Below are 70422 nucleotides of genomic sequence, written 5' to 3' on the forward strand. Positions count from 1 at the left end.
TTTCTAGACTATAAGCCCGGCGTGGGCAGGGAATGTCTCTCTTTATTGCTGAATTGGACTTTCCAAACGCTTAGGATGGTGTTCTGCACCCAGTAAGCGCTCAATAAATACGATTGAATGAATGAAAGAACATTCCCTGTCCACAACTAGTTCACAGTCTAGAGGGGGAAGCAGACATTAATATCAATAAATAAATCACGGTTATTCATTCATTCATTCGTATTCATTGAGCACTTACCATGTGCAGAGCACTGTACTAAGCCCTTCGAATGTACTAATCGGAAGCAGATAGACAGTCCCTGCCCTTTGACGGGCTTAAAGTCTAATCGGGGGAGACGGACAGACGAGAACAATGGCAATGTTTGTAAGTGCTGTGGGGCTCAGGGTGGGGTGAATAAAAGAAGTAAATCAGGACAAGGCAGAGGAGAGTGGGAAAAGAGGAAAGGAGGGCTTAGTCGTGGAAGGCCTCCCGGAGGAGACGTGCCGTCAGACTGTGAGGAGGAGCGATCCCCCTGTCCAATACGAAGCGGGAAGGGCTTCCAGTCCAGAAGCGGGAGGTGGGCGAGAGGTCGGCGGGGAGATAGACGAGATCCAGGTACAGTGAGGGCCGAGCTGTAGAAGGAGAGAAGTGAGGTGAGGTAGGAGGAGCCGAGGCGATGGAGTCCTTTAAAGACAACGGTGAGGAGTTACTGTCTGACGGGGAGCTGGATGGGCAACCACCGGAGGTTCTTGAGGAGGGGGGAATCTTGGCTTAAACGTTTTTGTCGCAAAACGATCCGAGCAGCGGAGTGAAATATGGATCGGAGTGGGGAGAGACTGGAGTCAGGGAGGCTGTTCCGGTAATCAAAGTGAAATAGAGCAAATGTTTGGTTTAATGTGGAGGTAATGATAACGATGTTGGTATCTGTTAAGCGCTTACTATGTGCAGAGCACTGTTCTCGGCGCTGGGGGAGATACAGGGTGATCAGGCCGTCCCACGGGAGGCTCACAGTTTTAATCCCCATTTTACAGACGAGGGAACTGAGGCACAGAGAAGTGACCTGCCCACCGTCACGCCGCCGACAAGCGGCAGAGCCGGGATGCGGACCCATGACCTTTGACTCCCAAGCCCGGGCTCTTTCCACTAAGCCACGCTGCTAGTTTGAATGGAGAGGAAAGGGTGGATTTCAGCGATGCCGTGAAGACTGAACCGACAGGATTTAGTGATGAATCCAACACGTGGGTGAAATGAGGGAGACGAGTCGAGGGTAACGCCGAGGTTATGGGCTCACGAGACGGGAAGGGTGGTGGTGCCGTCTACGGTGATGGGGAAGTCATGGCGAGGGCAGGGTTTGGGGGGGAAGATTAGGAGCCCTGTTTTGGACGTGTTAAGCTTGAGGTGACGGGACGACATCCAATTAGCGATGTGTTGAAGGCAAGAGGAAATACGAGACTGCGGAGAGGGAGAGAGATCAGGGCTGGAGATGGAGATTTGGGAATCAAATGCAGAGAGGAGATAGTTGAAACCATGGGAGCGAATGAGTTCTCCAAGGAAGGGGGTGTAGATGGAGAGAAGGAGAGGACCCGGAACTGAGCCTTGAGGGAATCCCGAAGTTAGAGGATGGGAGGCGGAGGAGGAGCCTGCAAAAAAGACAATCAGTAAAGGGTATATCTATCGGTGGATTCAATCGTATTTATTGAGCGCTCACTATGTGCAGAGCACTGTACTGAGCGCTTGGAATGTCCAATCCGGCAAGAGATAGAGACAATCCCTGCCCAGTGACGGGCTCACAGTCTACTCGGGGGAGACGGACGGACAAAAATAAGACAACTAGTGGGCTTGTCTTGGTGGCAGAATTTGGTGAGGGCATTAAACTCTCTGTGACTGGTGACACCTTTGGGGGTATAGAGGGGCCTTCAGCGGCAGATTGGAACATCCCCCCACTGATCTTTCTTCAGGCTGATTCCATGGGATTGTGGCCGTGCTGATTCTGTGAAATAATACGCTTAGAACAGTGCTCGGCACATAGTAAGCGCTTAACAAATACCAACATTATTAAATAATACATCACCCTCTCAGCGTCTTCTGGTGCGCAAGTCTCTAGAGCGTAGTCGTCGGCAAACGGCAGGCCTCGGACCACTGGTTCAGAATATTTCCATGACACTCAGAGCTTGCTAAGTGGGAAGACTCTGCAGGACCTCTCGTTCATTCATTCAGTAGTATTTTTTGAGCGCTTACTATGCGCAGAGCACCGTTATTTCCTCCAACACGGCAGCGGAGCACGGACTGATAGGACTGCGCCTCCGCCACGCCTGCAACGCAGATGGAGAGAGGCTTGGAGCCCAATCTTTGATTATAATAATAATTGCGGTATTGTGTTCAATTGTATTTGCTGAGCGCTTACTTTGTGCAGAGCACTGGACTAAGTGCTTGGGAAAGTGCGGTGCGACAACAAACGGTGACCATCTCTGCCCTCAACGAGCTCACGGCCCAGACTATCAGTACAAATAAATAAAATTCCAGAGAGCTAAGGGCTTTGGGGCCGGAAGGGGGGAAGGGCAAAGAGATTTGTTAAGCGTTAACTCTGTGTCAAGCTCTGTAGTGAGCGCTGGCGTAGATACGAGGTAATCAGGTCGGACGCAGTCCCTGTCCAACAGAAGGCTCACATTCGCTACAGAGGAGGGAACTGAGGCACAGAGAAATGAAGTGACTTATCCAAGGTCACACAGGAGACAGGTGGCAGAACGAGGATTAGAACCCAGGTCCTCCTGACTCCCAGGCCTATGCTACACTACTTTTCATAATACTTCTAATAATAATGATGATGGTGTTTTTTAAGCACTCACTATGTGCCAAGTAGTGTTCTAAGCACTGGGGCATTCGTTCAATCACATATACTGAGCGCTTACTATGTACAGAGCACCGGACTAAGCGCTTGGAATGTACAATTCGGCAACAGATGGAGACAATCCCGGCCCAGTGCTCACAGTCTAAATGGGGGAGACAGACGACAAAACAAGTAGTCGGGTGTCAGTACCATCGAGGTAAATAGAGTCATAGATATATACACATCATTAATAAAATAGAGTAATAACATATACAAATATGCACAAGTGCTGTGGGGAGGGAGAGAGGGAAGAACAGAGGGAGGAAGTAGGGGGTAGATACAAGGTAAGCAAGTTGTCCCACGTGGGGCTCACTGTCTTAATCCCCATTTTACAGGTGAGATAACTGAGGCACAGAGAAGTGAAGTGACTTGCCAAAGGTCATACACTGCTGACAAAGAGAGGAGCCGGGATTAGAACCCACGACCTCTGACTGCCAAACCCATGCTCTTTCCACTGAACTCTGACCTGATACACCCCTGAATAACCTGAGAATTTGGGGACATTTTCTGAGTAGTGAAATGTCCTTAGTAATTGCCACAGCCTAGATGTATCTCTGGAAATAAATGTTTCAATCAGCTCTATATATTCAGCAAGAAGCCCTGGATGACTTCTCTTGGGCAATTTGTGCTGTAAAGTTCACATCTACCATGCTGGGTTTTAGTCTGAAGCCACACTGCGATCTAGAGGACGTAGCACCCAATTTGAGAAATTCTGCTGAACTCATAAGAGTCTTTCTCCTTTTGAGGAGAAAGTAATTGCCCCCCGGTGCGGCTTTGGCCTTGTTCTGATAGAGATTTTTCAGTTTCTTACCAAGTGCAAGTTCTTCAAAAAAACAAGCTTTGTCTTCTTTAAAAATATCAATTCTTATAATGTCCAGTTAATGGCATACTGAGGGTTAAAGAGTGAGACTTACTGGAAATTTTCCAAATTGTGAAAACTAAATGAATCGACTGGATCGGATCATTTAAATTGTTGCTGGGAGAACCAGAACTGGAGGATAATAATAATAACAATAATAATAATTATGGTACTTTAGTGCTTCAGACAGAGGAGGAAACTGAGGCCCAGAGAAGTGAAGTGACTCGCCCAAGGTCACACAGCAGACGCGTGGCAGAACCGGGATTAGAACCCAGGTCCTTCTGAGTCCCAGGCCCATGCTCGATCCGCAGGCTACGTTCCTTCTTGGAGTTGAATGTGATAAACGGGAGATGCCTTAGTTTGCTGTGCTTTTGTGGAAGCTTTTGTACTGGGGTCTTGCAAAAAAAAGTTTTTTTGTGGTTTTGGAAAGATGAACAGCTCTAAATAGATTTGACCTCTACTCAAGCAAAACTAAATTTCGTAGAGAAGGGGAAGGGCAGCTTGAGGGGTTTCAGAATCCAACACACTTGCAGACTTAATTGGAATATTCCAAATAATAATAATAATGATAATGTTGTTATTTGTTAAATGCTTCCTATGTGCACAGCACTGTTCTAAGCCCTGGGGTGGATACAGGGTAATCAGGTTGTCCCACGTGAGGCTCACAGTCTTCATCCCCATTTGACAGATGAGGTAAGTGAGGCACAGAGAAGTGAAGTGACTCGCCCGCAGTCACACAGCTGACAAGCGGCAGAGCCGGGATTCGAACCCGTGACCGCTGACTCCCAAGCCCGAGCTCTTTCCACTGAGCCACACTGCTTCAAAGTGACTTACTGTTTCTTCCTCTCCCTTCACTAGTTTTTAGGGGTACATAATACAGGTACATGACATATCAGTTTGGATTATACGCATTCAGAGGGACTCATATCATTTCTTACTCCACCCAAGTGAAGGGGTTGATTTATGGCACATTTATGATCCGCGTCTTCTGATTAGTTCCTGTAGGTAGGATCTGATTGATTGGAAGACCTGTCATCCTATGATGCAGCGAATCATAACTGGGGTACTTTTTAGGCGCTTACTAGGTGCCAGGCACCGTATTGAGCGCTGGGGTGGATACAAGCGAAACGGGTCGGACACAGTCCCCGTCCCCCACGGGGCTCACAGTCTTAATCGCCATTTTCCAGATGAGGTCACTGAGGCCCAGAGAAATGAAGTGACTTGCCCAAGGACACACAGCAGACACCTGGAGGAGCCGGGATTAGAACCCACGACCTTCTGACTCCCGGGCCCGTGCTTCATCCGCTATGCCGTGCTGCTCCGGGTGGGGTCATTCCCATGCTATCGCTATGGGAAACAGAGAGGAGATGGAGGGAATGTTGGGTCAGTGGAAGGGGTCAGAAAGGCCACTCCAAGAGGGTTAGAATAATGATGGCATTTGTTAGGCAACTACTATGTGCAAAGCACTGTTCTAAGCACAGGGGGTTGATACAGGGTCATCAAGTTGTCCCACGTGGGACTCACAGTCTTCATCCCCATTTGACAGATGAGGTCACCGAGGCACAGAGAAGTCAAGTGTCCTGCCCACAGTCACGCAGCTGACAGGCGGCAGAGGGGGGATTCGAACCCAAGACCTCTGACCCCCAAGCCCGGGCTCTTTCCACTGAGCGGAAGCCAGACGCACAGAATATCCCACTCCCCTCTTCTCCAGCTCTGGTCCCTTGTCGCTAGGCTAATGTGGACTAAGTCACTCCGACAGTGGATGCGGGGGAGATACGGTGGCTCCTTATCCTTCTTGGAGCCATTTTTAGGCCTGCCCCTCTGCTACGGGCGTAAACCTTCCGGGGGCAGGGGTTCTGTTTATGTTTATGTCAGTAAATATCATTATTTCTACTCCCAAAATTTAATAGTCGTTGACAGCAGGTACGGAGGCTTCTTTTAAATTTCAGATGAATCACCATCTTTTTCATATTTTCATTTGAACAGTATCTAGTTCTGATTCGGTTTTCCCAATCACCATGTCATTCCCTCTTTTTTCCCACAACCGGATTGGATCCCCTCGTTTCCTCCAGCACGAAGATACACCGATGGGAAAAATCTGTCACGTTTGGACCAGATTTCACCCGAACTTATCAGTGCCCAACATTCGCCGTTCAACAGGCGGACGGCGCTCTCATTTCCAGGGCAGGATTATATGAACTGTTTACGCATTCTTCCGACGGAGATCAATGTAGAGATATATAAATTCTATCAAAATGTTTTTTAAAAGACGAGTCGCTTAGACATACCCGCGATGTTGGTTAAAAGCCTGGGGAGAGCGACACAGAAAATCCAAAAGTGGGTTGAGTGAGCCCTCGCCTGGGGAAATTGCTCTTCCCCTGCGATCGACTTTCAGTAGATAATCTCTCTGAACACCGAGTCGAGAAAGTCTTGCATCCCGTAGCCTGCCATATAGGAGGTTTCCCGAGAAATATGTTTTTTGAATTAAGGAGAACTTTACCCCTCTTGCAATGTGAGCTGTACAACCTTCTTGTTTGGTTCACATCACCACCCGATCTAATCGCCGCTTCGCACCTGCCCGAAGCGTAGGTGACTCTAACGCCAAAGAGCTCGTGTCACAGAAAAGTAGCATTTGTATTTTCCTCGTAGCGGGAGGCATCACCGACAGCTCAAATCCATTTATTATCCTGCATCTCCTCCATCCCTTTCAGCCCAGCGACTGGTACAGGATAAGTGCTTCGATAAGAACCGTAATAATTACGGCTATACGATAATCCCGCTATTTTTTATTCTGACTTCTCTGGACTATGTCCGGCGTCCAACGGCAAACGCATCAGGAGAGGGGAATGATTAACTGTCTGGTGACGAATCATTTCTGCGTGTCGCGATCCTTTCCAGGGGCTTATTTGCCAGCAGATTTCAAAATTCTCGGATCTGGCTCGGGTTGGATTTGGACGGAGGGTTGACGTCTCTACCCCCCGCCCCCCCCCCCCCCCCACCAGGGAGAAAGCCTGCTTCACTACGGGCATCGGCAATTATTTTGTTAATGAGGTGTCCATCCCCTTGATTTTATTTATTGCGATTAAGTTGTTTTTGTCCGTCTGTCTCCTCCAGTTAGACCGTGAGCCCGTCAATGGGCAGGGATTGTCTCTATCTATTGTCGAATCGTCCATTCCAAGCGCTTAGTGGTAATAATAATGTTGGTATTTGTTAAGCGCTTACTATGTGCAGAGCACTGTTCTAAGCGCTGGGGTAGATACAGGGGTCGTCAGGTTGTTCCACGTGGGGCTCACGGTCTTAATCCCCATTTTACAGATGAGGGAACTGAGGCACGGAGAAGTGAAGTGACTCGCCCACAGTCACACAGCTGGCAAGTGGCAGAGCTGGGTTTCGAACCCATGACCTCTGCCTCCCAAGCCCATGTTCTTGCCACTGAGCCACGCTGCTTCTCTGTAGTGCTCTGCACAGAGTAAGCGCTCAATAAATACTATCGAATGAATGAATGAACCGGGGAGTTCTGGTCCTGGGGTCAGGGAGAAGCGGGTGACCGTGGGAGCCACAGGGAGGAGGATTCGTTATCGTTCCCCCAGGATCACGTGTGGTCGATCGTCAGTCAATTCCTAGGAATGCCAAATGCAGAGGAACACAACCGAGACAGCCCGGAACTTTCTCCCCTTCTCTCTTGTGGGCACCTAATAAGCGCTTAACAAATACCATAGTAATTATTATTATCTCCGTTATATTGTATTCTCCCAAGTGCTCATTCTAGTTCTGTCCCTATGTCGTTTGCTTGCTCTTCGTATAATTTATTTTCATATCCCTCACCCCTGCTACATTGTAAACTCCTGAGGGTTGAGAGCTGGGCTTTTACTTTTATTGGTATAGTTTGGGTAATTAAGCGCTTAGTATGTGCCTTGAACTGTACCGGGCCCTCGGGTAGATACAAGCCAGTCGAGTTGGTCACAGGCCCACGTAGACGTCACAGTATAGGCGAAGCAGCACGGTGGGAGAAGCAGCATGGCATAGCGGATTGAGCACGGGCCCGGGAGTCAGAGGGCGTGGGTTCCGATCCCCCCTCCTCCACTTTTCCGCTGCGTGACCTTGGACACGTCATTTCACTTCTCTGCACCTCGGTCACCTCATCTGTAAAGTGGGGATTGAGACCGGGAGCCCCACGTGGGACGGGGACTGTGTCTGACTCAATGTGCTGGTAACCAACCCAGTGCTTCTTACAGTGCCTGGCACGTAGTAAGCGCTTAACAGATACCAACGTCATTATTATTATTATTCTTATTAAGAGCCCCAACCTGGGAGGCTGAGGACCTGCCATCTAATCCCGGCTCTGCCACTTATCTGCTTTAAATAAGAACACAGTGAAAGTGGTATTTGTTAAGCGCTCACTGTGTGTCCGGCACCGTACCAAGTGCTGGGATGGTTGCCGGCAAAATGTCGGGGACACAGTCCCCGTCCACGTGGGCTCGCAGTCTTAATCTCCATTTTACAGATGAGGTGACTGAGGCCCGGGGAAGTGAAGTGACTTGCCCAGGGTCACCCAGGAGACAAGGGGTGCAACCAGGATTAGAACCCAGGTCCTTCTGACTCCCTGGCTCCCGCTCTATCCATTAAAAAGGCCATATTTTGTGACCTCGGGCAAATGACTTCACTTCTCTGGGCCTCAGTTCTCCTGTTCTCCCTCCTACTTAGACTCCGAGTGACAGGGACTGGGTCCAACCTAATTCGTATCTAATCTTATCTCATCTTAATCCCGGCTCGGCTACTTGTCTGCTGTGTGACCTTGAGTCGGTCACTTCACTTCTCTGCGCCTCAGTTACCACCTCTGTAAAATGGGGATCGAGACTGTGAGCCCCAGGTGGGACAAGGACTGTGTCCAACCTGATGACCTTGTATCTACCCCAGCACACAGAACAGTGCTTGGCACAGAGTAAGTGTTTAACAAATATCACTATTATTATTATTATCTACCTCAGAACCTGGCAAAGTGTTTGACACACAGTAAGCACTTAAATGCCATTTAAAAACAACACAAAACAAAAACATTCGGAAGAATCACGTCAAGAACACAGAGCAGCGGCAAAGTCAGCTCTGGGGAAATAATAATAAAAATGATTATGGTATTTTTGAAGTGCTCACTACGTGTGAGGCACTGTACTAAACGCCGGGACACGGTACTAAGCGGTGGAGACGGCAGCCAGCTGATTGATCGAGACAGAGACCTCTGTGACTTTGGGCAAGTCACTTGACGTCTTGGTGCTTCAGTTACCTCACCTGTAAAATGGGGATTTAGACTGTGAGCCTCACAAGGGACAACCCAGTTACCCTGCATCTACCCCAGCGCTTAGAGCAGTGCTTGGCACATAGTAAGCACTTAACAAATACCAACATTATCACTATTAATTAGCACAACACCAAAGGCTGGTCGTGGCTTTTTCTCTTTGTTCCGAATTGCCGCAGAAGAGAAAGTCATTGGAAAAGTTGGAGAGCCCTTTAAAATGAGTTGTGCAGGGAATGTGTCTGGTTTTTGTTGCGTAACAATAATAATAATGATGTTGGTATTTGTTAAGCGCTTACTCTGTGCAGAGCGCTGTTCTAAGCGCTGGGTTAGGTCCAGGGTAATCAGGTTGTCCCCCGTGAGGCTCACAGTCTTCATCCCCATTTTACAGATGAGGGAACTGAGGCCCGGGGAAGTGAAGTGACTTGCCCACAGTCACCCAGCCGGGATTTGAACCCATGACCTCTGACTCCCAAGCCCGGGCTCTTTGCACTGCGCCACGCTGCTTCTCTATACACTCCCAAGCGCTTAGCACAGTGCTCTGCACACAGTAAGCCCTCGATGAAGACGACTGAATGAATGAGTATGGTCCGTGTACGCATCCTGGGTATGTTCTCCGGGGTTTAAGATGCCACTGCTCCTCTCCCTTCTCTTTCTGTCCCCCGGAGGATGAGATTTAGAACCTGAAAGGTTATTTGGCTTTTTCCCCCAGTCTTCCAGTTGAGAGCAACCGCAGGGCAAGAGCACCACCACCAGACAGGCCTTGGGATGAAATCCATCCTCTCCCCATGGAATCCCCCAGTCAGGCAGTCAGTCAATCATATTTATTGAGCACTTACTGCCCTAAGCCCTTGGGCGAGTACAGCGTGGCTTAGTGGACAGAGCCCGGCCCTGGGGCTCTGAAGGAACTGAGATCTGATCCCGACTCCGCTACGTGTCTGTCGTGCGGGTCATTTCACTTCCGTGGGCCTCAGTTTCCTCAACTGTAAAGTGGGGATGAAGACTGTGAGCCCCACGTGGGGGACAGACTACATCCAACCTGATTCGCTTGTTTCTACCCCGGCGTTGAGAGCGGTGCCTGCCGTGTTCCGTTCTGCTGTCTGTCTCGCCCCTTCTGGACTTTGAGCCCGTTGTCGGGCAGGGATCGTCTCTCTCTGTTGCCAGATTTTACTTTCCAAGTGCTTAGTACCGTGTTTATTGAGTATTAATTGAGTATTTATTGTATTAGTATTTATTAGTATTTATTGTCCTTGTATCTACCCCAGTGCTTAGAACGGTGCTTGGCACATAGTAAACACTCAAATACCATAATAATTATTATTATCACCTCTCACACTCTGAGAGGTGCTCAATAAATACGATTGAATGAATGTAATACGGGCTTTAATAGATGCCATCATTATTACTTTTAACATGCATCCCCCGCCCGCAACGAGCTTACCGTCTAGAAGGGGAGACGTAAATGGAAATGAATAAATGACGGATGATAAGTGCCGTGGCCCTTGGAGGGGGGATGAATAAAGGGAGCAAGGCGACGCAGGAGGGAGCGGGAGAAGAGGAAAGGAGGGCTTAGTCGGGGAAGGCCTCTCGGAGGAGACGGGCCTTCGATGAGGCTTTGAAGGAGGGGAGGAGGCTTCGTCTGTCGGATATGAGCGGGGAGGGCGTTCCGGGCCAGAGGCGGGATGAGGGCGAGAGGCCATCGGCGAGATCAAGGGACACCGAGAAGATTGGCATTAGAGGAGCCAGGTGCGCGGGCTGGCTGTTGTAGCGGGAGAGCAACGAGTTGCGGTAGGAGGAGGAGAGGTGATCGAGTGCTTTAAATCCGATGGTAAGGAGTTTCTGTTTGAGGAGGAGGTGGAAGGACAACCACTGGAGCTTCTTGAGGAATGGGAAACCACGGCTTCAACGTTTTTGTGGAAAAACGATATTCCTGGAAGCAGGAATGTAGTCGGGCGAATTTAAAAAATGAGCTTGTACGCAGTAGCGTGGTTTGGCATTTTTGTACTGTGCTATTGATTTCAAGGTACAGTGTACACAAAGGATACGAAATAATCAGGGCGGACACGGTCTCTGTTCTACATGGGGTTTACAACTCTAAATAGGAGGGGGTGGGATTTAATCCCCAGTTTGCAGATGAGGAAACTGAGGCATGGGGAAGTTAAATAACTCGCCCGAGGTCACGCAGCAGACAAAAGGTGGGACTGGGATTAGAGCCCACGTCTTTGACTCCCAGGTCCGTGTTCTTTCCACTAGGCCACGCTGCTTCCAAGAGACGCTCAATAAATACCATACAGTACGAAATCAAAAAAGAAAGGGGGAAGCAACTCATCTGCCTACTACCCTAAATGCTATTTGAACGCGGTACATGAGAAAGCTATCATTCTTTCTATGTCACTGTTGTCCCCATTTTTTAACGGTAAATTGGGCTTGTTTTTCCATCACAAATAAAAGAAATACGAAGAACCTCCGAGGCAGATCTTTCTTTACATTCAGAACATGACAGTTCGTTGTCGGCTTGTCTTGAAAGCTTCTGAAAAGAATTAAAGCCGAAATGTACCGATCAAAATTAGAGCAGAGTTGCGATTCTATAGCTCTGAATTAACATGATATTTTTAAATCACTCATTTTATAATTTTCAAAGTTTGTCTTTCTTCTCCAGTTTTCTCCGGGCTATGACCTATTGATATGCTTTTATAACACAAAAAGGTACACGGCAGGTTATTAAAATCCACCATCAGTGAAGCGCTGGCCTGGGAGTCAGACGGCCATGGGTTCTAATCCCTGCTCCGTCACGCGTCCGCTGCGCGACCTTGGGACGGTCACTTCACTTCTCTGGGCCTCAGTTACCTCATCTGTAAAATGGGGATTAAGACCGTGAGCCCCATGTGGGATACGGACTGTGTACGACCTGATTAGCTGGTTTCTACTCCCAACGCTTAGCCCAGTGCCTGGCACATAGTAAGCACTTCAGAAATACCCTTAAAAACTGCACTTAGTAAACAGTAAAGACTCAGAAGTACCATTGATCGAAGGATTGATCCGAGGCAGCGAGGTTAGAGGTTGATGCAATAGTTGAGACAGGATGATTCCAGTTATCAGACTAGAGTTGTGGCCGTTTGGATGGAGAGGAAAAGGTAGACTTGGAAATCTTACCTTGATTTGGTGATTGTAGATGAGGGGTGAAAGAAGAAGGAGTCAAGGGTAACGTCAAGGTTATGGGCTTGAGAAATGGGGATAATGGCAGTGTTGCCAACAGTCACAGGAAAGTCAAAAGGAGAGGATTTGGAAGTTGTCCAAATAGATTATAAATGGTTCAAGGACAGAGATTGTTTTGTGCGCCCGGTTCTCCTAAAACGGAGGTTGTCATTTTTAAAAAGCGGAAAGAACACATGCCCGGGAGTCAGAGATTCCGAGTTCTGATCCCGTCTCTACCACTTGTCTGCTGTGTGAGCTTGGGCAACTCACTTCACTCATCTGGGCTTCAAGTTTCCTTAATAATAATGAAAATAATAATAGTAGGCACCACTATTTCTCCCAAATGCAAGAGACTAGAGCGAAGCTTCCTACAATCCATTTCAGGATTACAAGAAAAAGAAAGGAATATCCCATTATCAGCAGGTCAAGAACTTGCAGGTTAATGGAGAGAAAGAGTGGGAGAGGTGATAATAATAATTATTATGGTATTTAAGTGTTTACTATGTGCCAAGCACCGTTCTAAGCACTGGGGTAGATACAAGGTAATCGGGTTGTCCCACCTGGGGCTCAGTCTTAATCCCCATTTTACAGATGAGGTAACTGAGGGACAGAGAAGTGAAGCGGCCTGCCCACAGTCACACAGCAGATGAGTGGCGGAGCTGGGATCAGAACCCACATCCTCTGACTCCCAAGCTCAGGCTCTTCCTGGGAGCAACCTGCTAAACCTTCATCTCTTCCCGATCTTTGTCAAGTACAACGGTAAACCGTCGAGCGCTGGGTGAATGTTATCTGTGCCCTTCTGACTTGATAAGCTGATTTGATCCCAGAATTTGCATTTCATGAAATGTCTGGTGGTATTGACTCATCTTTTCGATTATAAAAGCATCAAGGTCCGGGACGGCGTCTTCTGCTCGCTTTAAAACTCCTCAGAGTTTTTAGGATGATGCCGTGTGGGACAGGGACTGTGTCCAACCCAACTGACTTGTAGTAGAGCTTGGCACATAGTAAGCGCTTAACGAATACCATAATTCTTGTTCTTATTAAACTCCAAAGGAGCCTCTCAGGGATCACTAAAAGCCACTAAAAGTCCAACTGTAGGGCAGCCTTTGAATGATAATGGTGATATTTAAGTGCTTGCTATGTGCCAAGCACTGGGATAGATACAGGGTCATCAGGTCGTCCCACGTGGGGCTTACCGTCTTCATCCCCATTTTACAGATGAGAGAACTGAGGCACAGAGAAGTGGAGTGACTTGCCCAGAGTCACACAGCTGACAGGTGGCGGAGCCGGGATTAGAACCCATGACCTCTGATTCCCAAGCCTGGGATCTTTCCAGTAAGCCACGAGGTAATCATATAATAATGTTGGTATCTGTTAAGCGCTTACCATGTGCAGAGCACTGTTCTAAGCGCTGGGGGAGATACAGGGTCATCGGGTCGTCCCACGTGAGGCTCGCAGTTAATCCCCATTTTCCAGATGAGGGAACTGAGGCCCAGAGAAGTGAAGTGACTCGCCCACAGTGACACAGCTGACAAGTGGCAGAGCCGGGAGTCGAACCCAGGACCTCTGACTCCCAAGCCCGGGCTCTTTCCACAGGGTGCGAGAATAATACTTTCAATTATCTGACATGTGCTAGAATGGACATTTTGTGCACATCTAGGGTACTAGCAAGGGGAGGACACAATACTTTGAATTTAGCGGCACTGCTAGAGCAGGGTAACTTAATACGGTCAGGGAATGCGTCTACCACCTCTGTTTTATTGTACAGTCCCAAGCGCTTAGCACAGCGTTCTGCACCAAATAAGCACTCCATACCATTGACTGAATTTCTAGTAATCCTGCAAGATACACATGCCCTGCTAGAGATGGGAGATCCCAGCAATTATTAATTTGGGGACAAATGCCATCCACAGCAGCCTCAACTGATCTTCTTATCAAAGGGATGGCAGTCCAAGTATCATCAGGGGCTCCTGATTCATAATTTTATGGAAAACACCGAAATATTACCGACACAGTCGTTTTCAAAACGTAATCACGTAGCATTTACTGTGCACTCGTGAGGTGCGAGGCACTTAAACTTTCATTTTCCAACATGTCCGCATCATGTCCGACAGGGGCTAAATCCAATCCCAAAGTAAAGGCAGATAAATGCGCGACCCAACGCAGAATGTAGCTGAAGGTCGACGACATGAAGATCCTTAATAACTGCTGTTTCTCTTAGAAACCTTCCCACATTACGCCTTCTCCTTTGGACTGCAAGCTCTTCGAGGGCAGGGATGGCAATTCACGCTTCCGAGCGTCCGCCAAGCCGCCTATACGGCGATGGGAGCAGCACGGGCTTTTGGTAATCGCTGTGACGACGTGGAGTCTGTAGTGAGAATTTCCGCCCGCTCTTTTCTCCACAGTTTTGTAGAGGTACGGCTGCTGAGATTTCGTCAAAAACCCTGGCGATAAACACAGCTGTTCTATATCTACGGATCTTTAATGTAAAAGGGTCGATTAGCCTTTTCTTGTGATTTTTTTTTTTTATGATATTAAGCTCTTACCATGTCCTAGGTCCTCTAAGCGCGGGGGTAGATACAAGCTGATCGGGTTGAACGCGGTCTCAATCCCCATTATACAGATGATGATGACGGTATTTGTTACCGATAATAATAATGATGGTATTTGTTAAGCGCTTACTATGTGCCAAGCAGTGTTCTAAGCGCTGGGGTGGAGACAAGTTGAGCAGGTTGTCCCACGTGGGGCTCGCAGTCTTTAATCCCCATTTTACAGATGAGGTGACTGAGGCACAGAGAAGTGAAGCGACTGGCCCAAAGCCCCACAGGCTGACAAGTGGCGGGGCCGGGATTAGAACCTATAACCTCTGACTCCCAAGCCCGGGCTCTTTCCTACCAAGCGCCGGAGTGGATGTAAGCCAATCGACTTTGCCACAGATGAGGTAACTGAGGCCCAGAGAAGTGAAGCGACAAGCTCAGGGTCACCCAGAGGACAAGTGGCGGAGCCCGGATAAGAACCCAGGTCCTTTAATAGTAATAATAATAATTATAGGGTGTGTAAAGCGCTTACTTGCGTGCCAGGCACTGGAGCGGATACAGGCACACTGGGTTGGACACAGTTCCTGTCCCACGTCTCGATCTCCATTTTACACGGAGGCACAGAGAAGGGAAGTGACTTGTCCAAGGCCACTCAGCAGCGGAGTGGCAGGGCCAGGTTTAGAACCCACGGCCTTCCGACTCCCGGGCCTGCGCTCTGCCCGCCGGGCCACCCTTTCACTATCCCGAAACACAGTCTCATCTCTGGTTTCCGGTGATAACGAGGGGAATCATCCGCTACTCCTGGATCTGGGGGTTCACCCCACCTGCCCGCGATACGCTAGCTGCGAGACGCTATCTTCCACGGGGCCGAGCGGCTGCCCATTCCCCTTGTTCCGGTTTTCCGACGGAAGAGCTGAATACCCAAGTTTCCCTCATCGCGGAAATTCCGCTAATACTGCTTTGCTCTCGTAAAAGAAGCTCAGATCACCTACCCAACAGTAACTAGCAGGAACTAAAATCTACATAGATGCCGCCAGTGAACGGAGGGCTACATTTCTTGGAAACGATTTTATTCTTACAAAACATCTTTTGTCGCCATTCTGCAAATGACGCCATCCAATAACGTTCCAATCTTTTCCTCTTGGGGAGTAAGCTTGTACACCTGCAGAAACAAAGAGAAACACGAAGGGCGTGAATAAGTGAATGTGTTATTTTTGGTCGTTTTATCTACGTTTTTATACGACGGAGTCGTTCCACTTCAGTGGCTCCTCTCGCAGCGCCCCTCACTCTCGAAGGATGACGGAGGCAGCCGCTCTGGCAGAAATGACTTCGAATCTGAGCTACCGAAAAGGGTGCAGAGTCACTTTCGAATTTACTGTTTTTTCATTTAAGCGGCGGACGCTAGGTATAGAGATCAACCCACGTCATCTACACGACGACCTTACTACCAACGGAGTATCAACTAAACTAAAACGTGACCGCCTTCGGTGACTCTCTCGTTTCTTCTCAATTAACCAGAAACGTATCCAAATCTTCGGGCCGGGGGGGGGGGGCGGGAGGGGGGGGGGTGCCCGATGCTGGGGAATGAGTTTATCTTTGTACTTTTTCCAAAGCACTTACTACAGTACTTTCCATATAACGGGTGACTAATACCAGTATGACGACTAGGAATAACGTTGGTATCTGTTAAGCGCTTACTATGGGCCGAGCACCGTTCTAGGCGCTGGGGGAGACACAGGGGAATCGGGTCGTCCCACGCGGGGCTCACAGTCTTCATCGCCATTTTCCAGATGAGGGAACTGAGGCACAGAGAAGTGACCTGACCCCAGTCACACAGCCGACAAGTGGCAGAGGCGGGATTCGAAGCCACGACCTCCGACTCCAAAGCCCGGGCTCTCCCCACCGAGCCACGCTGCCAAGCCAAGCATAAGAAGCTTTCACTCCTTCCTCCCTGTTTAGGGAAACGGCCAGAAGGCAAAGAGATGCCAGAAAAGAGTCCTCTGGGGGACAGAAACCTCTGCTGGCCCTCGCCCTGCCCACCCCCACCCCGGGGAGCGCGCGTCAAGCATCCAGGAGCCAAATCCAAGTCAGAAGCAGACGGCCAGCTCGTTGGGAGCGGGGGATGTCTCTGTTCCGTGTTGTACTGTATTCTCCCAAGCGCTGGGGTAGATACAAGCTTACCAGGTTGTCCCTCGTGGGGTCTTTAGTCTCCATTTTACAGATGAGGTGACTGAGGCGCAGAGATGCCCAAAGCCCCACAAGCTGACGAGCGGCGGAGCCGGGATTCGAACCTACGACCCCTGACTCCCAAGCCCGGGCTCTTCCCTGAGCGCCGCGGTGGACGCCAGCAAGTCGGCCACGACGCAGATTCGTTCGTTCCATCGTATCTAGTGAGCGCCGACTACGGGCCCAGCACCGTACTAAGCGCTCGGAACGTACAATTCGGCCACAGAGAGAGACGATCCCTGCCCGGTGACGACGAGGTGACTGGTCCGCACACGCGGCGGGCGCTCAGTCAATATGACTGAATGAATGAAAGCTCTTCGAAAGGGAAGCCCAGAAATTTTCTGATTGATCCCCACCCCGACACGGGGGAGTCCGAGGTGGCCTTTGAGGGTAACGGTATCCCTGGAACCACATCCCGTTTGGCCCCCCTTTCCTCTTAATGATGTTGGTATTTGGGAAGCGCTTACTATGTGCCGAGCACCGTTCTAAGCGCTGGGGGGAGATATAGGGTCGTCGGGTCGTCCCACGTGAGGCTCGCGGTTAATCCCCATTTTACAGATGAGGTAACTGAGGCCCAGAGAAGTGAAGCGACTCGCCCACAGTCACACAGCTGACAAGCGGCAGAGCTGGGAGTCGAACTCATGACCTCTGACTCCCAAGCCCGGGCTCTTTCCACTGAGCCACGCTGCTTCTCTACTCTACTCTGCTCCTCTTCTCCCACTCCCTCCTGCGTCACCCTGACCTGCCCCCTTCACTCGCTCCCGACCCCACGGCACTGACGTATCTATCTGTCGTTACTTTCTATTGATATAATAATCATAATGTTGGTATTCGTTAAGCGCTCGCTCGCTAGGTGCCGAGCACCGTTCTAAGCGCTGGGGGGGAGATACACTGTCATCAGGTCGTCCCACGTGGGGCTCACACGCTTTTAATCCCCATTTTCCAGATGAGGGAACTGCGGCCCAGAGAAGTGAAGTGACTTGGCCACAGTCGCCCAGCTGCCGAGTGGCAGAGCCGGGAGTCGAACTCATGACCTCTGACTCCCAAGCCCGGGCTCTTGCCGCTGAGCCACGCTGCTTCCCCTTCAGACTGTAAGCCCGTCGGGGGCGGGAAACGTGTCTGTCATAATGTGCTGTCCCAAGTGCTCAGTACAGTGCTCTGCACACAGTGAGCGCTCAGCAAATCAGATCGACTAATTAAGAGAAGCAGCCATTAATTAAGACTGATTGAGAGAAGCAGCGTGGCTGAGCGGAAAGAGCCCGGGCCTGGGAGTCAGAGGTCGGGAGTTCGAATCCCAGCTCGGCCACTACGGCGGCTGTGTGACCGTGGGCAAGTCTCTTCACTTCTCTGGGCCTCAGTTCCCTCAGCTGGAAAATGGGGATGAAGACCGCGAGCCCCACGTGGGACCACCTGATTGCCCCGTGTCTACCCCAGTGCTTAGAACAGTGCTGCGCTTAACAAATACCAACATTATTATTATTATCGACCGACTGGTTTGGCTGTGATGTGCTTACCACGTCCCCGTCCTCAGCTGAAGTGGAATTTAGTTGGGGGGCTGGAGGGACCAGGAGTCTGCACGCTCACGTACCTTTTTGACTTCTGAGACGTCCGTTATTTCGGGGAGCTTCTCCAGAGACACTTGCTGACCTTCTACTCTGGACGCGAGGCCTTCGCGATCCGTTTCCTTCTCTCCCTCTTCAACCAAGACCACCAAAACTGACGTATCGCTATCCGAGATGCCAAACTTTTTGAAAGCTTCTGAAATCTGAGACGAACGCACAGTCGTTTTCTCAGTGACTTTTCTGGAACTGTCCTGCATCGTGTCCGGACAGTTTTCCGCCGGCCAGTTATGCGATCGCGACACTGACCCGGCCCGTTCGGCCTCTGGAGAACTCACCGTACTTCGCCCCGTGGCCTGTTCGTCTCGTCTCGTATTACAGACATTTTGATTTCTTCCTTCCTACTGAATTTACCTCATTTCAAAGTTCCCCGTTTGGTCGGTTTTTTGAGCACGTTTTCCCTGCTGATCGGATTTTTAAATAACGCTGATGGTATCCGTTAAGCGCTCGCTGCGGGCCAAGCACCGTTCTAAGCGCCGGAGTAGATACCAAGCAAACAGGCTGTCCCACGTGGGGCTCACGGTCTTCAGCCCCGTTTTACGGATGAGGTCACTGAGGCCCGGAGAAGTTAATAATGATAACGTTGGTATTTGTTAAGCGCTTACTATGTGCAGAGCACCGTTCTCAGCGCTGGGGAAGATACAGGGTCATCAGCTTGTCTCATGTGGGGCTCACGGTCTTAATCCCCATTTTCCAGATGAGGGAACTGAGGCCCAGAGAAGTGAGGTGGCTCGCCCACAGTCACCCAGCTGACGAGTGGCACAGCCGGGATTCGAACCCACGACCTCTGACTCCCAAGCCCGGCCTCTTTCCACCGAGCCACATTAAGTGACTTGCCCCAAGTCACAGAGCTGACGCGTGGCACACGACCTTCTAGTCAAGTTAAATTAGGGATTCAATTCTGAGGGCTGAAAGTGGGGACGAAGACCGTGAGCCCTACCCGGGGCAACCGGATCACCTCCTATCTACTCCGGCGCTTAGAGCAGTGCTTGACCCAAAGTAAGCGCTTAACGAATACTGTGATGATGATGATAAGCTAAGCGACAACCGCCACTTACAGCGAGCCCCACAGAGAGCAGAGGTGTAATAATAATAACGATGTTGGTATTCGTCGAGCGCTTACTACGTGCAGGGCACGGTTCTAAGCGCTGGGGGAGATCCAGGGTCATCGGGTTGGCCCACGTGAGGCTCACAGTCCTTCAGCCCCATTCGACAGAGGAGGGAACTGAGGCCCAGAGACGCGAAGTGACTTGCCCCCAGTCACCCAGCTGACGAGCGGCAGAGCCGGCATTCGAACCCATGACCCCTGACTCCGCAGCCCGAGCTCCTTCCGCTGAGCCACGCCTAGTAGGGCACGGGGTGGGCGTGGCCATTTGGGACAAACCACCCGGGAAGCAACTTGGCCCGGTAGAAGAGAGCCAGGTCTGGGAGCCGGGGGACCTGGGTTCTGATCCCCGCTCTGCCACCTGCCTGCTGCGTGACCTTGGCCGAGTCACTTAACTTCCCTGGGCCCCGCTTTCCTCAAATGTAACAGGGGATGAAACACCTGCCCTCCTTTCCCCTTAGGCCGTGAGCCCCATACCCCGGGACGTGGTGGTGCTTGGCCCCGAGCAGGAGGAGCAGCGGGGCTCCGGGGAAAGAGCCCGGCTTAGAAGTCAGAGGTCGTGGGTTCGAATGCCGGCTCTGCCGCCTGTCAGCTGTGTGGCTTTGGCCGAGTCACCTGACTTCTCGGGCCCTCAGTCACCTCATCTGGAAAATGGGGATTTAAGCCTGTGCACCCCGAGCGGGACAACCTGATGGCCCTGCGTCTGCCCCGGCGCTCGGAACGGTGCTCGGCACACAGTAAGCGCTTGACAAATGCCAACATTGTTATTCACAAATATCGCCTCCATCAGAAGTAGCTACGGATGACGACAGTCCGCAACAAAGAAAGAAGTTATTCGAAAATTTGAAAATGAACATCTGCAGTCACGTTTCAATAATAATGACGGCGGTATCCGTTAGGCGCTTACTGTTCTAAGCGCCGGCGTAGATACAGGGTAGTCAGGTCGTCCCACGTGGGGCTCCCACTCTTCAACCCCATTTTCCAGAGGAGGAAACTGAGGCACGGAGAAGTGAAGCGACTCGCCCAAGGTCACCCGGCTGGGGAAGATCCAGGGTCACCAGGTCGTCCCACGTGAGGCCCACGGTTAAATCCCCATTTTCCAGATGAGGTAACCGAGGCCCAGAGAAGTGAAGTGACTCGCCCACAGTCACCCCGCTGACAAGCGGCGGAGCCGGGAGTCGGACCCATGACCTCCGACTCCCGAGCCCGGCCCCTTTCCGCCGAGCCACGCCGCTTCTCACGGAGACCGTACTTTTCTAAGTGGGACTCGATCAGTCACCGCGAGACCCGTGACCCAGACTGCCGGCGATCCGTCTCGGGAAATTCAGCTTACGTTTTTGTTGGGAGATAAATTGAAAATAATTTCGGTGTGCAGCGTTCTCGTTTTCAATTTCCCCAGCCTGGAGAGGTGAACCGCTTTGTTCGTTGCCACCAGTACCTGAAATGGATCGAGAATCTGGAAGAGAAGAGGGGATCGAAAAAGAACAGAAGGGAAATCAGGCGAAAAATCGGGAGCCCACCCTGATCTCGGAGGGAGCCTCAAATCGGCTTTCTCCATCAGATGCCCCGGACCGAATTTGACGAACCGGCGTACGGCCGGAGCCGTACGTCGCCCGCCCGGGGGCTCCCGTCGGGAGCGACGGACATCTGCTCACCGCGGTGGCTGTCGCAGCCTCAGAGGGAGGGTCCGCCTGTTGGGCCACGGGGGCGATCTCGGTCACGGCAGTCAGTGGGTGCCGCTGGTACCGAGCGCTCGCCTCTCCTCCGTTCCTGGACTGTCACCCTCACCCCCGACCGTCACCTCGCCCCCATCTCCATCCCCTCGCCCCCTCCTCCCTCTCCTCCCTTCTCTCTTTCCACCGCCCGCCCGGCCCGCTCCGCTCCTCCGCCGCCCACCTCCTCGCCGTCCCTCGGTCTCGCCCCTCCCGCCGTCGACCCCCGGGCCGCGGCCTCCCGCGGTCCCGGAACGTCCTCCCTCCTCGCCTCCGCCAGACTCATTCTCTTCCCCTCTTCGAAACCCCACTTAAAGCTCGCCTCCTCCGAGAGGCCTTCCCACACTGAGCCCTCCCTTTCCCTCTGCCCTTCTCTCCCCACCGCCCCCCACTCCCTCTCCCATCTTTACCCTCCTCCCCACGCCACAGCACTTGTATGTACAGGTACATATCATTCTATTGATTTTATTAATGATGTGTATAGACCTATAGTTCTATTTATCTATTTTGGTGCCTGCCTGCTTGTTCCGTTGACTCTCTCCCCCTTCTAGACCGTGAGCCCGTCGTCGGGTGGGGACTGTCTCTATCTGTTGCCGAACTGTTCTCTCCAAGCGCTCAGCTCCGCGCACAGTAAGCGCTCAATAAACACGACCGAATGAATGACCTTCATTCCCCTCCCACCCCTCTACAACCGTTCCCTCGGAGAACTCATTCGCTCCCACAGCTTCGATCGCCATCCCTACGCGGATGATTCCCAAATCTACGGCTCCGGCCCTGCCCTCTCTCTAACATCTTCCCCTGCCTTCGAGACACGTCTACTCGGATGTCCGGCCGACACCTCAGATGAAACCCGCCCCAGACCGAAGGCCTCGTCTTCCCACCCAGACCCTGTCCTCCCCGTGACTTTTCCATCGCCGGAGGCAACGCCGCTATCCTGCCTCCCGAGCCCGTGACCTTGGCGTCGTCCTCCGCTCGTCTCTCTCATTCCACCCACGGATTCGATCCGTCCCCGGATCGCGTCGGTTCCGCCGCTGAAATCTGCCCTCTTCTCTCCGTCCGAACCGCTGCCCGCCTCGCTGCCCTCCCGTCTCTTCCCGCTCCAGTCCGTCCTTCATTCCGCTGCCCGGAACGTTTTCCAACAGAAACGTCCGGTCCGCGTCTCCCCCGGCTCCTCAAGAACCTCTAGCCCAACCACCTCCGCGTCGAACAGAGACTCCTCACCGCTGGCTTTAAAGCAGTCGGACACCTTGCCCCCTCCTACCTCACCACTCTCTTACTACAACCCAGCCTGCCCTGTAATGATAATAATAATCATGTTGGTATCTGTTAAGCGCTTGCTGTGTGCAGAGCACCGTTCTAGGCGCTGGGGGAGATACGGGGTCATCAGGTCGGCCCACGTGAGGCTCACGGTCTTAGTCCCCGTTTTACAGGTGAGGTCACCGAGGCGCCGAGAAGTTCGGCGCTCGGTAAATACCGTTACTATTAATCAATGGCATTTCTTCTCGTCTCTGCCTTTTCACTTTGCCTCACCTTTCCCCGGGGGGCTGCTGACGATTCTCCGCCACCCACCTCATTCGTAGGTTGTGAGACCGTCGCTCACGGAATAATTATATATATGAAAATGTGAAGGATGGCTGTAAGAAAAGGCAGAAACGGGAGAGCTGCCGGGCACGCTGCCGGCAGGGAGGAGAGAGTGCGGATGGTGCTCTGCAGGCCACCGCCGCCATAATCGATTCACCTGAGCAGCCTCTCGGTCTGCGAGTTCGCTCCCGAAAGCGGTGGAACCGTACCTTCCCGGCGCTCGGTACGGCGCTCTGCACACAGTAAGCGCTCAAGAAATACGACCGAATGAGTGAATCCGAGCTCATCTTCTGCGCGCCGAACCCGGGTCCAACATCCTCCTCCTCCTCAAACCCGCAGGGTCTAACTACTGATTTTTTTTAACGTTATATAGAAGGAAAAAAAAAATCCTCACATCCCAGAGTAAATTTCCTTCCGTTCATCTGCTTACCATCGTAGGATTCAGTAACGCTCCGTCGATCAAGCCCTCCACCGCCATTCTTCTTAAATCGCCGGCGTTTTTTACGTGGTTATACAAGAGAAGGGTCACCTTACAGTCGGGAAACAGCTCTAGTTGATGTGTTAACTGCATGTCGGGCTGAGCGAGGGGTTCCCCCAGAAAGACCTGGAGAGATTTTAATGAAACAAAGGTCGTTGAAACACACACATCAGGAATTACCAAATATCACGAGCCCAAGTTCACTCCCACAATCGGGTCTCTGTTCTTTACTCTACCCCGCTGATATTAAGGTGCAGTTAGAAACCCGTCCCATCGAAGTTAGTTTATGAAAGAATCATCCTCAGTTCCGGTCCGAATGTGTTTTTGTACTTTTTTTATAATAATGATGTTGGCATTCGTTAAGCGCTCGCTATGTGCCGAGCACTGTTCTAAGCACTCGGGTTGTCCCCCGGGAGGCTCACGGTCTCAACCCCCATTTTCCAGATGAGGGAACTGAGGCCCAGGGAGGCGAAGTGACTTGCCCACCGTCACCCGGCTGCCACGTGGCGGAGCCGGCATTCGAACCCGTGACCTCTGACTCCCAAGCCCGGGCTCCATCCGCTGAGCCACGCTGCTTCTCTTTTCCGCCAAGCTTCACGCAGAAGTATCGGAATTGGGGGGGAAAAGGAAAACCAAGTCGAGCAGCAAGGCGATACCTGAAGATCAAGTCACCCGAAAAACATTCTTTACTTTCTTGTGAGACGTTAAGGGCCCGTCCCCTGTGGGTAAGAATGTTCCTCTTTGTCCGACGACGACCTCCCCGACCTCCGGCGTCCCTCCGTTGCATCTTCTGGACGGAGGTCGTGTTTTCGCCTCGTCCCTATTTCCCGTATTGCATCGAGAATGGGGCCATCGATCGATAGCACGTAGCGAGCGCTTACGCCGTGCGGAGCACTGTCCCTAGGTGGTCGGGAGGTGTGAGAAGCGGCGTGGCCTAGAGCCAAGAGCCCGGGAGTCAGAGGATGCGGGTTCTAATCCCGCCTCCGCGCATACACTAGTATTTATGGAGCGCCTACTCTGGGCAGAGCACCGGACTAAGCGCTAGGAATGGACAAATCGGCAACAGATAGAGACGGTCCCCGCCCTCTGACGGGCTCACGGTCTGATCGGGGGAGACGGACGGACGAGAACGATGGCGATAGATAGAATCGAGGGGATGAACATCTCATTAAAACAATAGCAATAAATAGAATCAAGGGGATGGACAGCTCATTAACAAAATAAATAGGGTAATAAAAAACTGTATACAATCCAGCGTGCTGACGGGAGGGGAAAGGAGAAGGGGAGGAGCAGAGGGAAAGAGGGGGAAGAGGCGTTTGGCTCGTGCCAACCTGATTACCTCGTATCTACCTCAGGGCGTAGAACAGCGTCTGGCACATAGTAAGCGCTTAACAAATACTATTTAAAAAAAAAAAATCTACCCCAGCGCTTGGGACAGGGTAAGAGCTAAACCATTATTATGAATTGAGGGTGGACGCATTTAAGTGAAGCAGTGTGACCCGGTGGGAAAAACCCAAGTCCTGGGAGTCAGAGGACCTGGGTTCTAATCCCGAATTTGCCGCTTGCCTGCTGTGAGCTTGGGCAAGTCACCGAGTTTCTCTGTGCCTCACTTTCCTCAACTGGAAAACGGGGATTCGGCACCTGCTCTCATCCTGCTCAGACTGTGAGCCCCATGTGGTAGCTGGGGTTTCTTTTTAATGATCTACGAGCTCACCGGGTGCCAGGTACCGTACCGAGCGCCGGGGTAGAAATCGGACGATCGAGTCGGAAACAGCCCCTTGTCCCACAATCTCAATTCCCGTTTTACAGAAGAGGTAACCGAGGCAAAAAGAAAGAAGTTCGGCGGCTTGTCCGAGGTCACACGGCAGACTCACCACAGTTGAGATTAGAAGCCAGGTCCTCTGCCTCCCAGGCCCGGGATCTTTCCACTAGGCCCAGCTGCTTCCCTACGGACCCCAAGCGCTTAGAACAGTGCTCTGCACAGTGTAAGCACTCAATAAATGCCTTCGATTGATCTGATAATGGTGGCGGATGGCTCAGTGGAAAGAGCCCGGGCTTTGGGGTTCGAATCCCGGCTCTGCCGCCTGTCAGCTGTGTGACTCTGGGCAAGCCACTTCACTTCTCTGGGCCTCAGTGACCTCCTCTGGAAAATGGGGATTAAGACCGTGAGCCCCACGTGGGACGACCTGATTCCCTTGTGCCTACCCCGGCGCTTAGAACAGCGCTCTGCACATAGTAAGCGCTTAACAAACACCGACATTATTATTAAGTGCTTAATATGGGCCAAGCACTGGACCTAGCGCTGGGGAAGGGACCCGGTGAGCTCGACGTGGGCAGGGAATGTGTCTGCGTATTGTTAGAGCGAACTCTCCCAAGCGCTCGGCACAGTGCTCCGCACACGGTTAGCACTCGATAAATACGGTTGAACGAATACAAGGTAGGCAGGTGAGACCCAGTCCCTGTCCCTCCCCCGTTTCACAGACTAAGTAGGATCATCTTGTATCTACCTCAGTGCTTCATTCATTCATTCAAAAGTATTTATTGAGCGCTTACTATGTGCAGAGCACTGTACTAAGCGCTCGGAATGTATAAATCGGTAACAGATAGAGACGGGTCCCTGCCCTCTGACGGGCTTACGGTCTGATCGGGGGAGACGGACGCACAATTTCGGTGTTTGCCCCTTACGCGTAGTTGATCAGAGGCGGTGGGTTCTAATCCCGGCTCTGCCACTTGTCTGCCGTGTGACCCCGCGTAAGTCACTTCGCTTCTCTGGGCCTCTAGTGACCTCGTCTGTAAAATGGGGATGAAGACCGTGAGCCCCACGTGGGACAATCTGATCACCTTGTATCCTCCCCCCCCCCCCCCCAGCGCTTACAACAGTGCTCGGCACGTAGTAAGCGCTTAACAAATACCAACATGATTATTATAAGCACAGAAGAGGGAGATGGACACCATGGGGGTGACAGAGCAGGGGCCCGGGAGTCGGAAAGTCATGGGTTCTTGTCCGCTGCGTGACTCTGCGTAAGTCACTTCGCTTCTCCGGGCCTCAGTGACCTCGTCTGGAAAATGGGGATGACGACTGTGAGTCCCACATGGGGCAACCTGAGTACCTTCTACCTACCCATGAGTTCAAATCCCAGCTCTGCCATTTGTCAGCTGTGTGACTGTGGGCAAGTCACTTCACTTCTCTGGGCCTCAGTGACCTCATCTGGAAAATGGGGATTGACTGTGAGCCTCACGTGAGACAACCTGATGACCCTGTATCTCCCCCAGCGCTTAGAACAGTGCTCTGCACATAGTAAGCGCTTAACAAATACCAACGTTATTATCACCCTAGTGCTCAGAACGGTGCTCGGCACATAGGAAGCGCTTAACAAACACCGTCGCCTTTATTTGGGAGAAGCAGCATGGCCAAGTGACAAGAGCAAGGCCTTGGGAGTCAGAGGTCGTGGGTTCTAATCTTGGCTCTGCCACTTGTCAGCTGGGTGACCGTGGGCAACTCGCTTCACTTCTCTGGGCCTCAGTTCCCTCATCTGTAAAATGGGGATTAAGACTGATGACCTGACAGACAACCTGATGACCTTCTGTCTCCCCCATCGCTTAGTATCTCCCCCGACGCTTAGAACATTCACTCATTCGTATTTATTGAGCGCTTACTGTGTGCGGAGCACTGTACTAAGCGCTTGGAGAGGACAATTCGGCAACAGATAGAGACAGTCCCTGCCCAACGACGGGCTCACGGTCTAGAAGGGGGAGACAGACGACAAAACAAAATGAGTAGACTGGCATCAGTAGCATCGAAACAAATAGAATCATAGGCATATAACCATCATTAACAAAATAAATAGAGTAATAAATAATATATACAAATATAGGCAAGTGCCATGGGGAGGGGAAGGGGGAAGAGAAAAGGGAGGGAGGAGGGGGAAGTGGCGGGGCAGAGGGAAAAGGGAGGGAACTGCTTGGCCCATAGTAAGCGCTTAAGAAATACAATTAGCATTATCATTAACAAATATTATAATAATAATATTATGCTAATATATGTTATAATATAATTCGTAATCATCAATAAACCCTCCCCTCCCCAGAAAAGATAACGACAGGGTTGGAAAACGAACAAGAAGGCTGTCAGGGATTCTTTCAATAGTATTTATTGAGCGCTCACTATGTGCACAGCAGTGTACTAAGCGTTTGGAATGGACAAGTCGGTAACAGATAGAGACGGTCCCTGCCCTCTGACGGGTTTACAGTCTAATCTGGTCTCTCTCTGTTGCCGAACTGTACCTTCCAAGCGCTTAGCACAGTGCTCAGCACACAGTAAGCGCTCAATGAATAAGATGGAATGAATGAATGCGGTATTACTAGTCCAAGCGCTCAGCACAGTGCTCTGCACACAGTAAGCGCTCAATAAGTAAGATGGAATGAAGGAATGAATGTATTATTAGTCCAACCGCTTAGCACAGTGCTCAGCCACAGTAAGCGCTCAATAAACAAGATGGAATGAATGAATGCGGCATGACTAGGCCAAGCGCTCAGCACAGTGCTCTGCACATAGTAAGCGCTCAATAAATGAGATGGAATGAATGACTGATTAGTCCCAGCGCTTAGCACAGGGCTCAGCCCACAATAAGCGCTCAATAAACAAGATGGAATGAATGAATGCGGCATGACTAGGCCAAGCGCTCAGCACAGTGCTCTGCACACAGTAAGCGCTCAATAAACGAGATGGAATGAATGACTGAATGATTAGTCCCAGCGCTTAGCACAGGGCTCAGCCCACAGTAAGCGCTCAATAAACAAGATGGAATGAATGAATGCGGTATGACTAGTCCAAGCGCTCAGCACAGTGCTCTGCACACAGTAAGCGCTCAATAAACAAGATGGAATGAATGAATGATTAGTCCAAGCGCTTAGCACAGTGCTCAGCCCACAGTAAGCGCTCAATAAACAAGATGGAATGAATGAATGAATGCGGCATGACTAGGCCAAGCGCTCAGCACAGTGCTCTGCCCATAGTAAGCGCTCAATAAATGAGATGGAATGAATGAATGAATGATTAGTCCAAGCGCTTAGCACAGTGCTCAGCCCACAGTAAGCGCTCAATAAATAAGATGGAATGAATGAATGCGGCATGACTAGTCCAAGCGCTTAGCACAGTGCTCTGCACATAGTAAGCGCTCAATAAATAAGATGGAATGAATGAATGCGGTACTACTAGTCCAAGCGCTGAGCACAGTGTTTTGCACACAGTAGGCGCTCAATACAATGGAACGAACGAATGCGCTCAGTACAGTGCTCTGTGCACAGTAGGCGCTCAATAAATCCGACTAAATGCATGCGATATTATTATTCCGAGCGCTGGGCACAGCGCTCTGCACACAGTAGGCGCTCAATAAACAGGAATGAATGAATGAATGAGTGAGTGAGTGAATGAATGCGGTTGGGGAGGTCGGTGCGCGCGCGCGCTGACCTGCGGAGCGGGTCCGGGCCCCCGTCGCCAACGCTGGGAGATCCCTGGGCCGTCGCGGGGCAGGGGCGGAAGGCTTCCCGGAGGCGGCGGACGAACTACGGGACGGCCGGGCCGACCGGAAGTGTAGGCCGCAACCGCCGCCGCTCGGGCCTCCCGGTGCCACGCCCGCAACCCTCCGCCCGGAAACCGCCTCCGCGCGCCTGGAGTTCCGCCCCGTCCCCGCCCTTAAGGCCGCCCCCCCCCCCCCCGGCCGTTTTCGGGGGGCCGTCGGCCGCCCCCGCCGGGGACGGAGTCGGGGGAGGCCTCGGGGCGGGAGCGGAGGCGGTCCCGGCGGCGGGGAAGGGGGGGAGGGAGACGGGCGGGGTGCGGAGCGAGTTGGGGGTGGGACCTTCCGGCGCGGGCACTTCCGGTGCGGGCGGCTGAGGCGGGCGGGGTGTCATGGCGCGGCGGGAGCGATGCTACCTGTCGGCCGCGCTGAGCTGCACGTTGCTGGTGTCCTGCCTGCTCTTCTCCGCCGTGGGCCGGGCCCTGGGCCGCCCCTACATGGACGAGCTCTTCCATCTCCCCCAGGCCCAGCGCTACTGCCGGGGACGCTTCGACCAGGTGGCCCCTCCCCCCCCCCCCGCCCGCCGCCGCCATTTCCCCCCCCCCGAGCCTCCCCTGCCCCGAGCGCCCACTACACGTGCCGCACACTGCGCTGAGCGCTGGGGGCAGATGGCCAGGCTGGCGGGAGCACACACACACACACACGGGGGCGGCCCGGGCTTCATCCGCATTTAAAAGAGGAGGCCCAGAGGGGCAGGGACCGGCCCCGGCTCACACGGCTGACGTTCATTCAGTCGCTCCATTAGCGCTTATTGAGCGCTTACTAGGTGCCGAGCGCTGGGGGAGACCCAGGGTAATGATGGTGTTGCTATTTGTGAAGCGCTTACTAGGTGCAGAGCGTTCATTCATTCCATAGTATTTACTGAGCGCTTTCTAGGTGCAGAGCACTGGACTAAGCGCTGGGGGAGACCCAGGGTAATGATGGTGTTGCTATTTGTGAAACGCTTACTAGGTGCAGAGCGTTCATTCATTCCATAGTATTTACTGAGGGCTTACTACGGGCTGTGGGCAAGTCACTTAACTTCTCGGTGCCTCAGTTCCCTCATCTGTAAAATGGGGATTCAGACTGTGAGCCCCACGTGGGACAACCTGATTCCCCTGGGTCTCCCCCAGCGCTTAGAACAGTGCTCGGCACCTAGTAAGCGCTTAACAAATACCAACATTAATTACTAGGTGCAGAGCACTGGACTAAGCGCTGGGGGAGACACAGGGTAATGATGGTGTTGCTATTTGTGAAGCGCTTACCAGGTGCAGAGCGTTCATTCATTCCATAGTATTTACTGAGCGCTTACTACGGGCTGTGGGCAAGTCACTTAACTTCTCGGTGCCTCAGTTCCCTCATCTGTAAAATGGGGATTCAGACTGTGAGCCCCACGTGGGACAACCTGATTCCCCTGGGTCTACCCCAGCGCTTAGAACAGTGCTCGGCACCTAGTAAGCGCTTAACAAATACCAACATTAATTACTAGGTGCAGAGCACTGGACTAAGCGCTGGGGGAGACACAGGGTAATGATGGTGTTGCTATTTGTGAAGCGCTTACCAGGTGCAGAGCGTTCATTCATTCCATAGTATTTACTGAGCGCTTACTAGGCGCAGAGCACTGGACTAAGCGCTGGGGGAGACCCAGGGTAATAATAATAACAATAATGTTGGTATCTGTTAAGCGCTTACTAGGTGCAGAGCATTCACTCACTCCATAGTATTTATTGAGCGCTTACTAGGTGCAGAGCACTGGACTAAGCGCTGGGGGAGACCCAGGGTAATAATGGTAATTCATTTTGCTATTTGTTAAGCACTCGCTATGTGCAGAGCATTCATTCATTCCATAGTATTTATTGAGCGCTTACTAGGTGCAGAGCACTGGACTAAGCGCTGGGGGAGACCCAGGGTAATAATGAGAATTCATTTTGGTATTTGTGAAGCGCCTACTCTGTGCAGAGCGCTGTTCTAAGCGCTGGGAGAGAGACAGGATAATAATAATTCCTTTTGGTATTTGTGAAGCGTTTACTATGTGCAGAGCATTCATTCACTCAATAGTATTTATTGAGCGCTTACTAGGTGCAGAGCACTGGACTAAGCGCTGGGGGAGACACAGGGTAATAACGATAATTCATTTCGGTATTTGTGAAGCACTTACAGAGCGCTGTTCTAAGCGCTGGGAGAGATACAGGGTAATAATAATTCATTTTGGTATTTGTGAAGCGTTTACTATGTGCAGAGCATTCACTCAATAGTATTTATTGAGCGCTTACTATGTGCAGAGCACTGGACTAAGCGCTGGGGGAGACCCAGGGTAATAATGGTAATTCATTTTGGTATTTGTTAAGCGCTCACTATGTGCAGAGCATTCATTCACTCAATAGTATTTATTGAGCGCTTACTATGTGCAGAGCACTGGACTAAGCGCTGGGGGAGACACAGGGTAATAATAATTATTCATTTTGGTATTAAGTGCTTACTATGTGCAGAGCATTTATTCAGTAGTATTTATTGAGCGCTTACTATGTGCAGAGCACTGGGCTAAGCGCTGGGGGAGATGGAGGGTAATAATAATTCATTTTGGTATTAAGCGCTTACTATGTGCAGAGCATTCATTCATTCAGTAGTATTTATTGAGCGCTTACTTTGTGCAGAGCACTCTTCTAAGCGCTGGAGGAGACACAGGCTAATAATGATAATTGATTTTGGTATTAAGCACTTACTATGTGCAGAGCGCTGTTCTAAGCGCTCGGAGAGATACAGGATAATAATAATTCATTTTGGTATTTGTTAAGCGTTTACTATGTGCAGAGCATTCATTCATTCCATAGTATTTATTGAGCGCTTACTAGGTGCAGAGCACTGGACTAAGCGCTGGGGGAGACACAGGGTAATAATAATGATAATGGTATTTGTTAAACGCTTACTATGTGCAGCACTGCTCTAAGCGCTGGGAGAGATACAGAATAATAATAATAATGTTGGTATTTGTTAAGCGCTTACTATGTGCAGAGCACTGCTCTAAGCGCTGGGAGAGAGAATGATAATTCTTTTTGGTATTTGTTAAGCCCTTACTATGTGCAGAGCACTGTTCTAAGTGCTGGGAGAGATACAGGATAATGATAATTCATTTTGGTATTTGTGAAGCACTTACTATGTGCAAAGCATTCATTTATTCAATAGTATTTATTGAGCGCTTACTATGTGCCGAGCACTGTCGTAAGCGCTGGGGGAGACACAGGATAATGATGATAATGTTGGTATTTGTTAAGCGCTTCTATGTGCAGAGCATTCATTCATTCAGTAGTATTTATTGAACGCTTACTATGTGCCGAGCACTGTCGTGAGCGCTGGGGGAGACACAGGATAATGATGATGATGTTGGTATTTTTTAAGCGCTTCCTATGTGCAGAGCACTTTTCTAAGCGCTGGGGGAGAGACAGCGTCATCAGGTTGGCCCACGTGGGGCTGAAGCCTGGCTCAGTGGAAAGAGCCCGGGCTTTGGAGTCAGGGGTCATGGGTTCGAATCCCGACTCTGCCCCTTGTCGGCTGTGTGACTGTGGGCCAGTCACTTCACTTCTCTGGGCCTCGGTGACCTCATCTGGAAAATGGGGGTGAAGACTGAGAGCCCCACCTGGGACAACCTCATTACCTGGTATCATCCCCAGTGCTTAGAACGGTGCTTGGCACATAGGAAGCGCTTGCCAACTACCACTATTATCATTATTATTATTATTTCAGATGAGGGAGCTGAAGCCCAGCTAATGATACTCATTCATATGCCCAGCGCTTAAAACAGTGCTCAGCACATAATAAGTGCTTAAATACCAAAATAGTAATAATAACTGCTATCATTATTGTTATTCCAAGATGGGCGGGTTGTCCCACGGGGGACGCGCAGTCTTCATCCTTCCCTCTGCTCTTCCCCTCCCCGCTGCACTTGTGCGTATTTGTTCATATTATTTATTACCCTATTTTATTAAAGATGGGTGCATATCTATAATTCTATTCATCTTGATGGTATTGACGCCTGCTTGTTTGGTATTGCCGTCCGTCTCCCTCGATCAGACTGTGAGCCCGTCGTTGGCGGGGATCGTCTCTATCTGTTGCCGAATTGTCAACTCCAGGCGCTCGGTACAGTGCCCTGCACGTAGTAAACGCTCAATAAATCCGATTGAATGAATGAGTACAGAGAAGCGGCGTGGCTTAGTGGAAAGAGCCCGGGCTCGGGAGTCAGAGGTCCTGGGTTCTAATCCCGACTCGGCCGTTTGTCAGCTGTGTGACTTTGGGCAAGTCACTTCACTTCTGGGCCACAGTTCCCTCCCTCGTCTGTAAAAATGGGATGAAGACCGCGAGTCCCACGTGGGACAATCTGATTACCCTGCATCTACCCCAGCGCTTAGAACAGTATTTGGTCCGTAGTAAGCGCTTGACAGATAACGTCGTCATTATTATTACGGGCGAGGGAACTGAGGCCCAGCGGATGATAATGTCATTCATCCGTTCCGTCGTATTTACCGAGCGCTTACTCTGTGCAGAGCACCGAACTAAGCGCTTGGAAAGTACAGTTGGGCATCCCTACCCAACAAGGGTACTTGTTAAGCGCCTACTCTGCGCCAAGCACTGTTGCGAGCACTGGGGCGGATACGAGGCAGTCAGGTCGTCCCGCTTGGGGCTCACGGTCTTGGTCCCTGTTTTAGAGAGGAGGGAACTGAGGCCCAGAGAACAATAATGATAACAACGGTACTCGTTAAGTGCTCATGGCGTGCCAAGCGTTGTTCGAAGCGCTGGGGTAGATGTCGATTAGGCGGACGGGGTCTCAGAGGGCTCACGGTCTCAGTCCTCTTTTTAGAGACGAGGGAGCCGAGGCCCGGAGAAGCGCGGTGACTCGACCGAGGTCACCCAGCGGACGAGTGGCCGCGCCCTGACCTCCTGACTCCCGGGCCCGTGCTCTGTCCACTACGTGGATCTCTCACTCCTTTATTTTAATGTTTTTCTCCCCCCCCCCCTTTAGACTGTGAGATGGTTGCGAGCGGCGAACGTCTCTCTTTCTCGTTATAATGTGCTCTCCCAAGCGCTTAGTACAGTGTTTTGCACACAGTAAGCGCTCAATAAATACAACGGAAGGAACGAACTTAGCTTCTCCGTGCCCTAGTTCGCTCACTGGGCAAGTGGGAGACCGTGAGGCCGTCGTCGGGCGGGGATGGTCTCCATCTGTGGCCGACTTGTACCTGCCGAGCGCTCAGTACGGTGCTCTGCACGTCGTGAGCGCTCGGTAAATGCGACCGAATGAAGGAATTCAGCTCCTCTCCTTCCTGCCGCTTCCACGCGGGACCCGGTTATCTTTCCTCCATCCCGGTGCTTGACACGGTGTAGGCGCCTATTAGCTATGCCACAGTTATCGATTACGATCGCCTTTCCCTCCGCCCGCAGACCGGCGGAGGAGGAAGGGGGAGAAATGTGATCCTCTTAATTCCTCTCTCGATCGATCGACCGACCGTCCGTCCGTCCGGTCATATCTTCTGGGCACGTACTGCGTGCGGAGCACTGTGCTGAGGGTTTGGGAGGGGGCAGGGCAGCAGTAAACAGACACATTCCCTGTCCTCAACGAGCTTACCGTCTGGGCGCCGGGGACGAGGAGACAGACGGTAATATACGTAAATAGATGACAGATGTGGACGGAAGCGCGGGGGGACTGGGAGGGAGGAGGATGAATAAAGGGAGCGAGTCAGGGCGACGCCGAGGGGAGTGGGAGGAGAGGAAAGCAGGGCTCAGTCAGGGAAGGCCTCTTGGAGGAGATTCATTCGTGCAATAGCATTTATTGAGCGCTTACTGTGTGCGGAGCGCCGTACTAAGCGCCTGGAATGAACAGGTCGGCAACAGATCGAGCCGGTCCCTGCCGTCTGCCGGGCTTGCGGTCTGATCGGGGGATGGGCCTTCGGTATTCATTCATTCGGTGGTATTCATCGAGCGCTCACTATGTGCGGGGCACTGGAGAGCAATAAGGCTTCGAAGGCCGGGGGAGGGAGAGTCACTGTGGGATTTGAGGAGGGAGGGCGTTCCGGGCCAGAGGTGGGATGTGGGCGAGGTGGAGGCCCGCCGAGAAGGTTCTAATAATAAGAATAACGATGTTGCTCTTCGTTAAGCGCCTACTACGTGCCAAGCACCGTCCTGAGCGAGATACAAGGTAATCAGGCTGTCCCAGGTGGGGCTCCCGGTCTTCATCCCCATTTGGCAGATGAGGGCCCCGAGGCCCAGAGAAGTGAAGTGACTTTATTCATCCAGTAGGGTTTATTGAGCGCTGACTATGTGCAGAGCGCTGTACTGAGCGCTTGGAATGGACAGTTGGGCAACAGAGACCATCCCTGCCCAATGACGGGCTCACAGTCTATTGGAGAAGCAGCGTGGCTCAGTGGAACGAGCCTGGGCTTGGGAGTCAGAGGTCCCGGCTCCGCCGCCTGTCAGCTGGGTGACTGTGGGCAAGTCACTTCACTTCTCTGGGCCTCAGTGACCTCATCTGTAAAATGGGGATGAAGTCTCTGAGCCCTACGGGGGACAGCCTGCTCACCCTGTATCCCCCCCCCCCCACCCCCCCAGCGCTTAGAACGGTGCTTTGCACATAGTAAGCGCTTAACAAATGCCATCAGTGTTATTGGCGGTAGACGGACAAAAACAAGACATCGTCAAGATCAGTAGAATCAGAGGGATGGACGCCTCATTAACAAAATGAATAGGACAAGAAACAATATATCCGAATGAGCCCAGTGCGGAGGGGAGGGGGAGGGACGAGGGGGAGGGGAGAGGGAGCGGAGGGAAAGGGGGGCTTGCTCACGGTCACACAGCTGACAAGCGGGGGAGCGGGGATTCGAACCCACGACCTCTGACTCCCAAGCCCGGGCTCTTGCCGCCGAGCCGCGCCGCTTCTGATCCCGGCTCCGCCGCTCGTCTGCCGCGGGATCTTGGCCGGGTCGCTTGAGCTTCTGTGGGGCTCAGTTACCTCCTCTGCAGAATGGGGATTCCCGTTCTCCCTCCAGCTTAGACCGGGAGCCCCGCGGGGGACCCGATGATCTTGCGTCCCAGCTCGGCGCTGGCTAATAATAATGATGATGTTGGTATCTGTTCGGCGCTTACAATGTGCAGAGCACCGTTCTAAGCGCCGGGGGAGATACGAGGTAATCGGGTCGTCCCGCGCGAGGCTCACGGTTAATCCCCATTTTCCAGATGAGGGAACCGAGGCACAGAGAAGCGAAGCGACCCGCCCACGGTCACCCAGCTGACGGGTGGCAGAGCCGGGAGTCGAACCCATGACCTCTGACTCCGAAGCCCGGGCTCTTTCCACTGAGCCGTACGTAGTAAGCACTCGACAGATGCCGTCCTTACTGATGACCCACAGAGCGGAGGAGGAGGGGGAAAGGCCATCCTCTCCGCTCCCCTACCTCTCCCCATCGATCAATCTACCGACGGTATTCATTAAGCTCTCGACAGATAACACGGGCGCTGAAACCTTGGGAGAGGGGACGACCGTCTGGTGTGGCTTTACAGTCCAGTGGGCTCTAGCGGGTAAGACAGAAACCAGATCCTCCTCGTGTTCCCCGTTCCTCTACCGGCCTGGCCCGGTGGAATCGATCGATGGGTCGATCCGCGGCGTTTATGGAGCGCTCGCTGTGTGCAGAGCTCTATTACCGAGTGCTTGGGGGAGTGCGGTATAGTTATAATAGTAATAATGGTATTTGTTAAGCGCTTACTATGTGCAGAGTACTGTTCTGAGCGCTGGGGTAGACGCGGGGGAATCAGGTTGTCCCACGTGGGGCTCACGGTCTCGATCCCCATTTTACAGTTGAGGTAACTGAGGCACAGAAGTGAAGCGACTTGCCCACGGTCACACGGCTGACAGGTGGCAGAGCCGGGATTCAAACCCGTGACCTCGGACTCCAGAGCTCGGGCTCTTTCCACTGAGTGCAGTATAGTTATAGTGCAGTGTGGGCAGACGTGATCCCTACCCACGAGGAGCCTCCATTCTCGCGGGAAGAGCCCGGGAGTCGGGGGAACGCGGCTTCTCATCCAGGCCCTGCCTGCTGTGTGACCTTAGGCAAGTCGTATGACCCTCCTGGGCCTCCCAAAGGACGTCAGTTCTCTGGGCCTCAGTTCCCTCATCTGAAAAACGGGGCTGAAGACCGTCAAGCCCCACGTGGGGCAACCCGATTAGCTCGTACCTACGCCGGCGCTTAGAACGGTGCTTGGCACGTAGCAAGCGCCTAACAGATGCCGTCATCCCGCGACTCTCCTGGGCCTCCCGGGGGACCGAAGTTACTCCGCCGCCCGAGACTCCCTCCCTCTTCCCGTCCAGCGGATCATACCTCCCCCCCACTACTTCCAAAGCCTTACTAAAATCCCGTCTCCCCCAGGAAGGCTTCCCTCATCACTTGCTCATCTCCCCACCGAGTTCCTCGAGGCCTCCACTGAGTCCCGGGTGCCCCGAGTATTTAAGGTTCCCCCCCATCTCTGTCCACCGAAGCGTATCGACGTGCATCGTGGTGTTGACCGAGTTCATTCATTCATTCATTCCATAGTATTTATTGAGCGCTTACCATGTGCAGAGCACTGTACCGAGCGCTTGGAACGAACAAGTCGGCAACAGATAGAGACGGTCCCCGCCGTCTGACGGGCTCACGGTCCGATCGGGGGAGACGGGCGGACGAGAAGGATGGCGATGAATAGAGTCGAGGGGGAGAACGTCTCGTAAAAACCGATGGCGACTAAATAGAATCGAGGCGATGTACGTTTCATGAACAAAATAAATAGGGTGATGAAAATATTGAGCAGAGCAGACGAGTACGGGGCTGAGGGGATGGGAAGGGAGAGGGGGAGGAGCAGAGGGAAAGGGGGGAGAAGAGGGCTTAGCTGAGGAGAGGTGAAGGGGGGGGTAGAGGGAGCAGAGGGAACAGAGGGGGGAGCTCAGTGTGGGAAGGCCTCTTGGAGGAGGTGAGCTCTCAGTAGGGCTTCGAAGAGGGGAAGAGAATGAGTCTGGCGGAGGTGAGGAGGGAGGGCGTTCCGGGACCGCGGGAGGACGCGGCCCGGGGGTCGACGGCGGGACGGGCGAGACCGGGGGACGGCGAGGAGGTGGGCGGCGGAGGAGCGGAGCGTGCGGGGTGGGCGGTGGGAAGGGAGAAGGGAGGAGAGGTAGGGAGGGTCAAGGTGACGGAGAGCCTCGAAGCCTAGAGTGAGGAGTTTCTGTTTGGAGCGGAGGTCGATGGGCAACCACTGGAGGTGTCTAAGAAGGGGAGTGACGGGCCCAGAGCGTTTCTGCGGGAAGATGAGCCGGGCGGCGGAGTGAAGAATAGACCGGAGCGGGGCGAGAGGGGAGGAAGGGAGATCGGAGAGAAGGCCGACACGGTAGTCTAGCCGGGATATAACGAGAGCCCGTAGCGGTAAGGTAGCCGTCCGGGTGGAGAGGAGAGGGCGGATCTCGGCGATATCGTAAAGGTGAGAACGGCGGGTCTCGGTGACGGATAGGGTGCGTGGGGCGAACGAGAGAGACGAGTCAAGGATGACACCGGGATCGCGGGCCCGAGAGACGGGAAGGACGGTCCCGCCGTCCACGGCGATAGGGAAGTCCGGGAGAGGACCGGGCTCGGGAGGGAAGGTGAGGAGCTCGGTCTCGCTCACGTTGAGTTTTAGGTGGCGGGCCGACATCCGGGTGGAGACGTCCCGGAGGCGGGAGGAGATGCGAGCCCGCAGGGAGTTCCCAGACTCCGTGCCGAGTACCTTGCTAAGCGCCGAGGAGAGGGCGGCCGAGGTCGCAGGCCCGATCTCCGCCCTCGCGGAGCTCGCGGACCCGCAGGGGAAACCCACCCCGAGGAAAAACGTTTTTCTCACGGCTCGAGTCTGTTCCGACATTGCCCGGCCCAAGGGGGAAGAAGCGGTTGGAGGCCCTGGCGTCCGACGAGGAATAAGGCCGCCGTCCCTCCGTCCCGGCTGCGGCCTCTGCCTGCCTCCCCTGGCCGTGCGGTATTCTGTGTTTCTCTCTGTCTTCCAACCGTACGGCGTTGAGTACAGAGGAGTGACGATGACCGGCCGGGGAGAAATGCTTTTTGCAAGGGTCGATGGCGTAGTGATATGGGAAATTATCCACTCAGATCTGTTTGTCAGGTTGCTGTCTCCAAACCCTCTATAATAATACTAATAAATAATGGTATTAAGCGCCCGCTATGTGGCAAGCACCGTTGTAAGCTCTGGGGTAAACACCAGGTGATCGGGTCGCCTCGCATGGGGCTCGCCGTCTCAGTCCCCGTTTTACAGATGAGGGGACTGGGGCTCAGAGAAGTGAGGTGACTCACCCGGGGTCCCACAGCAGAGAAGTGGCGGAGCTGGGATCGGAACCCACGACCTCTGACTCCCAAGCCCGGGCTCTTGCCACCGGGCCTGACTCACCGGATCGACGACGATCCCGACGTGATTTTCACAGAGCCCCCATTCGGAAAGAGAGACCGAGAGGCAAAAGAGCAGACGGCACCGGGCGTCGTAAATACTGAGGACGACGACCCGGTGAGGGTCCGTTAGCCTTTCGGTACGTCCGATGTGGCCGGGGCCGTGGGTCTCTCCTTTTCAGCGTGCTCGGGAGGAGAGCTCGACTGTGACCGGCGCCCTCGTCGAACGCGAAGGCCAGCCGTCCGGATCCGTTGGGGAGAACTCCCCGTCTCTGGCGCTTTCGACCCCTTCCCGAGCAAACCGACCCCTCCCGTGGTAGAGGGAAAGGGGGAACTCGAGTTGGAGCGGCGCGTTTTCACGTGCGCTATTCAGTGGCCGGAACGCGTCTGTCCGGGTCTGATTATCGTCGCTTATGTTTCGTTTTGAAGTGGGATCCCATGATCACTACGCCGCCCGGTTTATACCTCGTGTCGGTTGGAGTCGTGAAGCCGGCCGTGTGGATCTTCGGATGGTCCGAGCACGTGGTCTGCTCCATAGGAATGCTCAGATTTGTCAATCTCCTCTTCAGCGTCGGCAACTTCTACTTACTCTATCTGCTGCTGTGCAAAATACAGCACAGGAACAAGGTGGGTTTTCATCGACTAGGCTGAATATGAACAAACTCATTTCGCCACACGGCTTGTTTTTCGGTTTTTTTTTCCCCCGTTTCTTTTAGCACTTAAAGTTCTATTCGATTATTTCCCAATCCTGTAAAACTAGATATTTATTCAGTGGCAGTAAATTCATTTAAACCTAGAAGCAGCGTGACTCAGTGGAAAGAGCACGGACCTGGAGGTCGGAGGTCGCGGGTTCTGATCCCGGCTCTGCTCCTCGTCAGCCGTGTGACTTTGGGCCAGTCACTTCACTTCTCTGTGCCTCATCTGTACAATGGGGGATTAAGACTTCGAGCCCCCCGATGGGACAGCTCGATTACCTTGTATCTCCCAGCGCTTAGAACAGTGCTTGGCACACAGCCAGCTCTTACCAAATACCATTATTAAGCGGAATGTTTTTCATCCCGGAATCTGAGGCCTCATAGCTTCGTTTTCGTTTCAGGAAATGCACTTTTTTCAGATGCGTACTAAAAGTACGCGATATAATGGACACGCGTCAGGTTTTGATCCGAAAGAATGTTCTGTTAATCGTCCTCGTCAGTTGACGCGCGTTGAACGCTCGCTGTGTGCGGAGCACTGTAGTGAGCGCTGGGGAGAGTACAATAAAACAGAGTCGGTAGACACGTTCCTTCCCCACACCAAGCAGTTCCTTCTGTTGAGTCTAGTTTTTTCTCCCCATCTGTCCCTCGTACCGAGAGAGAATTCGAACCGGGGAAACCTTCCTTCTAGTTATCCGGCCCTAAACAGCGTTATTTCTTTGGGAACTGCCCCAGAGAATTTCCTCGGGTGTATTTAAGATGCCCCCGCTCTCTGTTTTTCAACCACGCTTTAGTGATGCCAACCAAAGAGCGAGAAAGTAGCTCGGGAACTGAGGGCATCAGCGGCAGCGTGGAGAAGGCCGTGCGCGGATTCAAAAGTCCCGGGAGTCAGAGACTCCGACAACGTGATTTTCTGTGAGAATCGGTGGCTCATCAACTAACGCGCCGTATTTTTCTTTCCAGGCTGTCACCGGCGTCCAGAGAATCTTGTCCGCCTTAACCCTGGCGGTATTTCCTACGTTGTATTTTTTCACTTTCCTTTACTACACAGAGACGGGCTCGGTGTTTTTCACCCTCTTTGCCTACCTGATGTGTCTCGACGGTAACCATAAGACCTCGGCCCTGCTCGGCTTCTGCGGCATCATGTTCCGCCAGACGAACGTCGTCTGGGCCGCCTTCTGCGCGGGCAGCGTCCTGGCCCAGAAGGTGACGGAAGCGTGGAAGACGGAACTGCAGAAGAAGAAGGAGGAGAGGCTCCCGTACCTCAAAGGACCGGTCTCGGAACTGAGGAAGTCGCTGCGGTTTCTCCTCGGTTACGTCGGGTCGGCGAAGAACCTGCGGACGCTCGTCCTTCTGACCTGGCCCTACGTCCTCTTGGTATCCCTGTTCGCGGCGTTCGTGGTTTTCAACGGCGGCGTGGCCGTGGGGGATCGAAGCAGCCACGAAGCCTGCCTGCACTTCCCGCAGCTGTTCTACTTTTTCTCTTTCACGCTCTTTTTTTCTTTCCCGCATTTGATATCCCCGAAGAAGGTGCGAACTTTCCTTCAGTCCGCCTGGAAGCGGCGGGCCCGCTATGTGGCGCTGACGGCCGTCTCCTTATTCCTCGTCTGGAAATTCACTTACGTTCACAAGTACCTGCTCGCCGATAACCGGCATTACACGTTTTACGTGTGGAAGAGAGTCTTCGAGCGGTATAGCGTCGTCAAGTATTTACTGGTGCCGGGGTACGTGTTCGCGGGCTGGAGCATCGCCGAGTCGCTGAAGTCCAAATCCACGTTCTGGAATTTAATGTTCGCCGTGTGCGTCGCGGCCGGCACGGTCCCTCAGCGGCTCTTCGAATTCCGATATTTCATCCTGCCCTACGTGATCTACCGGCTGAATATCCCCGTGCCTTCGGTGCCCAAGCTCCTCTGCGAGTTCGGACTCTACGTGGCGATTAATTTTGTGACCTTTTACCTCTTTCTACACAAGACGTTCCGGTGGCCCAATAGCGAGGACGTTCAGAGGTTTATGTGGTGATCGCGGGGCTGGCGGGATCAGGCTTGGTCAGGGGGATCTTCCTCCTGCCGTGGCCAGTGGTGGGTGGCAGGACTGGGGTGTGACTTGTTGGCTTGGAAAAAAGAAAAAAGAGGACGGGTCGGAGTCGGGCGTGAAGTCGGATGGACCGTCCCCGTACGATGAGAATAGGGAACCGGATCCGAGGGCCCCGAGTCGGGCGCTTCCCCGGCCGTGAGTCGGGGAAGTCGAGTCGCGTCCGAAAGCGTTGCAAAATAATGTGAAAAGAGACACGTTTACAGTCGACTGGCAATCTTCCGTGTCCGTTAGCCAGCCGAGGGCTCTTCCTAATATCGGAAGAGGCTCGTTGAAAGCCATCGGCTCTTCCGTGCGGCCCGTCAACGGCATTTGCGGGGGAGGAGGAACCTCCCGGGGCTCCTGGAAACATCCTGAAGGTCCGGGCCGTTTGCTCCCTGATGAATTAAAATGCCGACATCCGAGTTCTTGGCATTTCAGCAGGTGCTCAACCTCGATCCTGGGTAAAGAGGGTTAGAGCGACGGGAGCGCCTCGGCTTCCTCCGTGTCCCAGCGGTCTGACGCTGCAGATCGAGTCCGTGTAAGATCAGCGAGCCGGCCCTTCTGCGGTCTCTGCCCGTTCTCTTGCACAACCAAAGAGTGACAGCGGCGACGACAGACCTGAGGCGAAGGGAGACGTTCTCCTTCCAACTCATCGGACGACGTGGCTGTAGGATCGACGCACCTTTTTGAGGGGTTTTAGGAGCTACCGGTCGGCGCGGTCTCGCCCGTACGCGGGGAGGGACGACATATCCGTAGAGGTTCCCGTTAGCCCTTTCCTTTTCCATTTTTTTTTTAGCGTGCTACAGAGCGTAGGATTACAAATCCTTATTTTACTAGTAGGTTTTTTATCTTTTTAGATTACGTAGCGTAAAGCTTTCTACTAAGAGTTGCAAGAATTCTCCGAGCGGTATTAGCGACAGCGTTTCTGCCGTGTAATCTTCTTAAAAGCGTCGTTCATTTTAAAACTCCGTATTTATAGAGCTCATCCTTTTGCCTTCTCGCCAATCTGTGCAAATGCCCAAATGGTGAATTACTTTTCTGCCCTTTCCTCTTCCTCTCTGGTAATCAGTGGGAAAGAAATCCTTTGCTTAATCGTGATGAATTTTCTGGAAGGTGTATCTAAATGAATCGAGCCACCTAGATAATTACGGCTGCCGCGGCTTAACCCCTTACCCCGTCCCCAGTTCCGTCACCGGAATATGGGAACCGCTCTTCGGGTGCCATATCCTGTCACGGAAATGAAGGCTACGGACCAGAAAGCAACGTCGGCGCACGTTTCAAATTATTCAATGAACAGAGGAAAGCAAAAAAAAAAAAAAAAGAGTGTTTCCTTCTTATGAACTCGAGATCTGTTTTTTAGTTTTTTTTGTTTTTTACCTGAAAGTCGGCAGGATGTGGAGACGAGCGTGGTGTGTCGGAAAAGTGGCTCGATTATTTATTCCTCAAATTGGGAGGGCTGGGAGAGAGATGCCCGAAGTGGTGGCTTAACAGTGAATCGATTTATAAAGCTCCATCACTTTTTAAATGATTTTATAGCGCCCGGCTGTCGCTCGATACTGGCAGCAAGGGATTTGTTGGGATTTGTGGTATCTCTTTAAAAAGCGGAAAGGGGGGCACCTCTCCTATTTCAGGTGTACGACTCCTGTGACAGGTGTATATCGCGTATGTGCGGCGACGGGATTCACGCGTCCACATGTCACGTTCGGCGCGTACTGTGTGCCGGGCACTGTTTTAAGCGCTGGAGTAGATGGAAGGTAATCAGGTCAGACGCAATCCCTGGCCCGCACGGGGCTCGCGGTCTCACTCCCCATTTTCCAGATGAGGTCACTGAGGCACAGAGAAGTGAAGTGACTCGCCCTAGATCACACAGGAGGCGAGCGGCAGAGCCGGGATCAGAACCCACGTCCTCTGACTCGAAGGCCCGGGCTCTTTCCGTATAGCCACGCGGCTTCCCCAAAATGGTTTCGGACCAAAGAAGCTCCAGAGGAGTCTTGGAAGGTGGACAGGCATCTTGAGAACCCGCTGGCGAAGAGGGCAGCGGCGGCCGATGGCTTGCACCGCCCTGGCCCTGCGTTGGACCCGGATTCGGCGGACGCGAGGGCCGCCCCCGGGTCCTGCTCGAAACACCCCATCCCCGCCCCCTCTTTGCCCGCGGCAGTCGTACCCCCGCCGGGACGTAGAGAGGAGGGATCGGTCGGATCTATCGAGCGCTCTCCGCGTGCAGAGCACCGTACAAGTGCGTGGGGGGGGGGGGGGGGGGAACGACGACTTTGTAGCCTCGTTCACATCCCTTTCGAATCAGAGCCACTCGTGGTGGAAAGTGAAGTCAGAGGAGCTCGACACTGCCTCGCTAAAAATAAGGCACCCGGCTTTGATGACCTTCCTAGCGAGGTGTTTCAGGCAGCCGGTGAGGAAGCGGATAAAGTCCTAACTAAATTACGTCGACAGGTCTGGCTCACCGCTCGGTGGCCATCGCATCGGAAGAGATCGGTCCAGTGCCGCGGCAAGGAGGTACGACGAAATGCGACACTTAACGTACAGCTTCCTCGATCTCACGTGCCGGCGAGGTGCTGCTAAAAGTTAGGCAGCGTCGCGCGGAGGCCTACGTGGGACGCGTGGAGGGGTCACCCGGGTTAATGTTAAGGGGACCTGCTGTGAAGAGCCCGGAAAAAGTCATGAGCTGTGCTGACGTAACAACCGCCCCCAGAAATACAAATCGTCAACTCCCTGGTGTTTCCGCTGACGATGTACGGATCCAGAAGCTGGACGGTGAAAAAAGGAGATAGAGAGGACGTCGGTGGTGGTGGAGAAGGCTTCTGCGAATACCAGGGACCGCCCCGAAGACAGACAGATGGATTTTGGAGCAAACGAAGCCAAAGTTGTGTTTGGAAGACCAGACGACTCATTTTAGATTAGCGGGTTTTGGACACATCGTCAGGAGAACTGATTCTCTGGAGAAGACACTAGAAAAGTCCAGGGAAGACGTGAAAAGACGGATAGAGACCGTAACAACGAATAACGGAGGAACCGTCGGGAAGGGTGTGGATTATAATAATGTTGGTATTTGTTAAGCGCTTACTACGTGCAGAGCACTGTTCTAAGCGCTGGGGGAGATACGGGGTCATCAGGTTGCCCCACGTGAGGCTTACAGTTACTCCCCATTTTACAGATGAGGTAACCGAGGCACAGAGAAGCGAAGTGACAGTCACACAGCCGACAAGTGGCAGAGCCGGGAGTCGAACGCGTGACCTCTGACTCGCAAGCCCAGGCTTGGATTACGGGAGGGGACGGGACGTTCTGGAGAGAGTATATCCGTGGAGTCGCCGTGAATCGGAAGACGACTGGACGGCGCTCGATAGAGACACGTTCCCTGCCCACGCCGAGTTTACAGTCTAGAGGGGGATGAGAGAAGGGGACTGCACAATTGGCCACCCCTATAATCCATTCCTTCCCTCAGGCCCTCTGCGCGCAGTAAGCGCTCAGTAAATACGATCGAGTGAATGTCCTCAAGTCTTCTACGAGGCCGAAGGCCATCCTTACTTTTCGCTGCTAGGCTCGGTTGTGTTCTGCCCAGACCAGGCATTGATCCGCATACTAAGCTTCAGCAGAGGTAGCGCCGATTTTTCGTTATCGCTTTCGTAGTTTGATTTCTCTCGTTCGACGCAGACAAGAGCGCAGCTGTGAAAACATGGAGTGCCGCTGACTCTGGAGCGGTCTCAGATTTCAGAAGTAGATTCGACTGCTCTCGTGGGGTCGGAGTGAGGAAACACCTTGGAACTGCGTGGTCGGGTGGATTCTTGGTCCGGGGAGAAATGGGTCGGTCAGCGGTGTGTATCGAGCACTCGCTTGGTGCCGAATACGACTGAGTTTGTCCCCACAAGGCAGTCAGAGTTTAAGCGATAATCACGGTACCTGTTAAGCGCTTAGTAGGTGCCGAGCACCTTTCCGAGCACTGGGGTAGAGACAGGTTTATCGGGTTGGACCTCGCCTCCGTCACTCTTCACGCTCTTCATCCCCCCCTTTACACGTGAGGGGATTGAGGACCGGAGAAGTGAAGCGACGTGCCCAGGGTCACCCAGCGGTCGTGTGGAGGCGGGATTAGAACCCAGGTCTCTCTGACTCCCAGGCTTGTGGATTATCCACTAAGCCTCGTAGCCGCAGAGCACTGTGATAAGACGTCGGGGGAGCACGGTGAAGTCTGCAGGTCCGATCCCCGTCCTCTAGGAACTTACTCCTGATAGGGGAGAGAGGCACCACAATCTATTCCAAGGAGGGGAAAAGCAACTGAATAGAAAGAGACGTAAGAGCCGCTTAGGGGGAAGGGCTAATGATCGTAAATATAGCGCTGTAGAGGCTGTTTTGGGGCAAGGGCTAATAATAAGGATGGCATTATGCGCTTACTGCTTGCCGTTCACCGTACTAAGCCTCGAGTGGAGACAAATCCAATTCATTCAATAGTATTTATTGAGCACTTACTACGCGCAGAGCGCTTGGAATGGACAAATCGACAACAGATAGAGACGGTCCCTGCCCACTGACGGGCTTACGGTCTAATCGGGGGAGACGGACGGACGAGAACGATGGCGATAAATAGAATCGAGGGGACGAACGTAGTAAAACAACACGGGGATCGCGGCCTCAATTGCCATTTCTCAGGTGAGGCGAGGCCCAGAGAGGTGGAGCCACTCGGCCAAGGTCACGCAGCAGATGCGGGGCGGAGCCGGAGTTTGAACCCGCGTCCTTTGACTCCCGGGCCCGTGCTCTACCCGCTACTCCGTGCTGCTCCTCTTAGGTAGGACGGATCCCTCAGTGCTCGGCGGCTGAGGACTCAAACTACGAATTGAAGACATTTGTTCAGTTCTTGCCTCCGGCTGGATTTTTCAAGAGAAAACTTCGTTTCAGACAGAACCACCCGGAAAACCAGGTTGATCGAGTAAGGAGAATGAAAGGGGTGCTAAAAATCCTTGACTTTGGTGATTTCCTTCCCGTCTTCGGAGGGTGCTTTATGTGGTCTGTCTCTGCTACTCGTGCGATTAATCGAATCATCGAGGAATTCAAAGCTAACGGTGCTTCAGATTCTCTGATTTCTTCCTAACTTGTTTAAAACCGTAGCTGCGCAAGGTGCCTATAAGTTTAGGAAATATTTTGATGCGCGATTAATGTTGCGACACATTTAGGGGATACTCGCAAGTGAGGGAATAACCCACGAATGTCAGAATAAGTTGTAAGTTGCTCAGCTCGCAGTGAGCAGGGATCGTGTCTTACCGACTCTGGTATGTTATACTCTCCCAAGCACTTAAAGCGATGCTCTGCGCACAGTAAGCGCTCAATAAATCTGACTGATTAATCGCGTGATGTGTTTGGGCGATTCTCTAGGTTATCTCGCGGATGCTGTACGTTTTAAGGCCGAAGGAATGCATTTTAGCTTTACTTGAAGTCTCGCTCAAACGGTGTATTTGAAAAAACCCGGTGACTTTTTTTTTTTATTTACCGTGGATTTCGAAGGGGAAAACAACCGTGGCCCTTCTGTGATGCTGTTAAATCAGCAGACGTAATTACATCGTGGTTGTAAATACATGTAATCGCCAACTTGTTTGCGCCTGAATAAACGAGGTCATTTTAGTCATTTGTGGAAAGATCATTTTAAACTCCTGACCCCTAACCTCTTCCTTAGTTTCATACTGTTTCAGAGAGATTTATTGCGGTTTAAACACCGAGTTTAACGAGAAAAAGCATTATGAAAATCGTGTAACCTGCGGCTTTGAGATGCCGTCCTTTAAATTTAAAACAAGCTTAACGAAGCATAGTTGCGAGCTCTCCCCCTTGTAGGTCAATGACGGTCTTCAATTCATGGAGGAAATAAGCAAGCTGTTACTCCCAGAGAAATATTGGGAAGGTTTCTTAATATATATTTTTTTAAAGTATGCAGGGAAATAGTGAGCTCTCCCAGTTGTAGGTCAGTGGCAGTCTTAAATTCATGGAGGAAATATCAAACTATCACTCCGGAGAAATATTAGGAAGGTTTCTAAATCTTTTTTTTTTTTTTTTTTAAAGTGTGCTGAGAAATAGGTGTTCTGCCTTACCCCTTTCCCATCTGGATAGTCTGGCTTGGAGAAAAACGCTTTTACTCTATGCGTCAGTTATCGGTTGTATTTAAACCTATGTAACTGATTTAGACACCGAATGGAAATTCAGTCAGTCGATTGAGCGCTTACTGTGTGCGGAGCACTGGTAATAAAGGCTTGAGAGAGTACAGTACAAAAATAGACGCATTCCCTGCCCCAACTATGACGCTCCTCCTACATCACGTGTAAACATAGGATTTTTATTGTCAATTGAAATGTGACTTTTAAAAAGAATCGCTCCGTTTCTAAATGGTAACGTGGATCTAAAGTATGCACCCCTTAGTCCATAATGGGCAAATACCATAAAAGATGGATAAATCCCGCCTGTCTTGCCACACCTCATAACTCGGACTCCGACGCGGTACCGGTCCGGGGTGTAGGGCTGAATTATTGATTGAAAAAGAACTGTAAGGACCCGGTCTGATACGATTGCATAACGATAATAGCGACCTCCTGGCGAAATAATTGTCCCAGACAGTTTGGTCAGCGGGGAGAAACGCCATGGGATCGTCCTTCCGGTTCTCGGGTATCCTACTTGTCGCCCAACGAGAAAAGTCAGTTCCGTGCACGTTCTAGTGAATTAATTATCGTCACTAAGGAATATCTTAAGAGGTAAGGCAGAAGGTTTGTGAGCTTCATAAACAGAGTGCATTAGAAGAGTTCAGATTGTTATTCTCTAAGCATCCTGGAAAAGTACGAATGTTGCGTAAGCCTGAGTGGCACGACGGTGCTCTAACTAATTTCAGGAAAGGGTATGTGCGTTAATTCCTGTGCAGATAACTAATGGCGGATACGCGCTAGTCGTGATGCTGAACAACGCCGAACGATTATGCAATAGGAAAAGCGGTAAGTTCCGCAAATTCGAGGCACCCAATAAAACAGTGGGTGTTGGTTACTCTCCAGTTGTGTCACCCTAATGGGAAGATGCCAAAAGGCAGGCCAGGCCTCACGTATAATAATGTAATACTATATAATAATGATAACTGTGGTATTTCAGCGCTCTCTGCGCCAAGCCCCGAACTAAGCACTAGGGTAGATAGGAGATACGAGGCCGGACCTGTCCTGGGAGGGTGAACGAGCACTGAATCCCTCCTAGGCGGATGAGGAATCCGACACCGTGGGAGATTGGTTTTTGTCCTGTAGCGGGGCACGGAGGAGTTGTCACCTGCCACGGCAGAGCTGGGATTCGAACCCAGATCCTCTGACTCCCAGGCCTGTGCTCTTCCCACTAGGCCACACCGCTTCACCGGGCCGTGCCGGTGACCGCAGCCGATTCCGTCATCCCCTGTGAGGAAGCACCGACCGTCCCTCCTCCTCGTTCGTCCCGGCCTAGCGTCGGCCGTCAGTCGGTCGAATCGTATTCGAGTGCTTGCTGTGCGCAGAGCACTGTACTGAGCACTGGGGAGAATAGGCTATACCCGGCAGACTCATTCGCTGCCCAGAACAAGCTTACAGTCTAGAGGGAACTAGGAGACTGGCTACACTGCAGAATGTACAACTCTGTCGTACTTTCCTTAATGCTTAGTGCAGTCCTCTGAACACACTAAATGCTCAATAAATAGCATCGACGGCGGTGGTGATGAAAACTCCAGGGCGGGCAGGATTTTAAAGCTGAACTGTACTTTCCGAGCCCTCAGTACAGCGTTCTGCGTAAGTGCTCAATGACAATCCCCCCGCTAAACTGGGTAGCGAAGCAGCGCGGCTCAGGGGAAAGACCCCGGGCTTGGGAGGCAGAGGTCATGGGTTCTAATCCCGGCTCCGCCGCTTGCCAGCTGTGTGACTTTGGGCAAGTCACTTCACTGGGCCTCAGGTACCTCATCTGTAAAATGGGGATGAAAACTGAGAGCCCCACGCGGGACAACCTGATCACCCTGTATCCCCCGGCGCTTAGAATAGTGCTTTGCACATAGTAAGCGCTTAACAAATACCATGATTATGATTATTAAATGCAGCTGAGTGAATGAATTCCAGAACCTTTGGACGTGTCCGTTCATTCCGTCGTATTTAATGAGCACTTACCGGGTGCAGAGCACTCTTTTAAATGCTTGGAAGAGCACAACACAGTAAAAAGACACATTCCCTGCCCACGGCGAGCTTACGGTCCAGTGGGGGAGACGTAAATAAATGACAGATGTGTACATAAATATCGCGGGGCTGGGGGGGGGGGGGGGGGGGGAGAACAAAGGGAGCAGGTTGGAGAAATATGGAATGCTTCACCAATTTACATTTAGACCCTACAGTTTCTAAAGGGAATGGGATTTTAAAAAGGTATTTACCATTTTTTATGGTGTTTGTTAACATGTCAGGCACTAACATATAAACTGATCCGTTTGGACGCAGTCCACGTGGCACTCGCAGTCTCAATCCCCGTGTTACGGATGATGGGGGAAGCAGCGTGGCTCAGTGGAAAGAGCCTGGGCTTTGGAGTCAGGGGTCATGGGTTTGACTCCCGGCCCTGCCACTTGGCAGCTGTGTGACGGTGGGCGAGTCACTTCACTTCTCCGGGCCTCAGTTACCTCCTCTGTAAAAGGGGATTAAAACCGTGAGCCTCACGTGGGACAACCTGACGACACTGTATCTCCCCCAGCGCTTAGAACAGTGCTCTGCGCATAGTAAGTGCGTAATAAATGCCAACATTATTAGATGAGGTGACTGAGGCCCAGGGAAGTGACTCGCCCAGGGTCACACACAGCAAACCAGTGGCAGGGCGGGGATCAGTACCCGTGACCTTCCGACTCCCAGGCCCGCGTTCCAGACAGAACATGGAAAATTCTATCCGTTTAGACAACGGTTTTGGTTACCTGATCTCGGCGCTCCACCGCGGTATGCTAGGAGAAAGGTGAGTGTGGTAGAAAATACGTTTTAAATGAAAACTGCGAGAGTTTATAAATTATAGTCCCGAATGTCAAGTGTAGAATCTTCACAAGGTGGCAGCCTTCTGCCATTCTTTCCCAAGGATTTTCCGATGGCTAAATCTACGCCGTAACCTTACAACCGCTTCCATCTGCGGATCGACCCCCCGGGTGTCGGCGTGTAACGTTTCAAGGATTTCAAATGTTCGATTTCGGAAGAGCGTTTCCATCGGTCCGTCGTAAGTCGAAAGTACGCGTTGCGCCAGAGATGGAATCGCAACCCTGCCCTTCCGCCTGCCCTACCGATATTTGTGTGCGGGTCCTTCAACTGAAATTGTCTTAATCGGATGAGGAATCTGCATCGCGTATAAGGTCAGAGCAGACGGCGAATGGAATGCCTTCCGGTTGTGCCCGTCACCTCTCGGGCTCCCGTCTGCGGGAATGTGGCCAATAAGCCACGGTGGTCCCTGAGAGGAGATTATTGACAGGAAAAGAATAATGGCTCTTGAAATGACACGTGACATGGCAGAGACTGGGATTTCCAAAATCAGGTGTCTGCAGATCGAGGGGAAACCCTCCTCTAACTTCCCAACCTCCCGACCAAAAAAAAAAAGGTGGTTTTTTTCAATTTTTTAAAATCCATTTGTTGTTTAGCACCTAACTTCTGTAATCGTATTTAACAGCTCCATAATTCCAAGAGAGCTAAGTGATGGGGATTTTTTTTTCCTGTTTTTTTTTATTTAGGATTTGGGAACTATACTTAAAAAAGAAGAAGAAAACTCCCTCAAACTACGGGTTTTGTGACTACTGGAAATATAATACTTTCAGTAATAAGTGCTTACCCTACACCCAACATGGTACTTAACGCCGAGGTCCTCCCTCTGGCCCGGAACTCCCTCCTCTTTCGTATCCGGCAGACCGCTACTCTCACCGGCCTCGAAAGTTGAGCTCGAATCCCGTCTCCTCCAAGAGGCCTTCCCTGAATGAGCCTCCGTTTCTCCAACCTGCCCTCCCTGCTGCATTACCTATGCACTTTCATTCAGTCGGTCGGATTTATTGAGCGCTTACTGTGCGTAAAGCACTGTACCGAGCGCTTGGGAGAGTACAGTATAACAGTAGATACATCCCCCGCCCACAGAGAGCTTACGGTCTTGAATCTCTATCCCTTAAAGCACTCGATAGTCACCCTTTCCCCTTCCCGCAGGACTTTCATCTACAGCCTTATGATCTCTTCAATTCCTCCTCTCCGCACTTGAATTGAATGCCTATTTTCCCCATCTAGGCCGTAAGCTCCATTAAGTATCAGGGTGTAGTGGCCAGAGCCCGGGCCTGGGAATCAGAAGGTCATGGGTTCTAATCCCGGCCACTTGTCTGCCGTGTGACCTCGGGCGAGTCACTTCGCTTCTCGGGGCCTCAGTGACCTCATCTGGAAAATGGGGATTTGAGACTGTGAGCCTCATGTGGGACAGGGACTGGTCCCACCTGATTTGCCTGTATCCACCCCAGCGCTCAGTACAGTGCCTGACGCGTAGTAAGCGCTTAACTCTGTTGCATCGTACTCTCCCAAGCGCTTAGTACAACACTCTCCACGCAGGTGCTCCGTAAATACCACCGTTGGATCGAACATCAGATCGGACGCAGTCTCTCTCCCATCTGGGGTTCTGTGTCTAAACGGGGAGGGATCAGAGGTAGTTTAGCCCCATTGGAAAGACTGGGAAACCGAGGCTCAGAGATTTCGGGTTCTGTGTCTGAGGGGGAGGGATCAGAGGTAGTTTATCCCCATTGGAAAGACTGGGAAACCGAGGCTCAGAGAATTGGGGTTCTGTGTCTGAGGGGGAGGGATCAGAGGTAGTTTATCCCCATTGGAAAGACTGGGAAACCGAGGCTCAGGGAAGTTAAGCGGCTTGCCCGACGTCACCGACGGTAGAGCGGCAGAGACGGGAGTAGGACCCGAGCCCCCCGAGTCCCAGCCCTGCGCTATTTCCACCAGGCTGAGCCGCTTCTCAACTCTGCCGGACGATCTTTTATTCTGAAGGATTTGAACTTGGGCCCCGAAACCCCATCTTCCGATTGAACCTCGCGGGACCGAGCCGGGGGAGAAAACCTCCCCCTCCTCCACCCCAACCATTCCCTTTCATTCAGGGGAAAGGACATGGAAAACCGAGTCCCCTTTTCCCTTCTCTTCGGGCGGCGATTTGTGGCAGTACCTGGGGAAGCAACGTGGGGCGAAGGCCTGGGATTCATTCATTCATTCAATAGTATTTATTGAGCGCTTACTCTGTGCAGAGCACTGTACCGAGCGCTGGGAACGGACAAGTCGGCAACGGATGGAGACGGTCCCCGCCGTCTGACGGGCTCACGGTCCGATCGGGGGAGACGGGCGGACGAGAACGATGGCGATGAACAGAGTCGAGGGGAAGGACGTCTCATTCGAACAATGGCAACTAAATAGAATCGGGGACTAGAGTCAGAAGGTCATGGCTTCTGATTCCGGTTCCTCCCCTTGTCTGCCATGTGGCCTTGGGCCAGTCACTTCACTGTGCCTCAGTTACCTCGTCTGTAAAATGGGGATCGAGCCCGGGGGCCCCACGGTGGGACAGGGACCGTTTCCAACCCGATTTGCTTGTATCCGTCCCGGCCTCAGTACGGCGCCTGGCACAGAGCAAATACTTAAATACCGTAATTATTATTGTTCTCATTATTATTAGTATTGTTAGTACCTTCAGATACCTGTGTCCCTTAGACATCCGACGGACGTAGCCCTGCAGTTCCTACAATGATATAATAAAAATTGTGATATTTGTTGTTAATAATAATGTTGGTATTTGTTCAGCACTTACTATGTGCAGAGCACTGTTCTAGGCGCTGGGGTAGATACAGGGTAAGCGGGTTGTCTCACGTGAGGCTCGCGGTTAATCCCCATTTTACAGATGAGGGAACTGAGGCACAGAGAAGTTAAATGACTTGCCCACAGGCTCACAGCTGACAAGTAGGAGAGCCGGGATTCAAACCCATGACCTCTGACTCCCAAACCCGGGCTCTTTCCACTGAGCCACGCTGCTTCTCGAGCACTCACTACGTGCCGAGCACCGTTCTGAGGGCTGGGATGGATGCAAGGTGAACAGGTCAGCCGCAGTCCCTGTTCCACTTCGGGCTCACGCTCTTCATTCCTGTTTTGCAGGTGAGGTAACCGAGGCACAGAGAAGTTGGGCGGCTTGTCAGGGTCACGGAGCAGACATGTCAGGGAGCCAGAATTCGAACCCACGTCCTCCGACTCCCAGGTCCCGGCTCTCTCCACTCGGCCACGCCGCTTCCTACGTCGATCTCAGTCTGTAGGCCGAGCGTCGGAAACTTTTATCGGTGTAACTTGTGATTGTACGGTGTAAAGCCTTTTTTTTCCCCCCCCAGGTAATAACGTTGGTATTTGTTAAGCGCTTCCTATGTGCAGGGCGCTGTTCTAAGCGCTGGGATATACGGGGTAATCCGGTTGACCCACACGAGGCTCACAGTCTTAATCCCCGTTTTCCAGATGAGGGAACTGAGGCCCAGAGAGGCGAAGGGACCCGCCCCCGGTCACCCGGCCGACAGGTGGCCGAGCCGGGATTCGAACCCATGACCTCTGACTCCCAAGCCCGGGCTCTTTCCACACCGAGCCACGCTGTCGATTCTACTCAGCTCTGCTTTCCGAAATCGGCGGCGGTTTCCGAAAACCATCTCCCGCTCGGGAAGGGGCTGTGTACCGGTGACGCGGAGAATTTTCCGTTAAATGTCTTCGAAACTCTTCGGGAAAACGATTGTCCGGCGAGAGTGAGTTGTTCCGGAGAAAAAGGTTCGCTCCCGGGTGACAGCGTGAATAGAGATGTTCCGGATGCCTGCCGGTTATGTAAGCACACACGTGCCTGTTTGTCTCAAAATAATGTTTTTAGCTTCCCTTGCCAAAGTGTTGCGTTTTTCAAGCGCGCGTGGCATTGTGAGTAGACCACTCGGTACCGAGTGAACGTTTTTAGGAAATTCAAGAAATACACTCCCCCCCCCTCCCCGCCGCTGCCTCTTTCGAGGGTGCGTCTAACCTTCGGCGTCTGCGCTTCTAATAAACGTTTCTTTGCGGTATCATCCGGTGCGCGTCGATTGGTATTTACGTACCTCATTGGGGCAGATCATTGTCCTAGGCCCTGCCGTGGAGGTGGGAAGGAGGTTATAAGAGGATTGAGGCACTACCCCTTCCCTCTCTCTTCTGAGTTGCCCTTCACTTGGATCTGTACCCTTTATAATAATAATAATAATGATTACGTTGGTATCTGTTAAGCGCTTACTATGTGCCGAGCACCGTTCTAAGCGCCGGGGGAGATACAGGGTCATCGGGTCGTCCCGCGTGGGGCTCCCAGTCTTCATCCCCATTTTCCAGACGAGGTCACTGCGGCACAGAGAAGTGAAGCGACTTGCCCAAAGTCGCACGGCTGACAAGTGGCGGAGCCGGGATTAATAATAATGTGGGTATCCGTTAAGCCCTCACTCTGTGCAGAGCGCCGTTCTAAGCGCCGGGGTAGATACGGGGTCATCGGGTTGTCCCACGTGGGGCTCGCGGTTAATCCCCATTTTCCAGACGAGGTCACTGAGGCACAGAGAAGTGAAGCGACTTGCCCAAAGTCGCCCGGCTGACAAGTGGCGGAGCTGGGATTCGAACCCATGACCTCTGACTCCCAAGCCCGGGCTCTTTCCACTGAGCCACGGAACCCATGACCTCTGAATCCTAAGCCCGTGCTCTTTCCGCTAGCTTTATTCGCCTCCCCCGCGGCTCGTAAGCTCCCCGTGGGTACCCGCCCCGTTGTATTGGCCGCTCCCAACCGCTTGGTACAGTGCTCTGCGCCCAGTAAACACTCAATAATCCATCGGTCATTTATCGAGCACCGAACCAAGCACTTGGGAGAATACAACAGAATAAATAGGATTGATAGATTTATGCCCATAGCCATTAATATAATATTGTTGGTATTTGTTCATTCATTCAGTAGTATTTATCGAGCACTTACTATGTGCAGAGCACTGTACTAAGCGCTTGGAATGAACAAGTGGGCGCTTACTGTGTGCCGAGCACTGTCCTAAACGCTGGGGGAGATACGGGGTCCTCAGGTTGTCCCTCGTGAGGCTCGCGGTCTTCATCCCCATTTTCCAGACGAGGGAACCGAGGCCCAGAGGAGTGAAGCGACCTGCCCACAGTCACGCAGCTGCCAAGGGGCAGAGCCGGCATTCGAACCCATGACCCTCTGACTCCCAAGCCCCGGCTCTTGCCACCGAGCCACGCCGCTTCTGTTTCTCCCTCTGGACTGTGAGCTCCTTGAGGGCAGGGGACTTGTCAACCAACTCTGCCACGTGGCACTCTCCCCAGGCGCTCGGTACGGGGCTACGCGCACGGTAAGCACTCGAGAAGACACGTCGATGGATAGATGCCCTCGGGAGTTTAATATCTATTGGCGGAGATCAGCGGACATGAATCGACAAGAGGAGCCGAATGGATAAGAAAGATTAAACGGAACCAAAAAAGCCCAGCACAGACCCCTGTTCTCCCCCTCTAGACTGTGAACTCACCGTGGGCGGGGAAGGTGTCTAGTATAGCGTACTCAGCGTGGCTCAGTGGAAAGAGCACGGGCCTCGGAGTCGGGGGTTATGAGTTCGAATCCCGGCTCCGCCACTCGCCAGCTGGGTGACCGCGGGCAGGTCGCTTCACTCCTCTGGGCCTCGGTTCCCTCGTCCGGGAAAAGGGGGATGAAGACCGGGAGCCCCACGTGGGACGACCGGATTCCCCTGTGTCTCCCCCAGCGCTTAGAACAGTGCCCTGCGCGTGGTAAGCGCTTGACAAATACCAACATTTGTTTATTTTACGCTCCCAAATGCTCGGTACAGTGCTCCGCGCACGGTCGGCGCTCGATAAATACGGTCGACTGGCTCCTGAGCCGAGCCAGGAGACGGGGACTCCGGGGGCAGTGACCTCTCATGGCTCGGGCCCTCCCGGGCCACCGGACTCCCCGGACGCCGGAGACCGAGGCCCAGAGACTTGCCCGAGATCACGGAACGGGCAAGGGCGGTCGGGATTGGAACCCAGATCCTCCGACTCCCGAGCCCGTGCTCTCTCCACAGGTCACGGAGCTTCCCGGTGTCCCCAGCCCGGGCCAATGGGGTGAAGCGGGAAGTCCAGCGACGGGCCCGGGAGTCAGAGGACCCGGACGTGTCGTCTCGTCCCAACTCCGCCCTCGCCCGCCGTGTGACCTTGGGCGGGTCGTTTCGCTTACCTGGGCCTCAGTCTCCCCATCTGTAGATTGGGGATTAGATCCCACTCCCTCCTACTTGGACTGGGAACCCCACGGGGGGTGGAGAGCGTGGGTCTGGGAGTCGGAGGATTCCTTTGGTTCAGTAGCGTTTATTGAGCGCTTATTATGTTGGAGAAGCAGCGTGGCTCAGTGGAAAGAGCACGGACTTTGGAGTCAGAGGTCATGAGTTCGAATCCCAGCTCTGCCACTTGTCGGCTGTGTGACTGTGGGCAAGTCGCTTCACTTCTCTGGGCCTCAGTTCCCTCATCTGTAAAATGGGGATGAAGACTGTGAGCCCCACGTGGGACGACCTGATTCCCCTATGTCTACCCCAGCGCTTAGAACGGTGCTCGGCACATAGTAAGCGCTTAACAGATACCAGCATTATTATGTGCGGAGGGTCTGGGTTCTAATCCTGCTTCTCCCGCATGTCTAGTGTGTGACCCCGAGCTAGTCGCTTGGCTTCTCTGTGTCTCTTACCTCATCCGAAAGATGGGGATCAGGTCGGCGAGCCCCGTGTGAGACGGGGTCCGCGTCCAACCCGATTCACCAGTATCCGCCCCAGCGATGCGTGCGGTGCCTGGCACGTAGTACGTGCTTGGCAGATGCCGTTTTTCTGTCTTCCCCAGGCCCAGAGTAATGTTGGCATCTGTTAAGCGCTCCCTGTGTGCGGAGCACCGTTCTAAGCGCTGGGGGAGATGCAGGGCGATCAGCTCGTGCCACGCGAGGCTCGACGGTCCGTCCCCATTTTCCAGATGAGGGAACCGAGGCCCAGAGAAGCCAAGTGACTCGCCCACCGTCACGCGGCTGACGAGTGGCGGGGCCGGGTTTCGAACCCACGATCGCTGACTCCCAAGCCTGGGCTCCTTCCACGGAGCCACGCCGCTTCTCCACTAGGCCCTGCTTGCTCCGTGCAGAGCACCGTTCTAAGCGCTGGGGGAGATCCAGGGCGACGAGGTCGTCCCACGTGAGGCTCACGGTCTTCACCCCTATTTTACAGACGAGGGAACCGAGGCATAGAGAAGCGAAGTGACTCGCCCACGGTCACACGGCTGACAGGTGGCGGCGCCGGGATTCGAACCCGTGACCTCCGACCCCCAAGCCCGGGCTCTCTCCACTGTGCTCTGGACGCAGTAAGCACTCGGGGAATAGGATGGGCTGACAAGTATTCGGGCCCCGTTTTACAGATGAGGAAACTGCGACGCGGAAGAGCTCGGCGACTCGTGAAAGGTGATCCGGCAGGCCCGTGGCAGAGCCGGGATTGGAACCCAGGTCCTCCGACTCCCTGGACCGTGTCCGATCCAGTGGGCCCCGCGGCCTCTTCGGATACTCTCTTCTACTCGTGGCTCAGCGGCGGGAGCCCGGGCTTGGGGGTCGGAGGCCCTGGGTTCCAGTCCCGGCTCCGCCGCTTGGCAGCTGTGTGGCTCCGGACCGGTCACTTGGCTGCTCTGGGCCTCAGGTGCCTCACCTGCAAAATGGGGATGAAGACCGCGAGCCCCACGCGGGACGACCTGATCACCTCCTATCCCCCCACCGCTTAGAACGGGACCTCGCACGTAGTAAGCGCTTCACGGATGCCATCGTTAATCAGCACTTGGAACAGTGCCCTGCACGTGGCAAGCGCTTCACAGATGCCATCGCCGTTATTACAGAGAAGCAGCGTGGCTCAGGAGTCAGAGGTCACGGGTTCGAATCCCAGCTCTGCCCCTCGGCAGCCGGGTGACTGTGGGCGAGTCGCTTCGCTTCTCTGGGCCTCGGTCCCCTCATCTGGAAAACGGGGATGAAGCCTGTGAGCCCCACGCGGGACAACCTGATCACCTTGCGTCCCCTCCGGCACTCAGGACGGCGCTTGGCACATAGTAAGGGCTTAACGAATGCCATCCTTCTCATTATCTTCAGCCCCATTCTACAGATGAGGCAACCGAGGCCCAGGGAAGTGACTTGCCCAAGGTCACAGAGCAGACGGGAGGCAGAGGCGGGATGAGAACCCACGACCCGTGACTCCCAAACCTGGGCTTTTTCCACTAAGCCAACATCATTATTATTATTATTATTATTATTATTAACTTCTCTGGGCCTCGGTGACCTGATCTGTAAAATGGGGATAAGGACCGTGAGCCTCACGGGGGCTGGGGGGGGGGGCGACCTGATGACCCCCGTATCTCCCCCAGCGCTTAGAACGGTGCTCTGCACGTAGTAAGTGTTTAACAACCACCAACGCTATCATTATTAACTTCTCCGTGCCTCAGTTCCCTCGTCTGTAAAATGGGGATTGACCGCGAGCCTCACGGGGAACAGCCCGCTGACCCTGTGTCTCCCCCAGCGCTTAGAACGGTGCTCTGCACGTAGTGAGCGCTTAAATGCCAAACTTCTTGGAATTCCCTCAAGATGGCAACATTAGTTCTTTTCTCGGCTTGCTCTCTGCCGAACGAGTATTTGATCTCTTTCCGTTTTCGCGGTCCGGGAGTCAGTCCTCTCATAATGTCTTATTCATTAAAAACACCTCCAAATGTTATTCTGCCCGGGGCGTGCCGGATGTCTGAGGCCTGGGAGAGTTGTGGGAGCCTATTGTAGCCATTTTACATTTGGAAAAAGCTGCTGCCCCCTGCTTCGAAAAAGTGAGGTCTCTTTTAGGAGCCGGTCGTTTTATTCATCCGGACAATCAAACTAAATCGCCTATAGGAACGGCGGTATCTGTTAAGCGCTCACTATGTGCAGAGCGCCGTTCTGAGCGCCGGGGGAGATACCGGGTCGTCGGGTGGTCCCACGCGGGGCTCACGGTCAATCCCCGTCTTACGGGTGAGGGAACCGAGGCCCGGAGACGGGAAGTGACTTGCCCACGGCCACGCAGCCGCCAGGTGGCGGGGCCGGGATTCGAACCCGTGACCTCGGACTCCCAAGCCCGGGCCCTTTCCGCTGAGCCACGCTATTCCCCGAGAGCGTTGGCCTCCGGTTCGGATGTCGAAGTTTGGAGTCCCTGGATTAGCCTCAGTGTTGCCGGACTTGGATGAATGTCTTTTCTGCCCTCTGCCGTAGTGGAAAGAGCACGGGCTTTGGAGTCAGAGGTCATGAGTTCAAATCCCAGCTCCGCCACTTGTCAGCTGTGTGACTCTGGGCAAGTCACTTAACTTCTCGGTGCCTCAGTTACCTCATCTGTAAAATGGGGATGAAGACTGTGAGCCCCACGTGGGACAACCTGATTCCCTTGTGTCTACCCCAGCGCTTAGAACAGTGCTCGGCACATAGTAAGCGCATAACGAATACCAACATTATTATTTTGTATTCGATGAATCAATCGGTGGTGTTTATTGAATATTCACTATTCGCAGAGCACCGTACCGGGCACTTTGGACATTTCAGTCAATCAGTGGATTTTGTCGAGAGCTTACTTTGCGCGGAGCACTGTACTGAGTCACTTCACTTCTCTGTGCCTCAGTTCCCTCGTCTGTAAAATGAGGATGAAGACCGTGAGCCTCACGGGGGGCAACCCGCTGACCCCGGATCTCCCCCGGCGCTTAGAACGGCGCTCGGCACGTAGTAAGCGCTTCGACACCAACGTTGTCATTGAGCGCTTGGCCCTGCCGCTTGCCAGCCCAGTGACTTTGGGCAAGTCGCTTAACTTCTCCGTGCCTCGCTTCCCCCTCTGTAAAATGGGGATTAAGACCGTGAGCCTCGCGTGGGACAACCCGATCGCCTCGTATCCCACCCAGCGCTTAGAACAGTGCTCTGCACGTGGTAGGCGCTTAACAAACGCCACGGTGATCATCGTTAGTGTAACAGAGGCGGTGTCCTCAGTGAACTTCCGCACTAGGGGGGATGATATAGTTAAAACTTCCGTTTTCATCAAATCGACCATTCACAGCCTTCACGGAATCGTTATTAACGACGCGTGTGAAATTCTCCGTACGTTCTTTGGACCCCGGGTATCGAAAAAATCAGCCAAACCAGAGATTTTTACGACTGAAGCGATTGATTCGTGAGGAACCTGGATTGCGTGGCGTCGGAACGGTCGTTAAATAGAAGCGCTTTTGAGTTCTGCGACCTTCCTCTACCCGCCCCCGTGGGTTGGCATTTGTCAAGCGCCTACTGTGTGCCGAGCACCGTCCTAAGCGCTGGGGTAGAGACCGGGGAATCAGGCGGCCCCACGCGGGGCTCACAGCCTTCGTCCCCGTTTTCCAGATGAGGGAACCGAGGCCCCGAGAAGTGAAGTGACTCGCCCAGAGTCACGCAGCCGACGAGTGGCCGAGCCGGGATTCGAACCCACGACCTCGGACTCCCAAGCCCGGGCTCTTTCCACCGAGCCACGCTGCCGCTTCTGCTTGTCCGCGTTGCGCGAGCGGCCCGCCAGTCTCTGTGACGGCCGCCTCGGAGAGTCGACGGGTCGGCGAGAAAAGAGAGCCAAGTAATTGGGTCTGTCCCGCGGCCTGCGTGGCGGAGAAGGGGATTTTCTGAAACGGGCACGCGTTGCCTTTGGAGTGAGCGTGTCGTGGGAGATTTCATCGCCCCCCTCGAAGCGATTTAAAGCCCCCTACTCCGATGGGACTCATCGCCCAGCTTTAGGCGTTCTTGAAATACATTCGGCGTAGGGAACCGTCAAGCGTATTTCTGCGCCGTCCCATTTCGATGATAATGTGGGGATCCGTTCGGCGCTCACTACGCGCCGAGCACCGTTCTGAGCGCCGGGGGAGATGCGGGGTCATCGGGCCGTCCCGCGTGAGGCTCACGGTTAATCCCCGTTTGACAGATGAGGTCGCCGAGGCCCAGAGAGGCGAAGGGACCCGCCCGCGGTCACACAGCCGACAGGCGGCGGAGCCGGGAGTCGAACCCGTGACCTCTGACTCGGAAGCCCGGGCCCTCGCCGCTGAGCCGCGCCGCTGGCGATAGTGTGGGTGAAGTCCTGACTGCGTGCAGAGCGCCGAGCGAACTGCTGAGAAAGAGAATACGGTTGGGAAGCTATTCATTCAGTCGGTCGTACTCGTTGAGTGCTTACTGTGCTCGGAGGGGACTGTGCTAAGCTCTCGGCCCTCCCCGTCGTCCCTCTGCGCCTTCCCCGCCCCACAACACGTGTGTACGTTTGTACGTATCATTTATTACTCCGTTGATAAATACATCTGTGGTTCTGGAAGCAGCGTGTCTCAGTGGAGAGAGCCCGGGCTTGGGAGTCAGAGGTCATGGGTGCGAATCCCGGCCCTGCCCCTCGTCGGCTGTGTGACCGTGGGCGAGTCTCTTCACTTCTCTGGGCCTCAGTGACCTCATCTGGAAAATGGAGATTGACTGCGAGCCTCACGCGGGTCAACCCGATGACCCCGTATCTCCCCCGGCGCTTAGAACGGTGCCCTGCAACATAGTGAGCGCTTAACAGACACCAACATTATCCTCATTCTTTATCTATTTTGATGGCATGGATGCCTGATGACTTGTTTCGTTCTTCTGTCTCTCTCCCCCCTTTTAGACTGCGAGCCCGTTGTCGGGCAGGGATTGTCTCCGTTGCCGAATTGTACTTTCCAAGGGCTTAGTGATCACGATGATGATAATGGTGTCGGTATGTGTGAAGCGCTTACCGTGTGCCGAGCACCGTCCTAGGCGCCGGGTCACCGATCGGGTCGTCCCACGCGAGGCTCACGGTCAGTCCTCATTTTCCAGATGAGGTCGCCGAGGCCCAGAGAAGTGACGTGACTTGCCCAGAAGTCACCCAGCCGACAGAGCCGGAATTGGAACTCATGACCTCTCGACTCCCAAGCCCGGGCTCTTTCCACTGAGCCACGCTGCGGCACGCTGCTCTGCACACAGTATGCGCTCAGTAAATACGAATGAAGGAATGAACACGGTATAACAATAAACGGACACATTCAGTTCACTCAGTCGCATTTACCCTCTTCATTTTGTTAACGAGATGTGCAGCGCCTCGATTCTATTCGTTAGCTACTGTTTTAACGGGACGTCCTTCCCCTCGACTCTGTTCATCGCCATCGCCCTCGTCCGTCCGTCTCCCCCGATCGGACCGTGAGCCCGTCAGAGGGCGGGGACCGTCTCTGTCTGCTACCGATTTGTCCGTTCCAAGCGCTTAGTCCAGTGCTCGGCACGTGGTAAGCGCTCGATAAATACTACGGAATGAGTGAATACTGTGCGCAGAGCACCGTACCGAGCATTTGAGAGAGCAGAGCCTAACGATATGAGACACGTTCCCTGCCCACAGCGAGCTCACTGCCTAAGACGGGAGATCGACGTTAATATGAATCTGTTCGTTCAGTAGTATTTATCGAGCGCTTACTCTGTGCAGAGCACTGTACCGAGCGCTTGGGACGGACAAGTCGGCAACGGATGGAGACGGTCCCCGCCGTCTGACGGGCTCACGGTCCGATCGGGGGGGAGACGGGCGGACGAGAACGACGGCGATGAGTAGAGTCGAGGGGCAGAACGTCTCGTAAGGACAATGGCAGATAGAATCGAGGCGATGTCCAGTTGGTTAACAAAATAAACAGGATGATGAAAATATATTGTGAGCCCGTTGTTGGATAGGGATTGTCTCTATCTGTTGCTGAACTGTACTCTCTGAGTGCTTAGTACGGCGCTCTGTACACGGTAAGCGCTCCATAAATACGACTGAGTGAAGGAATATAGATAATATAGAGAAGCAGCGTGGCTCCGTGGAAAGAGCCCGGGCTTGCGAGTCAGAGGTCATGGGTTCGAATCCCCGCCCTGCCCCCTGTCAGCTGTGTGACTGTGGGCGAGTCGCTCCACTTCTCTGTGCCTCAGTTCCCTCATGTGTAGAATGGGGATCGACCGTGAGCCTCACGTGGGCCGACCCGGTGACCCCGTATCTCCCCCGGCGCTTAGAACGGCGTTCCGCACGCAGTAAGCGCTTAACAAATACCGACGTTACTCGCACACAGTAAGAGCTCGATGGATACGACTGATTAACGCTATCGAGAGCACCGCTGTCTCCCGTTTGCGTTTGGTCAGGGTTTGGTGGGTTCGGGGGGGAGGGAGGGTCTTCTATTTTCCGGCTCTCTTCCGCCTAGAGGAAGGTCCTTGAAAAGATATAATCTAGTGTGGGGATGGTACGCCGAGAGTTGAGTCCCGTTTTCTGTTCCGAGTTCTGGCCGTGAACTTCAGGCTTTAATCTTGAGGAACCTGATTGCCCTTCTCATGGAGAGCTCCTTGACGATAGGCGCCAATTTCCTTTTCCTACCGGAGACGGCGTTTTCCAACTTGGGATCTCTTCGGTGGGGTTGCCGAAAGCCTCCATACGCCATCCTTGCTCGCCGACTACTCGTTTGCTCCCCAGGCCCCAGAATCGCCCCGCGCTTCAGTCGATCGGTCCGTCAATCCGCTGGATTTATCGAGCGTTCACTGTGGAGAGGACTGTACTAAGTGCCGGGGGGGGGGGGGGGGGTACGGGAAAACGCAGTCAGAAGATGCAATCTTTGCCTCCAAGAAACTAAAAAATCCGGGAGGGAGGGAGCTGCCAATCTTTTTTCGTTATTGTCCTTACGGCATTTGTTAAGCGCTTACTGTAGTATACATTCCAAGCGCTCGGTAGCGTGGCTCAGCGGGAAGAGCACGGGCTTGGGAGTCGGCGGTCGTGGGTTCCAGTGCCGGCTCTGCCCCTCGTCAGCTGAGTGACTGCGGGCAAGTCACTTCACTCCTCTGGGCCTCAATTCCCTCACCTGGAAAATGGGGATGAAGACCGCGAGCCTCACGTGGGACCGCCCGATCACCCCGTATCTCCCGCGGCGCTTAGAACGGTGCTCTGCACGTAGTAAGCGCTTGACAGATACCAACGTTATTATCGTTAGCAGTAGTAGTACGGTGCTCTGCACATAGTGAGTGCTCAATGAATACTCTCGAATGAACGGATGGCAAATGTAGTGCCTGGTACATTGTAAGCGCTTAATAAATACATACATTTTTTTTAAAAGAGAAAAGAACGCTGTTCTAAGCGTCACGGTAGGCGCAAGTTAATCGAGTCGGACGTAGTCCCGGCCCAACGTGGGAATCGCAGTCTAAGTAGCGGGGAGACAGGGAACGTGTCTGCCGGGAAGCAGCAGGGCGCAGTGGATTGAGCCCGGGCTTGGGAGTCAGGTGGTCGTGGGTTCTAATCCCGGCTCCTCCACTTGTCTGCTGTGTGACCTCGTGCAAGTCACTTCACTTCTCTGGGCCTCAGTTTCCTCCACAGGGATTGAGACTGTGAGCCCCACGTGGGCCAGGGACTGGGTCCCACCCGATTTGCTTGTATCCACCCCAGAGCTCAGTAAATAAATTGTGGTATCTGTTAAGCGCTTACTATGTGCCAAGCACTGTTCTAAGCGCTGGGGGATACAAGGTGATCAGGTTGTCCCCCGTGGGGCTCGCAGTCTTTTAATCCCCATTTGACAGATGAGGTAACTGAGGCACAGGGAAGTGAAGTGACCCGCCCAGGGTCACACAGCCGACCAGCGGCGGAGCCGGGATTAGAACCCGTGATCTCCGACTCCCAAGCCCGTGCTCTTTCCACTGAGCCACGCTGCTTCTCCGGTACACTGCCTGGCACACGGTGAGCACATAAGAAATGCCAGAATCATATTATTTACTGTTATTATTATTAACTCTCTTTTCTACGGTACTTGTCAAGCACTTGCTGTGTGCTGGCCGCTGTTCTAAGTGCCGGTGTAAATACAAGTCATTCTTGCATCTACTGTGACCAACCTGGTTAGCCATCTGACCGGCGCTTGTCACAGAGTAAGCGCTTAACAAACGTCATATAAAAAATATCAGGTTTGACACAGCCCAGGTTCCACTGGGGCTCAGTCTTCATCTCCGTTTTACAGATGAGGTGACCGGGGCCCAGAGAAGTGAAGCGACTCGCCCAAAGCCACCCAGCTGGCAAGTGGCGGAGCTGGGATTTGAACCCACGTCCTTCCGACTCCCAGGTCCGCTCTTCAGCGTCTCGTTTCCGCCGTGTGGTATTTTACTCTCCCGAGCTGTGGAACGGTGACGTGTACCCGGGTAGGACTCGCGAAACGCCATCGATCGGTTGATTTCTTTCGGGAAACTGAAACGCAGAGCAAGGGGACGCCCCCCCCCCCCCCCACCCACCGCTAGTCGCCCGGCGGGCCGAGCCGGGATCAGAGCCCAGGCCCTCTGACTCCCAGGCCCGGGATCTCTCCTGACCACGTTGCTTCTGTTTCTCGAGCAGGAGGCCTGCTAAAAGGAGCCAAGGGGTTTGGAATGTCGGTATTCGTTAAGCGCTTGCTAGGTGCCGAGCACTGTTCTGAGCGCTGGGGGGGGGGGGATACGGGACGATCAGGTTGTCCCACGTGAGGCTCCCGGTCTTCGCCCCCATTTTCCAGATGAGGGAACCGAGGCCCAGAGAAGTGAAGTGACTCGCCCTGACAAGGGGCAGAGCCGGGATTCAAACCCGTGACCTCTGACTCCCAAGCCCGGGCTCTTCCCACCGAGCCACGCTGCTTTTCTGTTTGTCGGAAAAAGAGGGAGCAGAACCCTTTGGGGCAGACTGGGGGGACTTAAACTGCGTCCTCCTCCTTCCCTCCTCCTACCCCCGCCATTTCCCAGCCATTCATTCATTCATTCAGTAGTATTTATTGAGCGCTTACCACGTGCAGGGCACTGTACTAAATGCTTGGAATGGACGAATCGGCAACGGATAGAGGCAGTCCCTGCCCTTTGACGGACTGAAGCTCTGATCGGGGGACAAGAGGAACTCGACCCAGAAAGAATGGAAACCCAGGCTCAATCCGACTGGATATCGCTGACATCTCAACCTGCCAATCAATCAATCAATCAATCAATCAATCAATCAGGCCTTCCCCGACTCCTTTCCACTTCTCCCTCTCCCTTTGGCTCCCACCCTGACACGCTCCCTTCATTTTTAGCCCCTTCCCAGCTTATGCGCCTGTCTGACGTTCATTTATTTCTACCGTCCGTCTCCCCTTCTAGACTGAGTGCTCAGTCCAGTGCTCGGCACACGGTAGGCGCTCAGTAAATACGATGGAATGAAGGACTGGAAACTCCTCGTGGGCAGGGATCGTGTCAGTTTATTGTTATAGGGTACTCTCCTAAGCGCTCAGTACAGCGTTCTGCATACAGTAAGCCCTTGGGGGAGTACCGTACGACAATATGATAATATTTGTATTCGTTAAGCGCTGACCGTGTGCAGAGCACTGTTCTAAGCGCTGGGGTAGATGCGGGATAATCAGGTTGTCCCACGTGAGGTTCGCAGTCTTCATCCCCATTTTACAGATGAGGTCACCGAGGCACAGAGAAGGTAAGTGACCTACCCACAGTCGCACAGCTGACAAGTGGCGGCGCTGGGATTCGAACCCGCGACCTCCGACTCCCAAGCCCGGGCTCATTCCACTGAGCCACGCTGCTTACAGACATCTAATCACCTAAAGAGCTAAGTGCAGTGTTCTGCATAAAGTAAGCATATTCAATAAATATGAATGAATGAATGAATGAATGAATGGTATTTATTGAGCGCTTCCTGTGAGCAGAGCACTGGACTATGCACGTAGGAGGGTACGCTATAACCGAACTGTTCCCTGCCCACTCTCAGCAACTCGGCTGTCCCCCACACATCCGACGAGGTTGCTGCTGCTGGCCCAGGAAGTCATGGGTTCGAATCCCGGCCCCCCTCTGCTTCTCTGCTGTGTGATCTCGGGCAAGTCGCTTTGCCTCTCTGGGCCTCTGTCACATCGTCTGTAACGTGGGGATTTGAACGGTGAGCCCCATGCGGGAGAGGGACTGGGTCCAACCCCAGTAGTTGGTATCCACCTCAGCGCTTAGTACAAAGTAAGCACTTAAAAAATACAATCGTTATTGTCATTACTTTCGGATATCTACCCCTCTCTAGTGGTCACGGGGGGATATCTGCAAATTATCCCGCTCCCCTTTCTCTACTTGTTAAAGTGATAATGATAACGTTGGTATCTGTTAAGCGCTTACTGTGTGCAGAGCACCGTTCTAAGCGCTGGGGAAGATACAGGGTCATCAGGTTGGCCCGCGTGAGGCTCACCGTTAATCCCCATTATCGGATGAGGGAACTGAGGCCCGGTGAAGTGACTCGCCCACAGTCACCCAGCTGACAAGCGGCAGAGCCGGGATTCGAACCCATGACCTCGGACTCCCAAGCCCGGGCTCTTTCCACCGAGCCACGCTGCTTCTCGTAAGCAGAGGCCCGTGATCGAGGCGTCCACGATCGACCGGCAGTGGCCACACGCCGATCAGTAAAACCTGTCTGTTTCGATATAGCATCTGTTCCTCACGTCTACTTCTTTGGGACTGAGGCCATGCAGATATGTCACTCTCATGGCCGGAAGTTGCCAACGAGCCATGGTTTTAAACCTTCTTAAAGTCACACTTTAGCCCATTCGACTTCTGAATTCGATCTTTCAAGTTCTGTTTACGACGAGGTCGAATGTCTGAAGGGCTTTAGTGGGGCCTCTCTCCAGGAATATTTGAAGATATGCCATCGGCTGGATACCCTGAAAACGTTGGATCATTGAAGAATGCATTTTCTGGGCTCTGTGTAGGACACAGTTTATTCAATGGGGAGGAGGAGTATTTCCTTAGTATATAGCTGTGAATGACCTCGCTTGAAAAATCATCGTACACGAAGACTAATCATCGCTGTCGTTAAACGATACGGAACGGGGAGATACGAGCCGGAAAGAGAATAATTCTCCGGTCGGTCCTCAGCAGCCGTATTGAAAGGTTTGGTGAAACAGGAAGCAGAGATTACCAGTCAATATGTGGTTTAAAGATCATATTTGGATTTTGGTTGTACCCGCCCCTCTCTATTCGGTATTGGAGAGTAAGGGAGAAGTAGCCGGTTTTGCTTTCAGGAGCAGTTTTAAACGGTCTAAACCTCATACGGTTCAGATTCTTGGCATTTTTCAGATTCTTTCCGCTTACGCGCTACGGGATAACATTTTAAATCACCCAGGGTAGCCATGCGGATAGAATTGCTTAATTGCCTTTGCCCGGTACCACCCGATGGCAGGATAGATGTCGTTTGGAATTCTTTTTCTCTACAGGGGAAGAAGAAAAAGCTACCGTATGTAGCTTCCGATCATTAACATTTCGCCATTCCGCATTAACGTGAAATATCTTCCGGAGCTCGCCGCTGAGGGTAGCCACGTCTAATTGGTGAACCGTTTAAAATCGAAAGTGAATCTGAGTACTTCAATATGCGGGAAAATCAGAACACCGGTTGGCGGGAAGGGACGACGGGAAGCGACCGGGTGAAGTTCTTGGAAGCGTCGACTTTTACGATCACAGCACATTTTCTCTGATGTCAACAGATCATCGGGGGTGGGCGTGATGGAGGAGGCGGGATTAGGCAGGAAACGCCCCCTGGATTCAGGAGCCTCGGAGAAACGTGTGTCCGGTCAAAGGAGGGTGGGGATTGAATTCCAGGATAATTATTAATATTTGTTATAAACATTAATGACTGTCATATTATTGTTGTTGTGGTATTCGTTAGGCGCTTACTCTGTGCCAGGCACCGTACCAAGTTCTCACTTAGAGATAAATAAATGGGGCCGGCCACGGACCCTGTTCCGCACGGGGCTCACGGTCTAATTCCCCATTTTGCGGGCGAGGGAACTGAGGCCCAGACAAGTGAAGCCACTTGCCCGGGGTCACACAGCAGACGACCGGCAGAGCTGGGATTAGAACCCAGGCCCTTCTGACTCCCGGGCACGTGCTCCACTGAGCCGCACTGCTTCCCTTCTGTACGTATATTAGAGAATTACGCGTGTTATATAGTAATGATGGCGTTTGTTAAGCGCTTACTGTGTGCGAAGCGCTGTTCTAAGCGCCGGGGAGGATACAGTGTGATCAGGTTGTCCCACGTGGGGCTCACAGTCTTCATCCCCGTTTTACAGATGAGGAAACGGAGGCACAGGGAAGTCAAGTCCA

At 53.0% G+C, this 70422-nt stretch overlaps 2 protein-coding genes across 5 annotated transcripts; one reads left to right on the forward strand and one right to left on the reverse strand.

The window, feature by feature from the left end:
- Nucleotides 1-15801: 15801 nt before the first annotated feature.
- Nucleotides 15802-29083, reverse strand: TPRKB (TP53RK binding protein). Of its 4 annotated transcripts, XM_029047771.2 has the most exons (6): nt 28940-29080; nt 27127-27212; nt 23422-23595; nt 21032-21154; nt 18563-18739; nt 15802-15910 (listed from the first exon to the last, which is right to left on the reverse strand). In XM_029047771.2, the coding sequence occupies exons 3-6, from the start codon at nt 23560-23562 to the stop codon at nt 15824-15826; spliced, it is 528 nt and encodes a 175-aa protein (XP_028903604.1). In that variant the 5' UTR covers nt 23563-23595; nt 27127-27212; nt 28940-29080; the 3' UTR covers nt 15802-15823. The 4 variants fall into 4 exon arrangements, with proteins under 4 accessions (XP_028903604.1, XP_028903608.1, XP_028903619.1 ...); XM_029047775.2 differs by lacking the exon at nt 27127-27212 and having other exon boundaries at nt 28940-29083; XM_029047786.1 differs by lacking the exons at nt 27127-27212; nt 28940-29080 and adding an exon at nt 26591-26611.
- Nucleotides 29084-29351: 268 nt separating this feature from the next.
- Nucleotides 29352-43595, forward strand: LOC100073466 (dol-P-Glc:Glc(2)Man(9)GlcNAc(2)-PP-Dol alpha-1,2-glucosyltransferase-like). Its single transcript, XM_029053340.2, has 3 exons — nt 29352-29542; nt 39881-40078; nt 41107-43595. The coding sequence occupies exons 1-3, from the start codon at nt 29378-29380 to the stop codon at nt 42160-42162; spliced, it is 1419 nt and encodes a 472-aa protein (XP_028909173.1). The 5' UTR covers nt 29352-29377; the 3' UTR covers nt 42163-43595.
- The last annotated feature ends 26827 nt before the right edge of the window (nt 43596-70422 follow it).

This window comes from Ornithorhynchus anatinus, chromosome 2 (genome assembly GCF_004115215.2).
Source record: "Ornithorhynchus anatinus isolate Pmale09 chromosome 2, mOrnAna1.pri.v4, whole genome shotgun sequence".
Taxonomy (NCBI): domain Eukaryota; kingdom Metazoa; phylum Chordata; class Mammalia; order Monotremata; family Ornithorhynchidae; genus Ornithorhynchus; species Ornithorhynchus anatinus.

Bases quoted from the DNA above. Each gene is read 5' to 3' on its own strand.
- TPRKB (XM_029047775.2), bottom strand. From the start codon at position 23,562: ATGCAGTTAACACATCAACTAGAGCTGTTTCCCGACTGTAAGGTGACC. The intron at 21,155-23,421 runs GTAAGCAGATGA...CTTCTCTTCCAG, and splicing joins CGTTACTGAATCCTACGATG to ATTCTCGATCCATTTCAGGT. The intron at 15,911-18,562 runs GTACGTGAGCGT...TTGTTTCTGCAG, and splicing joins ACGTCTCAGAAGTCAAAAAG to GTGTACAAGCTTACTCCCCA.
- LOC100073466 (XM_029053340.2), top strand. From the start codon at position 29,378: ATGGCGCGGCGGGAGCGATGCTACCTGTCGGCCGCGCTGAGCTGCACG. The intron at 29,543-39,880 runs GTGGCCCCTCCC...TTCGTTTTGAAG, and splicing joins GCCGGGGACGCTTCGACCAG to TGGGATCCCATGATCACTAC. The intron at 40,079-41,106 runs GTGGGTTTTCAT...TTTTCTTTCCAG, and splicing joins AAATACAGCACAGGAACAAG to GCTGTCACCGGCGTCCAGAG.